The sequence below is a fragment of the Macaca fascicularis genome, chromosome 5 (assembly GCF_037993035.2).
Source record: "Macaca fascicularis isolate 582-1 chromosome 5, T2T-MFA8v1.1".
NCBI classification, from domain to species: domain Eukaryota; kingdom Metazoa; phylum Chordata; class Mammalia; order Primates; family Cercopithecidae; genus Macaca; species Macaca fascicularis.
The window spans coordinates 139,706,313-139,778,401 of NC_088379.1; positions in this window are offsets into that span (position 1 = coordinate 139,706,313).

Below are 72,089 nucleotides of genomic sequence, written 5' to 3' on the forward strand. Positions count from 1 at the left end.
CATTTAGTTTATGTCTAAGAGTTAGGTAAAGCTGCTGGCATCATCTTCAATATTTTAAATCTAGAGAAACTTGAACCAAAGCCGTTTAGGGAACTAGCTCAATATCTTGAACACCTGTGATCTACATATTTTTAAAAAGACTTATTCTTAGCATAGTAAATTTTAATTTATTATAAAGGAGATAAATGCAAATAGATGTAACTCATTTTAGATAGCTAAACAGCTGCTTTTGTTTGATGGAACAAAACGTATAAAAGGTAGTTATTTTAAGCTCATGCTAATATGATTGATTCATTACATAACTCTCTACTGCTGATTTTAACTCTTGATTTTCTACTTTTTATGGATCCACCAATTTAAATGATAACGTTCATTCATACTATCTTGCAAGAGCAAATTGTAATGAATTACTGGTTAACCAGCAGCCCTTGAATAGGCACTGAGCCTATCAGCTGATATGTTATGGATAAGAAGTTTGGTTACAGTGGGAGCTGCTGCTGCTGGAATTTTTTTCTCTCCGCATAGAAATGTCAAATTTTGTTTGTGCAGGCGAGAAAAATAAGTAACAGCATATTTAATTGAAGGTGTGATGATAAAGGTATGTCAAAGCTTCCTTCTTTTGTAACTAGATAAATTGTATTTTGTATGAACTCTGAAAAAATGTCCAAGTCAGGGCAACCTTGTAGACAAGAATATAGCTGTTATAACTACTGTTCTGAATGACAAAACTCTATGGGGCAGAGGGAGGGGCAATTCTTTTCTGCCAGGTATCAAGTTGTAAAAGAACAAGGAAATCTTTTCATTGTTCGGGGAGGCAGCTGCTGATAGTCAAGGAATCTTAGAGCAGCATATAGCAGCAACTACCCTTTCCAATAACCACCTCAAATTGTCTCCACTCTCTTCAAACTTCTCTTTTTGCTAACTTCCCATTTACCTACTGTCCATGATTTGCTTTCTACCACAAAGGGAAATAGATGCCACCAACAGGCAATTTTTAAAATTTTTTTTTTCTCACTTTGGTTGGGAGAAACTGAGTGACATACTTTCTGTGGTGAAGTTTATATTTCTGATAATCAGGAAATCCAATAATACGGGTTTCAATAGTTTTTCCTTTTTTTAATTAGAAAACTAATTGATGGTTATGATATTGGTCCTTACACACATATTCACAATCACATCCTCTGCTGTTTATTATGGAAACGCAAAGTCTCCTGGGCCAATTTCAAGCTCACACTTTCCTTTGAACTGATTTTCATAACCTTGTGGCTCAGAATACTCAATGTCTACGATTAATTACACAATAGTCGTATTTTTCTGGATAGGTATTCTGTTTTTTTTTTTTTTTTTTTTTTAGATGGAGTCTTGCTCTGTCACCTAGGAGGGAGTGCTGCAGTGGTGCCATCTCAGCTCACTCCCAACTCCGCCTCCCAGGTTCAAGCGATTCTCCTACTTCAGCCTCCTGAGTAGCTGGGATTACAGGTGTGTGCCACTGCTCCCAGCTAATTTTTATGTTTTTGGTAGAGAAGGGGTTTCACCATCTTGGCCAGATTGGCCTCGAACTCCTGACCTCATGATTCAACCGCATTGGCCTCTCAAAGTGCTGGGATTACAGGCATGAGCCACCCTACCTAGCCCTGGATAGGTATTCTTGTGGGTTGAATTGCTTTCCCCCAAAATCCTGTGTCGGAATCCTAACCCCTAGTACCTTAGGATCTGAACTTACTTGAAAATATTAGGTCATTGCAGATATAATTAGTTAAGTTTGAATGAGGTTATACTGGAGTAGGATGAGCCCCCAGTCCAATATGACTGGTGTCCTTATAAAAAGAAATACAAAGATAAAGAGACAGTCATAGAGAGGTGACAATGTGAAGGGACACAAACATCAGAAGATGGCCTTCTATGATAATGGCCTGGAACAGGTTCCTTCTTCTCAGCCGTTGGAAGGAACTGAGTTTTTTCTAAGGAATATTTTACTATAAAATTAAGAAAAAAAAAAAAGAAGAAAAAGGAACTGAACCTGCCGACACCTCAGTTTTAAAATTATACTCTCCAGAGCTGTGTGCCAATAAATTTCTCTTTCTTATGCCATATACTTTGTGACTTTGTTACTGCAGCTCTAGCAAACTAATATAGATGTAATGCCCATCCTAGCTCTGGCATAAATTTTGAATAGTTTGAGCTGTTCTGCAGTCTAGACTATTTAAAATATTCTGTCTTAGCTCTCCCACTACCCTGAAATAAGTTTTTATATTTTTCACTAATACTTTGATCCCCCATTTGGTTTCTTACATCTAGTCTTGCACTTTTACAAATTAACAAGGTATTCAAGTTGACCTTTTAAAAATCAACCGTTATTAAGTCATGTTCCTGATTACAGTCTTTCACTAAATGCTCACTACTTTAATGTTAGAATCCAGAAATGATGACTTCAGAAGACAACTTTGAAATGAACTGTTACGTACCTCTCCAGCATCATCTCTTAGCATATTGCCCTCATTCTCTTTGGTGATTCTCATTTCCCTTCATTTCTCAAAATGTGTGAAAACCTCTCTCAAGCATGCTTAAACATTTTTACTGACAAGGAAATTTTATGCAAAAATTTTCAAGACAATGGTAGTGTGTACTGAATGCTTGTCTACTTCACTGTATCATAAATTTCATGAGACCATGGCTGCTTCATTAATTAACTTTACCCACAGAGTGTAGAAAAATTTGACATGCAGCCAGTACTCAATTCAATTACTTACTTAATTAAATGTTTGAATAAATGAACGTGGACATAGACTGCTTAATATTGGGTCACTAAATCTGATGAGTAATGGCAAAAATTGTTGCAGTATTTACCATTCCTTTAAAGAAGTTACCCAATACTAGGTACCTACATCTTCAGGCTCCTGTTCTGGTACTTCTTCCCATCCATTATTCAGTTCTCTCTAAATCACCTCAGTGCATTTGATTAGCTTTCCTCTAGCTGTCTTCAAGCTGCCTCATAATGTAGTGGTGAGGAGCTCAAGCTTTGATGTCAAAATGTTTGAGTAAAAATAGAGGCTCTGGCATTTACTGTTTGAATTATGTATGAAAGAGTCATTGCTGGATACTATGATAATTGTATTAGTTTGGTGCAAAAGTAATTGTGCTTTTTCCAACCCGATATCAACTGGTTCATAAGTCCAGTGACCTTCATTTGGATTTCTTGGTACAGTCCCTGTTTACACTGTTGTCTTAGCATGACATTCAGTTCAGTAGTAACACAACACTTCACAATTTTTATGAATTTTTACATTAATAGTTGCATTAAAATAACCAAGCTGCATGTGGAAACTTCACTTCTTCCAGTTTCCAATATAGTCTTGTCTAGTAGGATATGAGAACCATGTTAACTAGTATTTTTATCTGAAGAATGTGATAGACTATTTATATCTCTTTCCAGATATAGACAACTAACCCCTGTCTTTCAAGAACAGTTTGCTGGGTGTTAACCAATATCAAACTGCTTATCCAGGAACCACTAGAAGTGAATCTCTTCTTGAGTATTGCATACGGCTGCCCCTGCTATTCACTTGGGGTCCCAGCCAGTTGTTACTATGTATCCTTTCTCAGTGTATATGATGTGCCGTGTGCCACACCACCAAACTGTGGTGTCAGAGGGAAAATTCACAGAATATATGTGGAATATAGAGGCTAAGCAGTCTGCCATCAATGGAGGAGTAACTTGAACACTCTTAATACAAGTATTGGGTCGTTCATTGTGTGGTGTAAATCTAATAATTTTTTTTTTTTCCTTTAACTACCTGATAAGTGACACTTTTTTTTTTCCTTTTTAGTTGTTCTTCAATAGATCATTTCAGAGGAATTAGCTCTAAAAACAAATAAAGAAAAAAGAAAGATCATCGTAAATTATGGGGCTTCTCTTCTTAAGGAAGTTTATAGTGAACGTATAATTTCCATAACATGTTTGCAGATATTTATCATCTATTGTAAGAGTTGTGATATCATCTACCACATGATTGATATTGAGAAGGAACAAATCTGCCAAAGATGCTTCATAGTACTTCAAAAGTTAGCGGGTATCTTTTTAAGAAGACTGTGCTTGAAAATGATGGCAAAACACACTTAGAAGAAGGATGTGCATTTTCACATCAATCTATGAAGTATAACTTGACATTTAAATTAAAATGATGTTATTCAAATTAATTTAGACTGTTTTAATTCCAAGTTTTCTTGTACAGGCGAGAAGAAGTAAGGGGTAGCTCTAATGTGTTAGCTTCATTTACAGAAGAAACATTTTTATAAACAGTTAAATGATGTCAGCTTTATGTTGATGCCATCAGATCTTGCAAAAAAAAAAATAAGTTAAATTCAATCATCAGTTGATATTATTTCATTCTACCTATGTAATAAAGAGCCTGTCTCAATTTTTGATGTCTGATTGCTGCTGGCTTTTAAGTTTCAGCCCTCCCATTTCCTCTCTTGCTCCACATGTAGGCAAAGGGATAAAAAGCCCATTCACTACATCCCTGGACAGTAGGAGGAAGTCCAAAGCATGCAGATCTCTGGCAGTGCACTGCCCCTCACACATCTGAGCTCCACCTCCTGACCACAGTAAAAATCAGAGTCACTCTAGCCCTTTGTTTGCTGAGACCATTTTTGTACCTGCTTGGAGCCTTTCCTATTCTCTCCAGAAAGTCTTATGTGTGCAATAAATCCTTTCATATCCTCTTGGCATGTGTGTTATCAGTCTTAGTACACAAACCAAATTTTAAGTTCAGCCTGCCCAAAGGAAATGTTTTGAATGCTGTTTTAAATTTAATTAAAAGAATAATATTGAGATAGAATTTTTATTTATACTAATAATACAAATAAAACATTTTTGAATAATTTTTTTATATAAAACAATGATCTACTAAATTAGAAAGCTAACAATTTCAGATTTTATAGAGAAACAGAATGAATATCATATACATATATATAAAATGTATATATATGTAATTTATATATATGCATATATACACATACATATATGCATATATGTGTGTGTGTGTGTATATATAGAGAGAGAGAGAGACAGAGAGAGAGAGAGAGAGATTTATTGCAAGGAATTGGCTTATATGATTATGGATCCTGGCAAGTTCAAATCTATAGAGTAGGCTAGCAGGCTCAAAACCCAGGAAAGCCAATGGTGCAGTTGCAGTCTGAAGACTGGCAAGATGAGCCTTAAAAAGTGTCAATGGTACAGATTAAATCCAAGGGCAGTTGGCTGAAGAATTTCCTCTTGCTGGGAGAGGCCAGTTTTTTGTTTTGTTTTGTTTTGTTTTTGTTTTCTATTCAAGCCTTCATCTAATTGGATGAGGCTGAATTGCATTATAGAGGTCAATCTGTTTTAACCAGAGTTCACCTATTTAAATATTAATATCATCCCAGTACACCCTCCAAATTATTTCACACGTAAATGTAGTCATCAAAGAGTGGAAATATAATTGGCATTGTTTGTGGAGCATATATAACTATATAACTTATAATTGTTCTTCCCAAAGCCTGTGTTATGCTACTAATTGGCATATATATAAATTGTGTAAATATATCTATATATGTTTGTATGTGCATACATATTATAATTATAGTAACAAAATGATAAAATTTGTGAAACAGTTAAAAAAAAACTTACACTTCAGTTTGGAGTACAAGGTTTTTCTCTTTGCTTATGCTTGTAAATATTATTTTTTAAGAGTTTTAAAAATCATTTTTCGAAAATGTTGATTGCGTAATTTCTGCTTTTCTTTAAAAAAAATATTTCCATAGATTTTTGTGGAACAGGTACTATTTGGTAAGAAGAGTAAGTTTTTAGTGGTTATATGTGAGATTTTGGTGTACCCATCACCCAAGCACCCAAACCCAATTTGTAGTTTTTTTTTATTCCTCACCCCCTTCCACTCTTTTCCCTGAGTCCCCAAAGTCTATTTCTCCCTGAGTCCCCAAAGTCTATCATTCTTATGCCTTTGTATACTCATAGCTTACCTCCTGCTTATGAGTGATAACATATGATGTTTGGTTTTCCATTCCTGAGTTACTTCACTTAAAATAATAGTTTCCAGTTCCATTCAGGTTGCTGTGAATGCCATTAATTTGTTCCTTTTTTTGCTGAGTAGTATTCCATTGTGTGTGTGTGTGTGTATGTGTGTGTGTGTGTGTGTGTATGTGTGTGTGTGTGTGTGTGTATATATATATATATCACAAATGCTTTATCCACTCATTGATTGATGGGTATTAGGATTGGTTCCATATTTTGCAATTGCAAATTGTGCTGCTATTAACATGCGTATGCAAGTATCTTTTTTTAGTGTAATGACTTCTTTTCCTCTGGGTAGATGCCTAGTAGTGAGATTGCTGTATAATATGGTAGTTCTACTTTTAATGTTTTAAGGAATCTCCACACTGTTTTCTATAGTGGCTGTGCTAGTTTACATTACCAACAGTAGTGTAGAAATGTTCCCTTTTCACCACATCCATGCCAACATCCGTTATTTTTGGATTTTTGGATTATGGCGATTGTTGCAGGAGTAAGTTGGTATCACATTGCAGTTTTGATTTTCATTTCCCTGATCATTAGTGATGCTGAGCCTTTTTAAAAATGTTTGTTGGCCATTTGTATATCTTCTTTTAATAATTGTCTATTCATGTCATTAGCCCACTTTTTGATGGGAATATTTGTTTTTTCTTGTTAATTTGAGTTGTTTGTAGACTCTGGATATTAGTCTTTTATTGGATGTATAGATTGCGAAGATTTTCTCTCACTCTGTTGGTTGTCTGTTTATTCTGCTGACTGTTCCTCTTGCTGTGCAGAAGCTCTTGAGTTTAAATCCTACCCACTTACCTTTGTTATTGTTGCATTTGCTTTTGAGTTCTTGGTCACAAAGTCTTTGCCTATGCCAATGTCTAGAAAGGTTTTTCTGATGTATCTTCTGGAATTTTTATAGTTTCAGGTCTTAGATTTAAGCCCTTGATTCATCTTGAATTGATTTTTGTATAAGGTGAGAGATGAGGATACAGTTTTATTCTTCTTCATGTGGCTTTCCAATTATCCCAGCACTATTTGTTGAACAGGATGTCCTTTCCCCACTTTATGTTTTTGTTTGCTCTGTTGAGCATCAGTTGGCTGCAAGTATTGGGTTTATTTCTGGGTTCTCTATTCTGTTTCATTAGTCTATGTGCCCGTTTTTATACCAGTACCATGCTGTTTTGGTGACTATTTCCTTATAGCATAGTTTGAAGTCAGGTAATGTGACACTTCCAGATTTGTTTTGATTGGTCTTGCTTTGGCTATGTGGACTCTTTTTTTGGTTCTATATGAATTTTAGGATTTTTTTTCTAGTTCTATGAAAAATGATAGTATTTTGATGGGAATTGCATTGAGTTTGGGATTTTCACAATATTAATTCTACACATCCATGAATATGAAATGTGTTTCCATTTGAGTCCTTGAAAAACTTTTTCAATCACTTGATGTGTCCCATCATATTTGAAATAAATAATGTATTAAATTTTATTTGCATTTGTTCAGAAAATAGTGGAACTCTTTCATTAAAATATTTTATAAATAGAATGGCCAAGTTTTAAAAAACTTAGGTTTTTGAAGACTTCAGTTAATTTCAAGTTTTTAACATAACATTGTCCAAAGAAAGATCTCTTCCATGTTTCCCACAACCTAAACTCAGCAATCATCATTTTGATCTATGACGTCCTCCATGCTTGGTCTATCTACCACATGACAGGCACTGAAAAATTAGATGATAACTACTGGAATATGGTTAGAAGTTTTAATATTAAATCATGTAATTACAATTTGAAATGTCAAATGTTGGGATGAATCATCAAATGGAATTTCTGTTTCAACTGCATACATAGATATATTCTATATTGAAGTGGAACACAAAATTGTAAAGGAGAAAATTAAGCACAATGAAAAATTGGCCAAATATTTACACATTTTGTCTTACAAAATATTTCTGGAAATTCATTATTCTCAATGACAGCATTACACCGGTATATATAAAAATATTTTACAGGTAAGTAATTTTAAAATGTCAATAATCTCATTAACTATAAAAAGCAACATTGATGAGGATCAAAAATTAGAAATAAGACAGTATCAAATATGTTTCTTTTCTGAGAAATAACAATCCATGAATATTAGCTAAAAATCTGATTAAAATATATAACTATGCAGCAAATAATACTTATCTGGCTCATCAATTTCTAAATACTAGATAATTAATTTAGATGTATATTTTAAAATTATATAATTTTGAAATATATGTATATACACACATATATAAATATATGTATATACTATATATACATATGTAAATATATGTATTTATACATATATGCACATATACACAGTTATATGTGTTCATATATACATAAATGTGTATATATGTATATATGCACATATATAAAATATAGATGATGGACACAATAGATTTTGCTTTGTAGATGGACTTATAAGAATAGTTCTAATCAAATTTATATCAAACATGAAATTTGTTCTAAAACAAATAAAAAACTCCACATATTTCCATCTTTGCCTTATTAACTCTCATGCATCATTCAAACCTCACTTCAAAGAGCTCACAGATCTCCTTTGGGATCTCTTCCATGATTCTGTAAGCTGATCTAAGCACTCTCCAGGCCTGTTCTCCTGCTCTTACTACAATACAGTGAAATGATCACTGCACTGTTTCTCTCTTCAATAGATTAGGAAGCATTCAAAGTCAAAGACCTAAATTTGTAACACTTTAAGTCTTGTTTTAGGCATCAAATAGGTGTTTTTTAATTGAACTAAGCACGTTTGGCTGGATGTAATTTTGTTTTCTTGGAAAGTGATTGATAAACGTGGATATGGAAAGATGAAAAAGTGAAAATCCTTTTGCATTCAAGCTATGCTCCTGAGGAAAGTAATCGGATTCTGGCATGTGTCATTGATTAATAATGAACAATTTCATTGGCATGAGATTATCTAAAGATAGTCCATGATCACTGAACTGTTCCTCTCTCCAACAGATTAAGAAGCATTCAAAGTCAAAGACCTAAATTTATAACACTTTACTGCTATTGATGTACAAGTATCTTCTTTGGTGCTGTATAGAGACCATCAAATGTTTATAGGATATCTATAATGGTTTCTTATGACCATCAACGGTATCTGTCCCTATCCTCTGAAGGGCCCACAGTTAATGCCTTTCTCTAGTGCTTATTTCTGTTGAAGCTACTGGCATACCCCCTGCTGTTGATGACACCAGCTAATCATGAGGAGCAGGAGCAATGGACATGCAACTAGAACTGCTGCATCTTTATTACAAGTTGTAGCTGAATCTTAAAAACCTAAATGCTTTTCTTTCACAAAATGTGAATGTTTCTACAATACTCTATTATACGATCCCAACTGTCATTTCAACAAGACTAACCATTTTTTTTCCAGGAATATTCAATGAAAGTGAACCTACAGTAGATCAATGATACAACCATGGAAAAAATGAGCCTGCTATAATGAAATATTTCAGCTAATTGAAATGACAATTCAAGTTTATTAGAACATGGCCTGTAGGCATCCACATTTAAACATGTAATATTCTTATATGTCAAAATAATTTGCAAATGAAAAGGGTTTATGATGAACTCCTAAGCATATGGGCTATCTGAAGTAATATTTCAGATATGTGCTATTGGATATAGTTTTGGGGAAAATGTATGACAGCCTTGTTCCTAGTGGAAAACAAAGTGGATGTCCTGAGAAAAGTGAACCAATGCTATATTTATGAATGAATAATAGCATATTATGTGTGCACATATTAATAAGTTATACATTGGAGTATATACAACTGAAGTTTTGTGACTTGAAGAATCAAACACCCTAAATCGACGCTGTAACAAGGATTACAATGTAAAGTTTTATGCCTAACAGTGAGCTCTGACTATAGATCATTGTTTTTTGTTTTTTGTTTTTTACAGAATTAAAATATAATATAAGATTGTTACAAAGAATGTAGGATTTATTCTAAAACACAGCATGTCCTCTTGCATCTGTGAAAAGTTTGGACTAATCATCCGGCTAGATGTAATGATACATTGAGACATGCACAGGTTGAATTTTGTTTTTCCAGAAAAAAAAAAAAAAAAAGGATAAAATTTACAGAAAGACATTTTGGTTTCGGAGGACCAATTGAATTGATTGATAACCTTCTATGGCCTAAATAATAATCTGATAGTAGCCTTCCAAGGAGTATACTATGATATATAATTGATTCTCAAATAATAGATGTTATTTCATTTGTAATACATTAAAATAAATAAAAAACTGTAATGTTCTAGAGGTATTTTCTCTGAATAGCAAATCATTAATTTACGTATCTGTATGTGTGTTCTGAATATTAAGTTCTTTAGCACCTGTACAGAACAAGGAAATAATACAAATGGGATAGAATTAAATATTTGTATTGACAAATATTTACACGATTATACAATATGACAAAGTCTTTAATAAACCTATAGATAAATCTGAGCCATTTAAAAATATTTGTCATGGATTGAGTGCTTTCTTTTATATAATATGTTATCTCTTTTCATTTTAGCTGCCATACTAAGTTTCAATTATTATCTTATTTATAGATGCAAACACTTGAGTATTGAATTGGCAACTTAAACATAAATTTGTGTGATATGAAATTCATACTGTTAACCACTGTATCATACCATCCTATAGGAGGTTTCCTTCCTTTATGGAAAATGTAATTAGAACATGCAGCTAAATAATAGTGAATTCTGGTGTGGAATTATTAGTATTTATGTTTAAGAATGGAATTTGAAGTAGTTTCAATTTATTTCTTCATTTTTAGATCAAATTAAGTCAAAATTTGTGACTTTGATAAATTGAATCTCATATCACTGCATGTTTTATATGGGATAAATATTCAAAAAGGTAATGAAACTTTTAATTGTCAAATAATGTTCATGTGTATAAGTGGCACCTTAAAATTCTTGAACATATTTTGATTATGGGAATTGTATTAGCTCATTTTCACAGTGCTATAAATAACTCTCTGAGACTGGATAATTTACCAGCAAAAGAGATTTCATTGACTCACAGTTCTGTATGGCTCAGGAGGCCTCAGGAAACTTACAATCATGGCACAAAGTGAAGGGGAAGCAAGCAACTTCTTACATGGTGATGGGAAAGAGAGAATGACAGGGAAACTGACACAGACTTTTAAACCATCAAATCTCTTGAGAATGAACTCACGATCATGAGAGCAGCATGGAGAAAACTGCCATCATTATCCAATCACCTCTCAACAAGTCTCTACCTCAACACATGAGGATTACAATTCGAGATGAGATTTGGCTGGGGGTCACACAGCAACACCATATCTAGGGTATCAATATTTTATACCACGTAAAATAACTTTTTATACTGACTTTCCTGAACTGGTGAATTATTTCCTTTAAATAGTACAACATAAATTGCCATTTTGCTAGTTTTGTGAGAGGCTCTAGCTGCCAACGTCAAAATATAAGGGACCTAAAGAGGTGCCTCAATTAAAAAGGCCATTTATAAATTAAAGAAAATCTGTAAATAAAGAAACACTATTGTGTTTTTCTACAAAGACTACTACATTGCCGGACTGGGGAAATTTGATGGCAGAAAGTGAAGGAAAACTAAAAAGCAGAGAGCAAATGTGCTTTCAGATATTATACTCAAATATGGGAAATAGCAATCAGCAAAGTAAATTATTTATGAATGAGTAGGTTTGAAAGATGCAATATACTGTGTAACATTGAAAACACTATTTTTCCTATGTTACTGTACAATGGGATACATTTTTCTTGTTTTACATTGTACAATGGGATACATTTTTTTAAAAAGTTATTTGAGAGGAAGTTTCGTTCTTGTTGCCCAGGTTGGAGTGCAATGGTGAGATCTTGGCTCACTGCAACCTCCACCTCTTGGGTACAAACGATTCTCCTGGTTCAACCTCTTGAGTAGCTGGGATTACAGGCTCATGCCACCATGCCCAGCTAATTTTTGTAGTTTTAGTGGATATGGGGTTTAATCATATTAGTCAGACTGGTCTCGAACTATCCTCAGGTGATCAGCTTGCCTCTGCCTCCCAAAACGCTGGGATTACAGGCATGAGCCACCACGCCCAGCCAGGAGACATGTTCTTATAAAAGTCACCAAAATTACTGAGCTAAAAATATCTCTAATATAAGTGAAACAAATCAAAGTGTCAAAAAGTTTACAAAGTTTCATTTATTTTAAATTTCAAAGTGTGGGAAATACAACTAGAGGAAGAAACAAGACACAAATAACAATGTTTACTTCTGGGTAGTTAAAATGGGCATGACAATGGTATTTTTCATTTTATAGTTTATTGCATTTGTGAACTATTGAAATAATTTTGATGTATTTGTAGTATAATCAATTTAGGGAAAACTGTTGATACTTAAAATTTAAAATAATATGGTAAAGGTCATTGGAAATTATTGGAAGTTAACATATCAAATAAAAATTATGGAAGAGTCTTGCATCTGGCAAGGATATCATTATCCTGAACTTGAGGTCATTGCAGGATAAATTTTTGAGTAATCCATTACCTCCAGCCATGCTGAGAATTGAAATTTTAATAAAATCAATTTGATGACTCTTAAAAATGATCTTAAATCTATAAAATCCATAAAGTATATTCACTTATTCAAAAATATATTAGGATTTTTAACACTACCTACTGGTAGGTAAAATTTCTAGGCACTGTAATTGCTATTATTACCTGGCATTATTCTTGGAATGTTTAGAGTGTGAACTAAAAGATTACATCAACGAAACCAAAATGTCAGAAAATAAACTACTGTCTAAAATAAGGATACTTAGTACAACGGAAAGATTTTTAAAAATTACAACTGTAATTTACTTATTCCCTATTTGTATTACTACCAATAGGGCTGTATCTAGTTTGGATCTATAATAATTCCTGTATCTTTACATTTATTGATATTGATAATGTATTAATCTTTATATAAGCTTGTATATGTATGAGAAATAATCGAAAGGATACCCAAATTTGAAAGCATCTCTTTTTGTATATTTGATAGCCTATTATAGAAATTATCATGGACTGAACTTATTTTCAAATCGAAACTTTTCAAAACAATAATTTAAGGTTATAAAAAACAGTAAGCATATAGAGATATATGGAGAGATAGATGGAGAATCATTTGTCTACCAAGGCAATCCCAGATATTCCAGGAGAGTTGCTTTCTGTAACTATTATTTAGTTTATGGGACAGGCTGTGCCTAGGAATTTTTCCATAATATTCTAATAAATAGAGCAATAGTAATAAGCTAGATTACTTTAAAGCTAACAAAAATTAAGGTTCAATGTTCTTTCCTTGCAATATGCTTATATGGTTACTTTTTTTTTTTTTTTTTCCCCAGGAAGAGTTACAAAAGTAAGATGATTTTAATACCAAATGTGTAAGATTTTCATCTGTCTCCATCGTAACTTTGCATCCCAACAGCGCTCCCTAGTGTTTGTGGCCTTGTACTGGTTACTAATATTTTGAGGTATAAATTAAGCAAAGTTTGATACATCTCTGGTATGGAGCACTTGGGAGATATTCACATGGTTCACATGTTCACTTACGGTATCAGCCCATTGCCCACACACTTTGCCTCTCTGCACAATAGAAACATAGAATCCTTATGCAAATTTTGGCTATACCAGCCATGATGGAACTGTCCTCTTACCCTCTGGAAAAAAAAAAAAAAAAGAAAAGAAAAACAAGCTGGAGGAAAGTCTGACTCCTTTTTTTATTTTCTTGTCACATTAAGAAACGATCAAGGTTTATACAAATAAATATTATGTGATTTATGGACGCTTTTGAAGTACCTATTAGTCTTTTGATCTTTAAAATTTATTTCATTCATTTATTTTGAGACGGAGTTTTGCTCTTGTTGCACAGGCTGCAGTGCAGTGGTGTGGTCTAGGCTCACTGCAACCTCTGCCTCCCGGGTTCAAGTGATTCTCCTGCCTCTGCTTCCCTATAGCTGGGATTAAGGTGCCTGCCACTATGCTCAGTTAACTTTTGAATTTTTAGTAAAGACGGGGTTTTACCATGTTGGCCAGGCTGGTTTCAAACTACTGACCCCAGGTGATCCATCTGCCTCGGCCTCCCGAAGTGCTGGGATTACAGGCGTGAGCCACCGCACCTGACCTGATTTTTAAAATTTAAAAATTATTGTAATTTATTTTCTCATTCCAATTAAAAAGGGCATAAGGTCAGTCAAGTCTAGTTGGAGGCTAATATACACACAGGAATTTATGTAACCCACCAGGAATATATTCTAATCTAAAATGTCTAAACCGTTTTAAGCATGGAGTAGAGAAACGATTTACACATACTTCCCTGGGGTTTACTTCTTTATAAATGATTTATTATCCAGATCAAAGCACTAGACCCCAAGAGTAACAAAATTATTAATTATGTTCACGGATTATAGCAGTAAATATTAAGATAAAAGTGAATATTCTGTTTAAAATATACATTCCATAATGTTTTCATTTAACAAAACTGAATTCCCTAATTTTATTATATAATTTGATTGTTTTTCAATTCGATTATTTAAGATGAAAGAATAAACTCATAATATATTTTCTTTATGTCTTTAGCCCAATCTCTTAAAATAGCAATTAAAATTTCATAATTGTTCTATTTCTTCTCTTTTAAAAATGTCCTTAATAATGCTAGAAATGAACATACAAATGTAAAGTCTCTTAAGAATTAGCTTTCCCTTTTGTTATAAATTTCTGTGTCAAATAGAGTAAAAGCCTTTCCATTTTTTCCCCCTGAAAGCTGATTTAAATTTCTAGAAAGAATGCTCTCTTCCTTGTGACTTCTCACATTGACTTGGGACTTTTCCCCAAGGCAGGATCTTTCTCTACAGGGAAATCTCACAGAATTTTTTCTAATCAGAAACTCTGTGAGTTGAGTTTCCTTCTGTGAGAGGAAAAGTGATATGGGATACTCCAGGGAAATACTAGTTCTAAGGTTTTCTTTTCTTTTTTTTTTTTTTTTTCTTTTAAAGAGAATCAATTCCTTCAAGGAAGTTTCAAAATGGAAGTGTTCCTATTAATAAATAAATAGCACAAAATGAAAAGGAGAATTAGTGATGATATAGGCAGTTTGATCATCAGAGACGTGAATGATTATTCTGACTTGTATATTATCAATTTGTTTCCGTCTATAAACTAGATAGTTACAGATTATACTTGCTTTGTTCTGTATACATTCAGCCTTGACCAATTTAAAATGGAAACTTCCCAATAAATTTGAATACCCTCATAAAGCTAAAGTATCCACAAAAATATATTTAATTCTTACCAGAAATATATATGCTAAGATGTACTGTAAGTGATGACTAAATTATTTTAGCCATTAAACTTTCTGCATGCCAGCGTTACATGTAAATTTTAGCTATGCTGAGAAAACAATCTTCAAAGAAGTATTCTGAAAAAATATGTATTAGTCAATACTTGTGTCATTTAAACAGCATTTTGTATATTTCTTATTGAAGTATTTTGTATATTTGAATATAGAATTATTTTTGGAAAATATATCAAGTTCCTATACATGGTTTAGAAAGGATTTTAAAGCCTGGGTGCAGTGGCCATGCCTGTAATCCCAGCACTTTGGGATGCCGAGGCAGGTAGTTCCCTATGGGTGTTTTTTTAGTAATGACAAAAATCTAAAACCCTTAATATTCAATTTCCTATCATGTAATTGAATGTAATTGAATCTGTATTTTCAGTGGGCCATACTATAGGTTAATTCTTATATATGTTCATGTTTAAATTTCATATATATTATGTACTTTTTGTATAGGAATTTTAGGTTCTCTGTATTCAATTAATCAAAAGAATAATTTATACCTTTTCTTCAGATTTGTTTAGTGTTAGTCAACTACCTCTTTCCTCTTGCTATAATTCCCCAGTTAATAACAATTACTGTGTATTTCTTCACAACTTTTTCCATGTTTATGCAGTTAAACAACACATCCAATTATATAGATTTCTTTGTGCATTACCAATAAAAGAAAATATCATAATATATTCATTTAAATGTATATGTATGTTCAGGATTTTGCTTCAACATCTCCAAATAACATTACACTGTGAATACCCATGTTGTAGTAGATAGTAACTACAAATGCAACCCATTTTATGCAATATTTGCACAACATTCTAAAACCTATTCAAATATTCTAGTAATGCTAAATATTAAAGTGGTTTCCAACATAGCCCAAATACAAAATTATGATAATAAACGTAGTTTTGCATATAGCCTAGATAACAGTGTTTTGAATTTCATTGGTTTGATTACTGAAAGAGGAAATGTTCAATTCGGGAATTGTTTTCATTTATACAGGTATTAACAGATTATGCTCTCAAAAGACTGTAGGAATTCAGAATTCCTACAGAAACAAAGAGTGCATTCACCCTTAATGTCTATGGGAATCCTGATGAAGTATTTTCATTCTTTTTAATTTTACTTAGTCTAATATGAAAAGAGTATATCATTTATCAATTAATTTGCATTTTCTTTCCTTCCAGTAATGATTTATTGATCTGTGTACCATTCATAAATTGCATTCAATTTTCTACCAATCTTTAATATTTTATTGGACATTTGTAAGAATTATTGGTATAAGACATATGATCTACTGTCTGTCATATATGCTACAAATATTTTCCCTGGCTTTTATTGTCTTAACAATGCTTAGTTAAAAAATAAATTAAAGCACACATTATGCAATATATCTTTTATCCAATTAGGACTTATGTCATGAAATATAACTATCTTTTATTGCATAGATTCTTTCTTTCTGATTTTGCCTTGAACTTTCATTCTATATTAAAAAACTTAAATTAAGTGTTATAGTTTTATCGTTCCACACTTGTGGTGATTTTTTTTTTTTTTTAGCAGCTCTTATTTTATCAATAAATTTAAATGCCATGTTTCCTTCATTAACTTACAGTACATATTTGATATATATGTGATTTTTCAAACTCCTTATAGACTTACATAAAAGTCTGATGTCTATATTTATGTGTGTATATATTTCTGTGCTAGTACTCTACAAACTACTCTACATAGAGCTTATTGCTAAAGTACAAGATACATATTTTTAATTTCTACTGCTGACCATATTATTTATAATTTTAGTAGCTATAAGCTACTGATTTTGTGGACTTTTTCTTGTTTCAAGTAGTCTTACCAAATTCTATTGTATATTATAGCACTGCTTATGTAAAATATGTTATATATAAATAAATATAAACATACGATATTTAAAAATAAATACATACATATTTCAAATACTAATATATATATACATCTAGTACCATGCCTTGTCTAGGTATTCAATTGTATAGTATACAGTATAAATAAGTTTTGCTATTTTATTTCAAAGTTTATAAGAATATTCATTTGTCTTCTTATTAAAAAATTGAAAGATAATAGTGACAGAGGCCTTTCCTGCTTTCTTTCCTGATTTTAAAAGCATGAATTAATAGCATTACACTTTACAAAACATAAATATAAATTAATACTGTTTTTCCTAAAAAATTGAATTTGTCTCATAATCATAGCCTTTATGTCCTTCCATTTTGATAATCCACAAGTGATGCTATAGGTTGCTTAAATCATTGTTTTAAATCTTTGGAGACTTGCTATGTTAAATTACTTTTATATATTCACAGAAGTTTTATTGCTTTTTCCTCATTTTGTTATTTCCAGAAGTCTTTGTAAAATAATACTAGAAATGTAATGCTATTTTTCCAAAAAAAAAAAAGTGATGTAACATTAACAGTAGAAAGCTGATTATTACTGCTCCCCAAACAAAAGCATTGTAACATTAAAATTTTGACTCTTCTATTTTGTATTTCTAAAGTATTATAGGAATGGTGACTATTGCTGAAATAGTAAAAATAAAACTGAAGTCGGTGAAACACATAAGCATATCTAGTTACTGGCAAAAATATTGATAAAGTGTTTCTCTAAAAATAATAGATGCAAAAATTAGCCAAGGAAAGCATATATTTAATAGAATCAATTTAAAAGAATCAATAATAATCTCAATGGTATTTTTACTTATCACTAATAATATTAGTTTTTATTACTAACAAAACTTGTATTTAGATGAATACCATAGTTGATAAATTTATAGTGATAAAAACTGATCCTAATAAGTCACAAAATTAAATAGAAAAACATGAAAGACAAATGACATTATCTGGGGACTTTTACCTAGAATGAATATAAGTGTGTTCTTTACAGTCAATTTTTTCATTTATTAATGAAAATTGATATAATTCTAATTAAGATGTTTTGCTTTTCTAGACATGAAATTAAGCCTTCATCAAGATGAAAATGGTGGTGATCATAATATATGGAATATGTAGATTTTCTGTGAAGTTAGGCTTATTTTTTTTTTTTTTTTTTTTTTTTTTTGCTAAGGTAGTTTTACACCCTTGTCAACCACTTATTTCCCTTCTAATATCTACCTATTCTTAGTTATAAACAGAATCACATTATCTTAAAACTTTCCAAGTGATAGGTCATATATTATTATGAAGCTCTCTCCTTTTGGGGAAAATATATTTAGAAAAGTAAGCACATTACCAGTTATGTTACATTTTGTAAACTGCTTTTAGAGTTGCTAGTTAAGATTGGGCAAAGTGGCTCATGCCTGTAATCCCAGCACTTTGGGAGGCCGAGACAGGCATATCACGAGGTCAGGAGTTCGAGACCAGCCTGGCCAACAGGTTGAAACCCCATCTCTACTAAAAATACAAAAATTAGCCAGTAATCCCAGCTACATAGAAGGCTGAAGCAGGAGAACTGCTTGCACCCAGGAGGCGGAGGTTGCAGTGAGCCAAGATCGTGACACGGCATTCCAGCCTGGATGACAGGGCAAAACTCTGTCTTGGGAAAAAAAAAAAAAAAGTTGCTAGTTACTTTTCAAAAGATATATCACTTTAACGACTTCATATATATATATATGTGTATGTATGTGTGTGTGTATATATATGTATATAATCTATCTATCTAGCCATCCAACTATCACCCTATCTAGAGAGACAGAGAATATGGTATTAAAAGGAAAATTTACAACAAATTAAATTTAGCAGCAATTTTTAAAATTTGACTTTTATTCTAAGTTCAAGGGTACATGTGCAAGTTTTTTACATAGGTAAACTTGTGTCGTGGAGGCTTGTTGTACATATTATTTCATCACCCATGTATTAAGCTGAGTACCTATTAGTTATTTATACTGATCCTCTCCTTCCTCCCACCCTGAACCCTCCAATAGGCCCCAGTGTGTGTTGTCCCTCTCTATGTGTCCATGTGTTCCCATCATTTAGCTCCCACTTAGAAGTGAGAAGCTGTGATTTTCTGTTCCTTTAGTTCAGAAGTGAGAAGATGTGATTTTCTGTTCCTTTAGTTTAGAAGTGAGAAGATGTGATTTTCTGTTCTGTTAGCTTGCTAAAGATAATGGCCTCCAGCTCCATCCATGTCCCTGCAAAAGACATGATTCCATTAATTTTTATGGCTGCATAGTATTCAATGGTGCATATGTACCACATTTTCCTTGTTCAGTCTACCACTGATAGGCACTTAGGTTGATTCCATGTCTTCCCTATTGTGATTAGCACTGCGATGAACCTATGTGTGTTCATGTCTTTATAACAGAACTATTCATATTCCTTTGGGTATATACCAACACCAAATAATAGGATTGCTGGGTCAAATGGTATTTCGATTTTAAGGTCTTTGAGGAATTGTCACACTGTCTTCCACAATGTTTGAAGCTAATTTACACTCCCACTTACAGTGTATAAATATTCCTTTCTCTTCACAACTTCACCAGCATCTGTTGTTTCTTGACTTTAATAATCGTCATTCTGACTGGCATGAGATGGTATTTCACTGTGGTTTGATGTGAATTTCTCTAATAATCAGTGATGTGGAGCTTTTTTTCATATGTTTCTCGGCTGCGTGAATGTCTTCTTTTGAGAAGTGTCCGTTCATGTCCTTTGACTGCTTTTAAATGGGGTTGCTTTTTTTTTCCTCATAAATTTGTTTAAGTTCCTTATAAATGCTGGATATTAGACCTTTGTCAAATGCATAGTTTGGAAAATTTTTTTCTCATTATATATTGTCTGTTCACTCTGCTGATAGCTTCCTTTGCAGTGTAGAAGCTCTTTAGTTTAATTAGATCCCATTTGTCAATCTGCTTTTGTTGCAATTGCTTTCGGCATCTTTGTCATAAATCTTTGCTCATTCCTATATCGAGAATGGTATTGTCTAGGCTCTCTTCTTATAGTTTTGGGTTTTACATGTAAGTCTTTAATCCATCTTGAGTTGATTTTTGTATATGGTGTAAGGAAGGGGTCCAGCTTCAATCTTCTGCCTGTGGTGAACCAGTTATCTCAGCACCAGTAATTTAATAGAAAATCACTTTTCCATTGCTTGTTTGGTGAAATTATTCTGGGTTCTCTACTCTATTCCATTGGTCTACATATCTGTTTTTGTACCAGTAACTTGCTGTTTTGGTTATTGTAGCCCCATAGCATAGTTTGAAGTCAGGTAGCATGCTGCCTCCAACTTCATTATTTTTGCTTAGGATTGCCATGGCTATTCATGCTCTTTTTGGTTACAAATGAATTTATTTTTTTCTCATTCTGTGAAGAATGTCAATGGTAGTTTAATAGGAACAGCATCAAATCTATAAACTGCTTTTGGCAGTATGGCCATTTTAACAATATTGATTCTTCTTATCCGTGAGCATGGAATGTTTTTCCATTTGTTTGTGACATCTATGACTTCTTTGAGCAGTGTTTTGTCATTCTCCTGTAGAGATCCTTCACCTCCCTCATTAGCTGTATTCCTGGTTATTATATTGGTTTTTGTGGCAATTGTGAATGAGATAGTGTTCCTGATTTGGTTGGTAAGCTATTTATTACTAAGTCAGTTTTAGAGCATGTTATTGCTCTTGGCTTGACTGTTGTTTGTGTATAGGAATGTTATTGATTTTTGAACACTGGCTTTCGTATCCCAAAATTTTGTTCAAGTTGTTTATCTGCTGAAGGAGCTTTTGGGCTGAGACTATGGGGTTTTGTATATATAGAATTATGTCATCTGCAAAAAGGAATAATTTGACTTTCTCTTATCCTATTTGGATGTCCTTTATTTCTTTATTTTGCCCAAGTGCCCTGGCCAGAACTTCCAATACTATGTTGAATAGGAGTAATGAGAGAGGGCATCCTTATCTTGTGCTGGTTTTCAAGGGAAATGCTTCCAGCTTTTACCTATTCAGTATAATTTTGGTTGGATGTTTGTCATAGTTTGCTTGTATCGTTTTGATATTTGTTCCTTAAATACCTAGTTTATTGAAACTTTTTTTTTTTTTGGACGAAGTCTTGCTCTGTTGCCCAGGCTGGAGTACAGTGGTACGATCTGGGCTCACTGCAAGCTCCACCTCCCAGGTTCACACCATTCTCCTGACTCAGTCTCCCCAGCAGCTGGGACTACAGGTGCACATCGTCTCTCCTGGCTAATTTTTTGTATTTTTAGTAGAGACCAGATTTCACCATATTAGCCAGGAGGGTCTCGATCTCCTGACCTTGTGATCCACCCGCCTCAGCCTCCCGAAGTGCTGGGATTATAGGAGTGAACCACTGCACCCAGCTGTTTATTGAATGTTTCTAACATGGAGTGCTGAATTTTGTCAAAAACCTTTTTTGTATCTATTGAGATGATCATGTAGTTTGGGGCTTTGGTTTTGTTTAACATGATGAATCACATTTATTGATTTGGGTATATTAAACCACAATGGCATCCCAGGGATAAAGCCTACTTGATCATGGTGGATAATCTTTTAGATGTGCTGCTGGATTCGGTTTGCCAGTATTTTGTTGAGGATTTTTGCATGGTTTGCAAGAGCAAACAAATCCCAGAGCTAGTAGGAGACAGGAAATAACCAAAAGCAGAGCTGAACTGAATGAGACTGAGCACAAAAAGCCATTCAAAAGATCCAAGAGCTGTCTTTTGTTGTAAAATATATATATCTACACATATATATATGTGTAAAATATATAGACCACTATTTAGAATAATAAAGAAGAAAAGAGAGAAGATTCAAATAAACACAATCAAAAACGACAACGGGGATATTACCACTGACCCCACAGAAATACAACCAACCATCAGAGAATATTATGAACACCTATGCACCTGAACTAGAAAATCTAAAATAAATGGATAAATTCTTGGACACATACAATAAATACACCCTCCCAAGACAGAACCAGGAGGAAATTCAGTCTCTGAACAGACCAATAACACACTCTAAACCTGAGTTAGTAATAAATAGCCTACCAACCGAAAAAAAAAAAAAAAAAAAAAAAAAAAAAGCTCAAGACCAGATGGATTCACAGCTAAATTCTACCAGATGTACCACCAAGAAGAACTGGTACCATTCCTGCTAAAACTATTCCAAAAAATTCAGGAGGAGGGACTTCTCCCTAACTCATTTTATAAAGCTAGTTACTTTTAGTAAGGGAAGAATAAATATTCTCTGAGAAACATCTTCAGGAGTATACCAACACAGTTAGGTTCGTTCTTTTTTTGTTGTTGTTTTGTTTTGTTTGTTTTATTTTGTTTTGAGACTAGGTTTAGCTCTGTCATCCAGGCTGGAGTGCAGTGGTGCAATCGTGACTCACTGCAGCCTTGAACTCCTAGGCTCAGCCTTCCTAGTAGCTGAGCCTTCTTCAGCTTTCCTAGTAGCTGAGAGTACAGAAGCATGCCACTATGCCCTTTTAATGTTTTCAGAGATTTGACATTGCTAACATCGGTCATGTTACCTAGAATTTGTCCATGTACCTATGACATATTCCACAGCTTGATTTTCAAACTTCATATCTTAAAACTATTCTGTGCATGCAAGCTTTCCCAGTATTATTCCCTTTATAACACCTTTGCTCCAGAAATAACAGATTTCACTGCTTCTTAAATAGGGCCTGCTTCTCCCTACCTCTATACCATTTCTTTCACCTAAGTGCTCTTTGCTTTCACCTCCTCCTTAAAAAATGTTTCCCTTTTCTTCAGGTTTAGCTCAAGCTCCATCTTCTCCAAGAAAATGAACTAAACAAACTAACATAAAACGTTTTCCTATAATGTGTTATTTGTGTTTATGGCTTATTAGCTCTTAATATATTTTAGCACCTTGATAGCCTCAGCTGTATCTCAGATGTCTTTATATTCATTAATTTATCTAAAATAATGTCTTATAGAATAAGCCAAATGGGGAGGAAATGATTGCATGCATAAATGATGCTAACTGAACTGATGGCAATCACATGCAGAGGAAAGTGCCATCAGCAGAGAAAGGAAAGTTTTCTTCCTATTATAGAGCCTGGCTGCAGAGTTCATTATTGCCCATTCTGGAGGGTAGATGTATATTTGCTGTATTTAATTTTAGCACTTGCTTTTCTCCTGTTTTCACTGGATACTCAGAGAAGTGGATCATAGGTTTATTTATAGTAATGGCTATGCCATCCCTAGGCAGAATGTTTTATGATTTTCAAAGTGCTTTTTACATATATTACAATTTTGGATCCTCATAACAATCTTGTGAATTAGGGACAGCAGCAGTTTCTGGTCCATTTTTATCAGGCATTATAAGAAACAACTTTAGTCACAAGTTCAATATAACCATTCATTCAAATAGACTACATATTGAAAAGACTCCTTTATCTTTTCATTTTAAAAGATGCTTTCTGTGGCTTCAATTACAAACCAAAATATGCTTTTTAAAAAACTTGCATAAATATGCACTAACTTAGAATTCTCTATTCATTTTTTTAGCACAAGAGTAGCAAAAGGTCTAGACAAATTAGAGATCCAAGAAGTATAAATCAGGGAATAAATAATGTCAGCATTGATAAATGAAGGGGAGAGCAAATAAATGTCGTTGTGCAGCTTGACTGAACAACTTCAAACAATATTTGTAAGGTCAGGGAATTATTGTTTAGAATGTACTTGAGAATACAAAAACATAATAAAACTGATTCTTCATCTTCTGGATTCTTGGCTAATGAATTTTAAATCTGCAGATGTAGATCTCAGATATTCCTGTGCATGTTAGCTCTATCTCCTAAAGAAACACAAGATGAGCAGGTATATTGATACTTTAAAATGGTGCTTCTTTTACCTTTCCAGAATACCGTTTAGAACATAGTAATGGCATAAGGTCCCAAATATGTGTTAACATGGATGGGCAATTCTTTATTGAAACAGAGCACAGACCCCGTTCCAATGGAAATATGTGAAGGCATATTTCTTTCTTCTAAAGCAACAGCAAACGTGCTGATGCGTTTTATTGGGGCCTAAAGGGTAATGTGTTAGGAAAGGATAAATGTAGATAAATTCATGATGCACAATTGCAACTTTCAACCGATTGTGTGATTTTACTTAGAATGTTAATGGTTAAAAAGGAAACCTTGGTTTATTTTTTCTATTTTCTTTATCCCAAGGCATTTTACAGTGGTATCATATCACCTTCTCTGCTGAGATCTCCAGAAACTTACTAGATATGATAACTGTTGTATGCCTTTAATTTAAGTTCATATTATTTCCCCTGGGAAATTTTAGAAATGCTGGGGGAGAATGTTTGGAAATGGATTAAAAAAAATCTGGTAGAAGGAAACCCATAGAAGGAAAAAACAAATGACTTCTTATATCTTTACCTTTTTTGATTCTTAAAATTCAATAATAACCTTGTTTATATTCACTCTCAGAACACAATAATAGGAAACTTTTTGACCTTACATTAGCTAGGGTTGAAATTTTAAAAATCTCTCCTTGAAACTTTGTTTTCACTTTTCTATTTTATTGAAACATTCAGGAGCACAGTTTCTTACTCAAGAGTAGGAGGTTCAAAATTTCTCTTTTGTTTTTTATTTGTTTCTTCAGAAATAAGTGAATTAATGAACATTAATCATAAATTCTCTGTAAGAGATTTGTGTATAAACAACTGTCATTTTTAAATGACTATATATCAATTTAAAAATATTTTAAATAAAATTAGAATTTTACTCTTCAAAATATGAGAAATATTCTATCACCTTCCAATTAATTATTTTCTTTTTTTATTCTTATGGTAAGCCAACATATGTCATGAATGATCTTTAAGATTTTTACACCACTTGTTAAAGGCATTATCTAGTATAATGCCTAATGAGGTTTTCTATATAATGCAGGTAGTGTTTCTTCGATGTTTTATTATTACTATTATTATTATTATTACTATTATTGAGACAGAGTCTCGCTCTATTGCCAGGCTGGAGTGCAGTGGCGTGATCTCGGCTCACTACAACCTCCCCCTCCCAGTTCATGTGATTCTCCTGCCTCAGCCTCCTGAATAGCTGGGACTACAGGCACGCACCACCACACCCAGCTAATTTTTGTATTTTTAGTAGAGACGGGGCTTCATCATGTTGGCCAGGATGGTCTCCATCTCTTGACCTCGTGATCTGCCTACCTTGGCCTCTCAAAGTACTGGGACTATAGGAGTGAGCCACCGCGCCAGGCCTAATGCTTATTATTTATCATGCTTTCCACTCACCAATTTATACAAATTTGCATGTATAAATTTTCATAACCACTGTATGATGTAGGTTCTCTTCTTATTCTCAAGTTAGAATTAAGAAAACCAACAGATAGAGGTTTAAAACCTTGCTTCAGAACCAGAATTTAACTCCAAACAGTTAGGAAAGGATAAATGTAGATAAATTCATGATGCACAATTGCAACTTTCAATAGATTGTGTGATTTTAATTAGAATGTTAATGGTTAAAAAGACCCTAATCTCAACCACTGCTGTGCTGCTGATGCTGGGTAATGCTACATGTTATAAATTACATTTTTACACTATTCATGTACATGTCTTAAATGCAAATATTGTACTTTGTGTCAAAGGTTTAAATATTAAGATATGTAGCTAGACATAACAGAAGTTTTTATTGTTTTAGAAATTTTTTCTCTATTTTTTTTCCCTTCAATTTCAATAAGGCAAGAGATTTAGCTTGTACTATTTACCTCCGTATCTTTCAATTCTTTATGTTTCTTCCATCTGCTTGCCTTTTCCTTTTTTTGTTTCATATCTCAGAAAAACTGTAAATTGAAAGGTTGGGCTAGGAGTCTGGATGTTAGGGAGTGTGATCAGATTTGGGAGTAATCATACCATCGTCCTTATGTGCACGCACTCTTAATTTATGCTCTAGATGAGGTTATTCCAATATTCTTGATCCTGTATTCAAGCGAAGGTGTTATATAATTTCAGAGGTAGAAAAGTAATTAACTAGTTCTTATAGAGAATGGAATTCTGAGCAGTTCTTCAGAAAGAACAGATTCTTTTTTTTTTTTCTAAGCAGTAGAATGCTGAGACAGAGCTTTACAAACTTCTGGGGTATCCTTAGTGGAATCCCCTTGAATATCCTCATAAGAAACCTAGATCACATACCCATTCCACCTTCCACCTAAGATTTTGCTCATAGTACTTCTATCCCTGGGACATGGCACCAAAGAGGAGCTCTGGAACCTCTGCATACACTAGATATGGGATTAAGCTAGTTTATTCTCATTTAGACTTGTTCTCTAGATGTTGAATTTCATTTAGGAGCCATTACCTCTGTGTGCTTTCTGTCAAAAGAGACCAGAGTGCTTTCTTTCAACCATCTTGCCAGGCTACTTTTCCCTGTCAATACGGCATACTTTTGGTGTCTAATAATGCGTGACAAAAAGAAAGTGATGGCTTTACTATTCTTTTTAGAATCTAACACAGTGCTTAACATACAACAGATGCTCACTAACTTTGGTAAGTAAAATAAATATCACGCAGAATGAAAAACAATTTTTGGAAAAGATTAAGATTTTGTTTTTGTTGTTATTCTTGCTGTTGTTGTTGGGATCAAGGTCTCACTTTGTCACTCAGGTTGGAGTGCAGTGGCATGATGGCATGACCATGGCTCACAGCAGCCTCAGTCTTCTGGGCTCAGGCAAACCTCCCACCTCAGTCTCATCTGTAACTGAGACTACAGGTTCATGCCAGCAAAAATTAAGACACATGGCAAAATGAAATATTTACTTTACCTTTTGTCTCTTGGAGGACACAGTTATCATATTTCCTCAAGAAAACTGTTGTTCTACAGATTATTTTAAAAATATACTTGAATCCTTTAAAAGGTAATGTGGAGAAACTTTAGTGTGCACAACTGCCTGCATTTAGAAAAAATGTCATTGATGTATTGGAGTATATGCAGATTAGCCTACATGATTTTCATCTGAAAAGAATAAACATTGTGTAATGTAATAACTCTACATCTTTGATAAATATTGAAATAAAACTGTTATTAAACTCTCTAGGGCATTTGTAGTTTTACCAGAAGGGTGTGACATCTTGATTATACTTGTCAGGGTCCTCAGACTTCAACAATCTATATCTAACAAAAGTTGAAAAGCCATTTTCTTGGAATGGATTTTTTAAGAAAAGTTTGGAAATTACTGTACCTCATGCCATAAAGCATACATAAATACTGAAATGTCTAAATAAATATTAAAATGTTAAATATTAAAATTAAAAGAAAGCTCAGGCCGGGCGCAGTGGCTCAAGCCTGTAATCCCAGCACTTTGGGAGGCCGAGACGGGCGGATCACGAGGTCAGGAGATCGAGACCATCCTGGCTAACACGGTGAAACCCCGTCTCTACTACAAAATACAAAAAAACTAGCCGGGCGAGGTGGCGGGCGCCTGTAGTCCCAGCTACTCGGGAGGCTGAGGCAGGAGAATGGCGTGAACCCGGGAGGCGGAGCTTGCAGTGAGCTGAGATCCGGCCACTGTACTCCAGCCTGGGCGACAGAGCGAGACTCCGTCTCAAAAAAAAAAAAAAAAAAAAAAAAAAAAAGCTCAGACTGTTCTGTCATGAGTGAATAGTACCTCTGCATTAAGGAATGTTGATAAACTTTATTAGGAGATATTTCAGGGGCCTCTCTTTACTGAATCAGATCTGGATTCTCTTCTATGAATGTCAAATCTATCTTGTCCAGCACTGCTTGTATTAGATTGCCACCTTTTTACTTGAGGGACTTGTATCTGTTTAACTTGCTTCCTCCTGTCTGCACAATGTTGGCTGATAACATTATGGCTGAGTTTCATGAATTTTGGTTCATGCTACAATATTCCATCTCCATGATATCACAGCCTTAACATTTGATTTTGTCTTGATTTCAAAAACTCTCTGGAATATTTACTCTCATGGGCTTCAGTAGTAATATTATAAGCCTGTTTGGTTAAAAAAAATTTTTAAAAAAAGGATACTTTCTGCCTTAAATACAAACTAGAAATGGATTTACCATTATTAACCTTTTTTTCAATCTAATGATTTAATAAGAATAAGCTTCCTTGCAAAGAGTAGCTCAGAACTATGGTAATGGTGGCACTATAATGTTGCTTTGTATACAATATTACATAAATGACACTGGCTTCCCCTCATTTGACATTTTTACATGACATCAAGATTACGTGAAATATAAAAATGTCTTTAAATTGTGTATTTTCATAAGTAATGTTGTCACAAGATCCTTGCAGTGTTGCTAATCCAGATGGAAATATCTGTGGCCAGTGGCACCTTTGCCTGTGTTTTGCTCGGGTCTGCTGAGCTCGTTTCACCCACTCGACCTGGCAGGTAGAACTTAGCTCACACTACCAGCTTGGTAGTGTGGGATCTGGCCACTGTGCACAGCCAGGCATGCCATTTATGGCAGGGTGGGCACCTCCAGGTACCAGCACGGGTGCCAGCTCCCTGTGAGACTGTAGCTGGACCAGGTGTACCACAAGCAGCTTCCGTGACAGGCACAAGGGAACACGATAGCAGCCAGAAGCTTTGAGATGCCAGGAACTGCAGAGCCCCCAGAGTGTAAGAGCCCTGGCTTGGGGTGCTTCTAGGTCTGGGTTTAGGAGAGCCGCAGTTTTTCTCTCCTCTCTTCTCTCCTTCTTGTTGCCTGCAACATGGTAAGCAAGGGGTATGTCTCAGCTCAGTTTGTGTTATGGTTCTTTCAGCCCTGCCATTCAGTGGTCCTTATTTCTTGTCCTCTATCCAGGAAGAATGAGGTATGCAGACAAGTGGAGGGTCAGCACGGTGAAGAGGTACTTTATTAAGTGACAGAATAGCTCAGAAGAGACCCACAGTGGGTAGCTCCTCTCCAAAGGCAGGTTGTCCCCATGAGTGTTCAGCTCTCAGCAGAGAGGAGATCCACAGTAGGTATCTCCTCTTTGCAGGCAGGTTGTCCCATCATCTATCTGAGTCTGGGGTTTTTATGGACTTCAGAGGGGAGGAAGTGTGTGCTGATTGGTCCATGGCTGGCCATGGGGGTGCCCAGAAAAGGCACCATTAAGTTGGCACTCCAGTCAGAAGAAGTGGCAGCCTAGCCCCCAGAACTCGAGCCCTCTCTGGCCTGAAGGTGGAACTTCACTGGGGACACATTCCTTTCTGCTCACAAGCCTGTTTGCCTTCTGCCACCATCAATCTGCTATCCACCTGCATTCACAGTGCCCAGGGTACCTAGGCTGTTAATGCTATGGAGAGCCTGCAGTCCTGCACCAAGCTGCCCTTGGCCCCTCTTCAGCCTCCCACCCATGCTCATTGGCTCCCAAAGTCTGGAGGGGGCTAAGGCAGCAGGAGGCTGTTGTGTCAGTGCTGCCCTGAACGTGTGCACACCCAGCTGGGTTGTGACAGTTCCTGGGCTCTACCACAACTTTGCTCTGAAATTGGAGCAGGCACTGGGAGCCGGGAGAGGCCAGGCAGTGGGAGCAGGCACTTCCAAACCTGCTGGTATAAGGGGTTTTCCAGGGCCCCAAGAGTGCAGAGATGCCCAATCTGCCACTGCAACTGGGCAGCCGCAGCTGCGCCCAGGAGGGCGGGGCTCCCACCTTTCCAACTTGGAAGCAAATGTGACTTCTGCCTGTTTCTGGCTCCTGTAGGCTGCTTGTAGGCTGCTTGGAGCGTGCAGCCCTAGCCATGCCTCCCAAACTGCAGCTGGCATCATTGCAGTGGCTGCTCCAAATGGGCTGCCACTGCCATAAATATTAACAACACAGATATGTGGAAATATAGAAAAAAATACCTCTCCTTCCTTTCTCTTTTTTATGTTCAAAATATCAGCAAGAACATATAACAAATTTTTATTGTGATGCCAGCATATGTTTTACAAATAGTTACATTATGTTTGGAATAATGGAAAATACTAGGGATGATTTTTTTTTTTTTTTTTTTTGGCCACCAAAATCACCATTTGTTAACTAGCTTAAACAGGAATCAAAGTATATTATTACGAGTTGGTCTTTATATCAATCACTGAATTGATAAAGTTGTCTGACAAAATTATTTGACCATGTCAAATGGTAGTTTTACTGTTACTTTATTATATGAGAGTGGTAAGTAGCATTTTAAGATTGCAAAAGAAAATAACCATTATGTGTGTTGTGTTTTTAAATTTTCATCGTAGACCACTCTACTATATGGATTGTAAAGAAAAGTAATGATGCCAAGAAACAACTTCTGCATAATCATCATGCTGCTGAGAAACAGGTTCTTACCCGGAGTTTATCTTTAAAATATATAATATTTATTATTTGAAGCTATTTGAAATATTTGCTTTATTCATACCACTCTCTAAAATATTTCATTACAAATATCCTTAAAATGTTTTCAATATATATTAACAAACATTTATTACTTTGCTATATGTTAAATGTAACTGAAAGGAAAATGGAGTAAAACCTATTCTTGAGTCTTATTTTATGTGAAATCAGCAACATTTCTCCCATTTTAGCTCTTTTCATAAGTTGATCAATGTGTCGAAAGTGCTTTTCCTCCGTACGCATTTAAGAATGATTGGAAGTACTGAATATCCTAGTGTGAATACCTTTCACTCTTAGGTATGATGAAAAAATTGATTTTTACTTGTCCTAAACATTCCAAAAGTTGTTAATACTTTATAAAACAAAAGTTGAAAAGATAACTAAGAAATTCTGTTAGAATTTCGAAAACCAAATGCATTAAAAACTGTCATTGTGTAATATTGAGGTTAGCAAATTACAATCCATAAACATTTTATTCTTAAGTAACAAGTCAAGTTTAACTCAAAATTGCACACAGATTTTGGGCAATACTTTTAATAAATATGTTTTCTTTTTTACATTTCTTCAGTAGTGTTTTCTGTATATACTTTTAATAAATGTTTCCTTTTTTACATTTCTTCAGTAGTGTTTTCTGTATAAGCTTTTATAATAAACTGTAATCAAAAAGCTGTTAGAGGATATTACCTCCATTAGCTCAGTAGCTTTATATATCGGGCATTTCTGAGCTTCTGATATACCCAATAGGAAATCATATCTTGGTAGATTTATAGTTTCCAAAATGGTTGGTATAGGATTTATTCAAATATGAGATGTAATACTATATCAACCTGTAGTGAATGCTTATAATTTTATGTTGCCTCGGCATCCATTTTTAAATATGTTTCACTTCCTCATACCAGACGCAGGACTGAGCCACCCTTGGCACAGGTTCCAGTGCTATACCCTCCAGAATGCCTTTAACTGGTGGCTGGAGACAAACTTAACAGTATCTCTCCCACCTAGCACACTGGACTCCCCACTTTCTCACAGCAGTTGTATTTAAAAAGACCAATCAGACATTTGCCTATGAACTCAAAGTGGCCACTTCTCACAGTGTGGCCTCCTGGAATCTCACTCCTGACAGTGAGATACCCCTGAGGAGACTCATACGAGGGCATCCTGGCTGGTGCTCTTTGGTCCGAGGTCTAAGCCTCTCAGCTGCTAGGATGAAGTTTTACTCAAAACAACCTCACAAGGGTAACAATGTTTATGAAAAGGATATGTGAACAGAAAAGTCTGACTGTAAATGTCACCAAGACTTTATCATCAGGTTTTCTGTTCCCTTTTGTGGTCCAGTTTTCACTGATTATAACATCCCATATGAAATGTAAGACAGAGATTCACAGAGATGATGTTTCTTATCTGAAGTCCAGAGAGATTGGATTACTTACCTAAAGTTATCAACTCAGTAGCAAGGTCAGTTTTTATTAGTAGCATACACATTTGAATATTATTATGGTTTTTGAGTCACAGAGCTAGGATTTTAACAGTAGCTCATGCAAAAGCAAAATTTAGTTAGGGAGAGTACTTGAGAAGCGGTATATCTCTCAAGGGGGCCTCAATGTGGATAACGGTCTGTATAAGAACAGGGAAAGAATTGTCCTGTTTCATCAAAGAGTGATGACAGTAGGAAAAGAGGGCAGGTATTAAGGAAAGTTTGGGGAGGCTGAAGACAGACACTTGTGTAAAGATTTCAGCCATCTTACTGCACCTTCCCAGTGTAGGATGTGTGTGTGTATGTGTGTGTGCACGCACGTGTGTGTGTGTGTGCGCATGCACATATATGTGTGTGTGTGTGTATGAATGTGTGTGTTAACCTGTGAAGAGGCTGAGCTGAGCACCTAGAATGACATGGGCAAAACCTAAGGAAGCAAAGACAATGTTCTAGTAACTACATGAATTCCTATAGGTATAAGAGGCCTCCCTGCTCAGTAAAATAGAAAAAAATTCAGACTGAAGTCAGTGGGAATAGAGAAGGGCTCTCAATTTTCCATTTATAAGCCAGTTTTGCTATAACTTAAAGCAATAATTCAGTTGGTTCTCATATATTTTCTTATCTATTAAACATAACCACCGGAAAATAGCCTCCTCAAATTTGCTTGAAAGAAGTTGATCACCTGTTTTCTTCTTCAGTCATTCCCAACAATGAGTTACTATCTTGTAAGAGGAATTTTTAATATTTAGGGAGCTGGTTTTGATTGATTGGTTAGCACCAATGGCATTCAAAAGAATGGGGCCATGGAAGCTAGAGGTATTCCAATGTGTAGGACAGTGTAACAAAAATAAATGATTAACACATGGTCTATGTTAATTTCTATGTCATTTAATATTTCTGTAGTTAAAAACATGTTATAATTATCTGAAATAATCATGTATATCCATTTTACAGACACAGTATTGTTGCATACTTTCAAAGTACTCCAAATTCACCAGAAATACACTTACATAAATTGAGGAAATAATTTAATTTTTTTTGATTTAGTTGTAATAAAGAATAGTTCACCATTATGAAAAATTAGATCTCCAATAGTGTATTAGGATTCTCCAAAGAACAGACTAATTATATGTGTGTGTGTGTGTGTGTATGTGTGTGTGTAGAGAGAGAGAGAGAGCGAGAGCGAGAGAGAGAGAGAGAGAGAGAGAGAGAGAGAGAGAGAGAGAGAGAGATCTATCACGTGGAATTTACTCTAGTGACCATGGAAGCTGGCAAGGGTAGTCCAGCAGACTGGAAATCCAGAAGAGCTGATTTTCATGTTTGAATCTGAAGGTTGTCTGCTGCAGACACAGGAAGAACCAATGTTACATATGAAGTCTGAAGCCAATCTGCTGAAGAGTTCTCTCTTGCTCAGAGTTGGCTGGCTTTCTGTTGTATTCAGAGCTTCAACTGATTGGATGAGGCCCACCCACATTAAGGAGGGCAATTTGCTTTACTAAAAAAAAAAGTCCATCAATTTAGATATTAATCTCATCCAAAAACATCCTCACAGAAACACAGAGATAATGTTTGATGAAATATCTGAACACTCTGTGACCGATTCATGTGACACATAAAATTAACCATCACAAATGGCAGCACTGCTCTTGTTACTATAAAAAGTTCCTATTTATCAAAACATGCCAAATAGAAAGGGAAAATATTGGCAGGTTGATTTATGTATTTTTAAGATACAAACATTTTCCCATATGTGTGTGCGAGCAATTTGCTGTTTTATTATAGTTGTGTTCAAGATTTTACACGTTGAATTACACATTATTTTACTATACATTAATTTTTCTTTTTCACTAAGTCACTGTATTGGCTTTTAAAAAATACACATACATGTATATGTATATATGTGTGTGTGTGTATGTGTGTATATATATATAATAGATTATTTGTTAGTTAACTTTTGGCACAGTACAAAATATTTATTATACAAAGAGGGCATTGAGTCCATGAGAATGAGGAATCATTGAGATATTGTTATAAAGGACTGAAAAAACTTTAATATTCATCCAGATAGTCTTTTTCAATTTGTTAGGCTAAGCACCCCAAGGTAATAACTCCTTATGAAACCTCACAAACATTTATTTAAAACGAGCCCTCAGACCAAGTCAAACATTTCTTAACATTCATATTTTCAATCATTTTGAACTGACTAGTCAGCTATTCTGTTATTAGGTGTTTTTTTTCTATGGCCAAATTATTCTAGCAAAATGTAATTCTGTCATAGGTCTACAAACTTTGCAGTCTTTGGTTATGTTTTTCAGCTTTTGGGGAAAATATCTCCTTCCTGTTTATAACATTGCTCATAAGAATATTATAAGTATCACTTGAGATAACAGGCATGTGACAGAGATTGTCTCTTCTTGGACAAACTTTTACAATATGATTATTTGATTCTTTACATGTAGATAGAATCATGTGGTTAGTACTTGCCACAGAAAATGCAAAAGTGTGGTACATCAGTTTTGGGCTCCAGCATTTAGGAGAGGATAGGCTTTCTCCATTTTCTTCTCTTCCCACAAATGAAAACCTTAGAGGTAACATATTAAAACATGGTTACATATCACAAGGTGGAAGGAACATGTGTCCCTGAATGAATATATGAGGTAGAAGCTCATTCCTTGCTGTCTCTCCTGTCAACCCCATTACACTATAACATGGGTGAACCATAACATTTGTTATGTTAAGCCAGTGATATTTTAAGATAGTTGTTATGGCAATTAGCATACCCTGACTAATTACATATCTTGTAAGCATTTCATATTGCCTGGCGTCAAGTGACTGTGTAATAAGTTGTGGCTGTTACCAACACTTTATATAGCAGATGATACCATACGTCTTCTGTTTCAAATACGCCTGCAGATGAAAGCATATTTTTTATTAGAAATGCTACCTTATTTGATATTTATAAAATAATTTCATTTCAAGTACATGCAATTTTATGCAATAGAATCTTGGTATCCTAATTGCTCATTTTAACATTGACAATTTTCCTGATATAAATGTTCCTGGCATTTTCTGTTTTTTTGTTTACTCTGAGTTTAAAAGAAACGTGTGTGTCTCTTTTAATGATGTTTAGCTTAATCTATTTCAGTATCTATTATGCTATATTCCGCAGTTTAGACTGGCAGAATTTGTTTGTATGGAGTCTTAGTGGGAGAATAGATTATTCACTTCTTATATCTTATGAATGTATTCCTAGTGAGTTATAAGTTTCAAAAAGTGGCTCATTTATTGACATTTTTAAGATAGTGGAGCAAACATTGTGATATAGTAATAACATCTTACATAGAATTTTTGCATGAAATTGGCTCTGTAGCTATATTTCTTCTTAAATAAATATTATACCATAATTTTTAAAAGAGTATAATTTCAATCCATACAGAAACTAAAGATTTTTTAATGGAGTTTTTATAATTTTTTCTTTTTCTTTTTTTTTTTTGAGATGAAGTCTTTTTCTGTCACCCAGGCTGGAGTGCAGTGGTGTGATCTCGGCTCACTGCAACCTCTGCCTCCCCAGTTCAAGCAATTCTCCCAAGTTGCTAGGACCACAGGCTCATGACGCCACGCCCGATTAATTTTTTGTATTTTTAGTAGAGATGGGATTTCGCCATGTGAGCCAGGATGGTCTCCATCTCCTGACCTCATGATCCAACTGCCTTGGTCTCCCAAAGTGCTGAGATTACAGGTGTGAGCCACTGTGCCGGGCTTGGAGCTTTTATAATTTTAACTCCTTAAGGTAAAGATTGTATCAAAAATATAAAATATATGTATTTTTTGTTAGAACAGGTAAGCTTTTTAAGAATATTCCGTATTTTTTATCTATTACCTATATAAAAAATAAAAGCTTCTGCAGTTGTTCTCATACAGTTGTGCCAAGAATGTGAAATGTCTCTAAAATTTGTACTTTGTGATGACAACAGAATAAGCCATTTGTTTACGGGTTTTCTAAAGTTGAAAAAATCCATCTTGTTTAAAATTTATTGATAGTTACGTCACTCTGTTTATGCTGAGAATTTGTATTTGAATGTCTGAAGTTCAAAAGAAGAATGCCTATGAAATCGATGTTAATGTAAGAACCCAGAAGTAATAGTATCTTAACTTAGAATAGCATAAGTCTATAATAAATACTTAATAATAAATTACAAGATACTAGTTCCAGAAGATTCTAGGATTATTTTTATAATATACATAACAAAAAATGTATTTGAATGGAAAATACATAATTTGCATGTTAAATATATGTTAACTATAAACATAACATCTTAAAATGTGGAAATAGTTACTTGAAATTAAGATATTTAAACTATTTTTGGATAACTTCATTTTCAATAATGAAAAGTAAGGCTATGTTCCTTTGTAGCATGATATCTTTGTTTCATCATTGTCAAATAACATTTATAAGGTACAAAATACTATCTTCAATGTAAAGATAATTAGTAAACAGATTTTATATACGTTTATTTATAATCCAATAATGTTTATATTTACTTGTTATAGTTTATTCATGTGTTTATTTTTATTTCACTCAATCCTTGTGGAATCTATCAGCTGCATAGCTCTATGACTTAGATTAGATGCTTAGTGTTTGAAAACATCAGCTTGCTTAATAAGGGAATGTTAACCCTTTCTTCAAGACTAAAAGAAGTATAAATTAGATCTCTTGAAGTTATGCACACCTCACAGACATGCTGTTTAACTTATTGTAGATGTTCTTAGCTAGGCCCCTGGATATCAAAAAAGAGAGCTAAGTGAAAAGATTGTGTCAGGAAATAATTTGGCTATTTGAAGAATAACATTATTACTGCAGTCAGTAGTACTAGTATACCTTGAGTACTTAAAAAAAGCTTTGTCTTGATTAATACTTTAAATTTATGAATAATACATGGAAGTCATGAAGTAAAAATGTCTTACATGATAATTTGCAAAGCACGTTGTTCAGGTATAGGAATATTTCTATGCACTCAAAAATAAAATGACTAGATATAAAATATCAGGTTTAAAAGCAAGAAAATCCCAATTAAATCTGAATTTCAGATTTTGTTTTAGTATTAAGTATACCCAAATATTGCATGAGGCATACTTATACTAAATAAAATAATGTTCATTTTTTATCTGAAATTCAAATTTTTAGGACTCCTATAACTTTATTTGCTAAACTGGAAAATGGCCATATATAATACTTTACAATAATTACTGTTGATATTTTTTACTTTGAAAAAAACTCATTTAACTTATTAAGTAAATGGAAAGATAAATAATAAAATGATAAATTGAACTAATTAATATTTTTAAACAAGAAAATATGTATATAGATAAAAAAGCATTTATTACACTATATAGGAGAGAAAAAAAATATTTCCCTCTATCCTTCCTGGGTTCTTCTGCTGGGGCCATGTAAATTACAGTGTGGAAAGACAGTAACAGGAGAGGAGCAAATAAGTTTATTAACATGTGCGTTACACATTCATATGGAAGCACTCGGGACTAACTCAAAGGACTGATGACAATACAGCATCTTAAAGAAAGAAAAAATTCTTTGAGAAAAGGACTTTGGAGTTTCTAAGGTTGCAAATTGCAGAAAGGTAAATATATGGGAGAAACTTATGGAAGATTAGGGCTAGTTAGGGAAGTTTGCTATGTAAATTCTTCTGATCTTCTTTTTGGGCTGGTAAGAGTCTAGGCTTTTCTCTGTGATTAAAGCTGTTTTTCTTGTAGAGAAGGGATAAAGGACACCTTTACAAATTTGTGTTGTTCACTTAGTCAAATAGAGGGAGTTTTTCTTGTATCTGCTTTTTTTCAGTTACTTTCAGCTCAATATAACCCTTATGCCAACGTGACATATTCTGTAAACTTCATGAGTTTATGAAATTATAATCACATAAACTACAAGTGTTCCATCTTTGAAAATAACTTAATGGGATTAGCTATTAATAAATAATTACTGAATGTGTTTAATTTGACTACTATTCTTGTTATCTAGCTACTCAGAGGAGCACTATAAAGACTTTAATACAAAGTAAAATATTAACATAATAATGATGGGCCGGGCGCGGTGGCTCAAGCCTGTAATCCCAGCACTTTGGGAGGCCGAGACGGGCGGATCACAAGGTCAGGAGATCGAGACCATCCTGGCCAACACGGTGAAACCCCGTCTCTACTAAAAATACAAAAAAATTAGCCGGGCGTGGTAGCGGGCGCCTGTAGTCCCAGCTACTCAGGAGGCTGAGGCAGGAGAATGGCGTAAACCCGGGAGGCGGAGCTTGTAGTGAGCCGAGATCGCGCCACTGCACTCCAGCCTGGGCGACAGAGCAAGACTCCGTCTCAAAAAAAAAAAATAAATAAATAAATAAAATAAAATAAAATAAAATAAAATAATAATGATGGAGTGAATAATATAATAATCTGTAACTTATGTAAATGCTGTTGTTATATTATTTTAATAGTAGTCACTTTAGTCAATCATAGCTAATTGCAGATAATTTTACTTAATAAAATGTATTGTTTAGAGAAATGTATATTTTCATAAATTATTGTATTTTTAATAATTTATAACAATTTAATATAAAAGCAAAAATATTATTTTTTAAAAAATGAGTGTGATTTACATTAGGCTTATACATATATCATTGCTGTAGCTTGAAGAAGAGCTAAAATTTGTACTTACATACGTTTTGAGAAATCATTATAACTAATATAGAAATTCTTCATTAATCTCCTAAAAGTAATGCTTACTTTAACAAAAGAGAATTTAAGAGTGCTAATAATAAGTTAATGTAAAGATTTTTAAAATGATGTAACAATGCAATTAAAAGAATTGCAAGCTAAAGAAAATTACTAAAGCAAATCTCAGTCAGTTAGAGGTTCATTTTGCAAAGCTTGAGGATGTGCACATGGGAGAAAAAAACACAAATTACAGTAATATCTGTGATCCATTCCTTTTCTAAAGAAGTTTTTGAGAACTTCAGTATTAAAAGGGGAAAAAGTAGCCAGCAAGAGAAGTAGGAAATTTAAAAAAAAAGAGAAGGTGGGTGATGATATAAACCGTGACATTCTTGTGAGCCTTTGATTCGCACTCACTGAATCCACATGTTACATGAGAAAGGAGGTGGCAATTATGCATTCATCTCATGAGCTCACCAAATCTGCATTTGACATACATTTGACATAAGATGAACATAGAGTAGAGGAAAAAGTTAAACATGGCTTTGTCATTTTAGGGTGGGTGGAAAAGATGATTTCTAATCTCTCTTTCTACCATTGCTGTGAAGATAAGCTGTTAATTTACATTGCCAAGGTGAGGGAGGCCACCTGGGGAGATGTGTGCCTTCTATCTTGCAGCTATCTGTTTAGAAACAAAATGAAAGGCAGCTTTTAGCTTTTTTGCATTATTCAGTTTCAAAGCTTAACTTTTCCCATTGGCGTAGTGAGTTTGGTGTCCCGAGATTTTATTTTCCTTTCACAGATTTAACATTAACACATTTTGTTTATATATCTGAAAAAAAAAATGAGGTAACATTTACAGATTTTGATTTTGCCTAGGGATTATAAGGAGCCTCCTGTGAATATTTACCTGGTATTTTCTTACTAGTTTTCCTTCTATTACTAAGTATTTACTTTTATTTTATTATTATTATTATTATTATTATTATTATTATTATTATTTTACTTTTGCAATGTAATTCATCAATAGCTTGGAATTTCAAATATTTTGGTAGGAAAGTGTAGAATTTCTCATTTTAATTCTACTGAATCTAAATTCAGGTGTAAAAACAAAAAACTACATCAAAAATTATATCTTCTATAGAGAATTAACATTTTTTAAATAAAAAATGAAAATTGTGTGTGCCTCAACATGAAAACAAATAAAAATCACTGGAATAAAATGTCATAGGCTGAAACTAGAAATTAAAAGTGAAGTTTACAAAGAAAAATAAGAGGCTCAATTTAATTATTATTATTTTTTCCTCCAAGAAATGGTACTTTGAGACTTCTAACTTCCCAAACATTATTCCGCATAAAACTTCATTTAAAGATTACAGATAATGGCTTTCATACCCAAGTTCACTGTGGTTTTATAATGTACTATTTAACTTATTTTTAAAATAGTTAATTTCAATAGCAGGATTTTCTTAGAGACATTATTTTGTTTATGCCTAGTACATTTTTAGCAATTTTAACATTAGGGACTTTAGTTAAATTTATTATGCACTTAGCTAATTAAACCCTTTTAGACTATATGTGTAAATTTATACCTCCAGGTTATCACCTTAAGTATTACAATTACCTATTTTAACATCTTCCTAAATATTTAAATACTCATTTAAAAAGTTATACATATATGCTCTGTAATCTTTAGAAATATTTCAATATTATATAAACATTTAGTAAGAAATAACTGAAAGTTTAAATCAAGTGATTCATTTTGAATTGAAATGTAACTACTTATTTTTAATTGGAACTACTAATTTTATTTTATTTTTTTTCCAATAGGCTAAATTATCTTCCTCTTTTTTTAAAAAGTTAAATTTTAGGTTCAGGAGTACATATGCAGGTTTGTAAAATAGATAATTGTGCATCACTGCGGTTTGGAATATAGATTATTCCAATTGTATCTCATTCTGGTTTTGATTTGCATTTCTTCAATGATTAGTGGTACTGAGCATTTTTTTATTTGCTTGTTGGCCACGTGTATATGGTCTCCTTTTGAAAAGTGACTGTTATGTACTTTACCCACTTTTGAATGGGGTTGCTTGATTTTGCTTGTTAATTTAAAGCTCCTTACAGTTTGTTGTTGTTGTTGTTTTTTGAGGCAGAGTCTCACTCTGTCGCCCAGTCTGGAGTGCAATGGCACGATCTGGGCTCGCTGCAAGCTCCGCCCCCCGGGTTCACGCCATTCTCCCGCCTCAGCCTCCTAAGCAGCTGGGACTACAGGTACCCGCCACCATGCCCGGCCAATTTTTTTGTATTTTTAGTAGAGATGGGGTTTCACCATGCTAGCCAAGATGGTCTCGATTTCCTGACCTCGTGATCTGCCCGCCTCGGCCTCCCAAAGTGCTGGGATTACAGGCGCGAGCCACTGCTGCGCCTGGCCAAAGTTCTTGATATGAAACCTTTACAGGGTACACACTTTGTAAATATTTTCTCCCAGTCTGTGGGTCGTCTGTTTACTCTGTTGATAGTTCCTTTGCTTCACAGAGCGCTTTAGTTTAATTTAATTAGGTCTTATTTATCAACATTTGTTTTTGTTGCAATTGCTTTTGGTATCTTCATCATTAATTTTTTGCCAGCATCTATGACCAGAATGGTATTTCCTAGGTTATCCTACAGGGTTTTTATAGTTTCAGATTTTACATTTAAATCTTTAGTTCATCTTGAGTTGATTTTTGTACACCTCATAAGGAAGCAGTCTGGTTTCAATTTTCTGCATTATTGCTAGCCGGTTATCTCAGAACCAGTTATTAAATGGGGAGTCCTTTCCCCCTTGCTTTTTTTGGTTAACTTTTCGAACACCAGATGGTTGTAGGTGTGCAACATTATTTCTGGGCTCTTTATTCGGTCTTGTTTTGTGTTCTTGTTTTTGTATCAGTACCATGGTGTTTTGGTTGCAGTAACTGTGTGGTATAGTCTGATGTAGAGTAATATAATGCCTTCAGCCTAGTTCTTTTTGCTTAGAATTGCCTTCGATATTCAGGCTTTTCATTTGTTTGTTTTGGTTCCGTATGAATTTTAAAGTAGCTTTTTCTAATTCTGTGAAGAATGTCTTTGGTAGTTTGGTAAGAATAGCATAGAATCGGCACACTGCTTTGGGCCATACGGCTACGTTAACAATATTGATTTTTCCTATCCATGAGCATGGAATGTTTTATGTTTTGTAATTATCATTGTAGAGATCTTTCCCCTTCGTGGTTTGCTGTGTTCCTAGGTATTTTATTCTTTTTGTGGCTACTGCGAATAGCATTGTGTTCTTGATTTGGCTCTCACCCTGGGTGTTGTTGGTGTATAGAAATGCCACTAAGTTTCACACATTAATATTTTATCTTAAAACTTTGCTGGAGTGGTTTATCAGATCAAGTACCTTTTGGGCTGATACTATGGAGTTTTCTAGGTATAAATCATATCATCTGAAAATATAAATAGTTTGAATTTCTCTCCTCTTATTTGAATACATTTTGTTTCTTTCTCTTGCCTAATTGCTCTGTCTAGGACTTCCAGGACTATGTTGAATAGGAGTGGTGACAGTGAGCATCCTTGTCATCTTCTGGTTCTCAAGGGGAATGCTTCCAGCTTTCGACTATTCAGTATTACTTTGGCTGTGAGTTTGTCATAAATGGCTCTTAATATTTTGAAGTATGTTCCTTCAATGACAGTTTTTGAGAGTTTTGAACTTGAAGAAATGTTGAATTTTATCTAAAATTGTTTATACATCTGTTGAAATGAACACGTGCTTTTTGTTTTTAGTTGTATTTATGTGATGAATTATGTTATTGATTTGTGTAGGTTAAACCAAACTTGATGCCAAGACATAAAGCCTACTTGATTGTGATAGATTAGCTTTTTGATGTGTTGCTGGATTTGGTTTGCTAATATTTTGTTGAGAATGTTTGCATCTGTGTTCATCAAAGATATTGACCTGAAATTTTCTTTATTATGTAGGTCTCTGCCAGGTTTTGGTACCACGATGATGCTGGCTTCAAAGAATGAGTTAGGAAGGACAGGGAGGAGTCTCTTCTCAATATTTTGGAAAAAAATCAGAAGGAATGGTACCAGCTTTTCTTTATACATATATATATATGTTTATCTGATAAATGTTTCAGTTAATCCATCTGGTCCTGAGCTTTTTCTGTTTGGTAGGCTTTTTATTCTTGATTCAATTTTGGAAGTCATTATTGGTTTGTTCAGGGATTCAGTTTCTTCCTGGTTCAATCTTGGCAGGCTGTATGTTTCCAGGAATTTATCAATTTATTCTAGATTTTCTAGCTTGTGTTCACAAAGGTGTTTGTAGCTGTCTCAGAGGGTTTTTGTAATTCTGTGCTGTCTGTGATAACCTCCTTCTTGTCATTTCTGATTGTGTTTATTTGGGTCTTCTCTTCTTTTATATATTTGTCTGGCTAACAGCCTATCTATCTAACTTAATCTTTGAAAAAACACACTCATGGATTTGATCTTCTATATATTTTTTGTGTGTCCCAATGTCCATCAGTTCAGCTCTGATTTTGGTTATTTCTTTTCTTCCACTAGCTTTGGGGTTGGTTTGTTATTGCTTCTCTAGTTCCTCTAATTGTGATGTTAGGTTGTTAATTTGAGATCTCTCTTCCTTTTCTATTTGGGCATGTAGTGTTTTACATGTCTCCCTCAACACTGCTTCAACTATGTGCTAGGGATTCTGGTCTGTCATATCTTTCTAGTCATTACTTTCTCTTGATTTCTGCCTTAATTTCTTTGTTTACCCAGAAGTCATTCAGGAGCAGGGAGCTTAATTTCCATGTAATTGTATGGTTTTGAGAAATTGTCTTAGTATTGATTTCTATTTTGATTCCACTGTGATCTGAGAGTGTTGTTGGTATGATTTTGGTTTCTTTGAATTTACTGAGGATTGTTTTACAGCTGATTGTGTGATCGATTGGAGAGTACATGCCATGGGGCAATAAGAAGAATGTATATTCTGTTGTTTCAGGTAGAGAGTTCTGTAGATGTCTATTAGGTCTATATGGTCAAGTGTTGAGGTCCGATCCTAAATATTCTTGTTAGTTTTCTCCCTGAATATCTTTGTTAGTTTTCTACCTAGATGATCTATCTAATACTGTCAACGGAGTGTTAAAGTTTCCCACTATTAGTGCAGTCATCTACGTCTATTTGTACATCTCTGTGAACTTGCTTTAGAAATCTGGGTGCTCCTGTGATGGGTGTATATATATTTAGGATAATTATGTCTTCTTGAATTGAATACTTTACCATCATGTAATGCATTTCTTTGTCTTTTAGATAATTGTTGGCTTAAAGTCTGTTTTGTCTGAAATTAGAATGGCAACCCTGCTTTTTTCTGTTACCATTAGCTTGGTAGATTTTTCTCCATCCCTTTACTTTGAGCCTATGTGTGTCCTTACATGTCAGTAGTTCTCTTGAGCATAGCATAAAGTTGTGTTTTGTTTCTTTATCCAACCTTCCACTCTGTGCCTTTTAATTGGGGCATTTAGCTTGTTTACATTGAACGTAATATGTATGGATTTGATTCTGTCTTCACCTTGTTAGGTGGTTATTATGCAAACTGTGGTTGCTTTATACTGTCAATGGTCTATGTAAATAAGTGTGTTTTTTGTGGTGGCTGGTAACAGTTTTTCCCCTTCCATATTTTACATTTCCTGAAAACCTCTCATGAGGCAGGTCTTGTGCTAAAGAATTCCTTTAGCGTTTTCTTGTCTAAAAAAGATCTGATTTCTGGTTTATTTATGAAGTTTACCTTGGCAGGACATGAAATTCTTCGTTGAAATTTAATTTATTTATGAATGCTGAATATAGACCCCACATTTCTTCTGACTTATAAGGTTTCTGGTGAAAGGTCCACTGGTAACCTGGTGGAGTTTCCTTTGTAGATGACCTGCCCCTTTTCTCTAGCTGTCTTTAACATCTTCTCTTTCCTTTTGACCTCGTGGAACCTGATGACTATGAATCTTCAGTATGATAATCTTGTATAGTATCTTGAAGGAGCTCTCTGCATTTCCTGAATTTAAATGTTGGCCTCTATAGTGAGGTTGGGGAAATTTTTGTGGACAACATCCTGAAATATGTTTTCCAAGTTGCTTGCTTTCTCTCTGTCTCTTTCAGGGATGTCAATGAGTGAAAGAGTTGGTCTTTTTACATAATCTTATATTTCTCAGAGGTTTTGATCATTCTTTTGTAGTCTTTTTTTTCGTTATTTTTGTTTAAGTTATTTCAGAGAACCAGTCTTAGAGTTCTAAGATTCTTTCCTCAGCTTGATCTATTCTGCTGTTAATTCTTATGATTGTATTCTGAAATTCTTGAAGTGATTTTTTTTTCACTCTGTAAGATAGGTTCAATTCTTTCTCAAAATGGCCATTTCACCTTTCCTATCCTGTATCATTTCATTGTATTCCTTAGAGTCTTTGGATTGGGTTTTGACATTCTCTGGAATCTCAATGATCTTTGTTCCTGTTGGTATTCTGGATTCGATTTCTGTCATTTCAGGCTGGTTAAGAACCATCACTGGGAAATTAGGGTGATCATTTGGACGTAAGGAGATACTCTGGCTTTTTGAGTTGCCAGAGTTTTTGTGCTAGTTCTTTTTCACCTGTGTGGGTATATGTTCTTTCAATTGTTTAAGTTGCTGTCTTTTAGATTTTTTTTTTTTCTCTTACCTTCTTTGATACCTTTAGGAGATGGATTGTTTTATAAGGTGGGTTCAGTCAACTGACTTCATTTCTGAAACATTTTAGGAGACCAAGTCTCGGCTTAACACCACTGGGCTTCATACTTCCATTGTGGGGAGTTGGTGTCAGGCCACCAGCTTTGTTCTTTGGACCCTTGAGGTTAGGAACCTGATGCACTGGAGGGGCCAAGGTCTTTCCAGAGTGCTGGACACAGCAATCTGATGGGTGGTGCCAGCCAAAGCACTTCTTTGGGGTGGTGGCAGCAGGATCTGTTCTTGTTTATTTGTGCTAGAAGCAGTGGTGGTATAGCAAGGTGCATGTTCCTTGGCTAAGGTGGAGTAACAGTGGGAATGGTGGTGTGGCATTCCTGCATGTGCTTGCACTGGTGATGGTGGTGGCAGCAGGGGCAGGGCACTGGTGAATATAGGACTGCTGGCTACCAAGTGCATGTTTGCACTGGCAAGGGCAGCTTAGGGTGGGGTGTGGAGTGCACTCACACTGCCTGCAGTGGTGTGACTGTGTGTGTGCACACACATGCCTGCTAGCATGTGTGTGAGGTTCACCTGCCTACACATGCTGGTAAAGCAGTGGAATAGTGGTCATGGGCAAGTGTGTGCCAGCAAAGCTGTGTCGGGGAGTCTGTGGTGTCACGTGTAAGTGGGCTGGTGTGTATTAGCACGGGCTGCTCTGCGGGAGCTCCTTGGTGGTCAGGTGCAGTCTGCTGGCAAAGTTGCTGTAGTAAGGGGCCCAGGAAGACCCTACGTGGGTATTTGAGGTTGCACTGCAAGTGGGCAAGGTCAGGCTGGGGCCCCAGGAGAAGGTAGCAGACATGAAGGTGCTCAGATTGGATTGGCCCCTTCTCAAGACTGCCTTACTCTGTCTACGTCCAATAGTCTCCCTAAAGCAACAGTCTCCTAGAAGAGCATGGTTAGCCTTGGGGGTGACCCTTTGAGAAACGGCCTCCCTGACCTTTCTCCACTGCAGATGTTCTTGCATCAAATCCTCTGGGCTTTGCACCGGCTGAAGTACTGCTCCTACTACCTCTCTAAGCAGCTCTCTTTGCCAGCTCAAGTTTCCATGGAGATCATGTGGTCTCCTGCTGCTAGAATCTCAGAGATCTGTGGCAAGAGCAGGCTGTTCCTCAGCAATTCAACCCACCCCTTCCCCAGGAGAAACTGAAGGCCAGGAAAGAGTACCAGTGTGTGATAGCCTACTGCAGGATCCCCAGCTTCCTCCCCCTTTAACCTGGCTCTGTGTCCTCCTTCTGTCCACCCTCAGTGCCTTCCCTCCAAAGATCTGCTCAAAGTGTGCCGGTCCTCCCAATTTCTTGGTCTCTTGATGGCAGATGTTCCTCCTGGTGGCATCTAGTCAGACACCTTGAACCTCTAAATTTTCTTAAACTTTACAAATACTTTAAGTATCAATTATTGCACAGGAGGCTGAGGCATGATAATTGCTTGAACCTGGGAGGTGGAAGTTGCAGTGAACTGACATCATGCTACTGTACTCCAGCCGGAGTGACATAGTGAGACTCCATCTAAAATACATACATGCATATCAATTACTGCAAAAATTTCAATATTATGAGTATGATCTATGTAAACTTTTCTAAATTTAGTTTTTATATAACTGTATTAGACATGGATTATTCACTAAGAGAGCAGTGGGCTTCAAAATCATCACGGTTCCCATTTATATTGGTCAAGTTTTCAAGACCAACCTACGTTTTATTCAGAACTGTGATTGGTTTCTTGTCTGTTACCATGATGGGCACTGAAAGCCTATCTTACAGTTTTTATGTCAATGACTCTTTAAAATAAATAAATAAATAAATAGATAGATAGATAGATAAAACACACAAAAAAATGGTTGCATAGCCCTTGTCTCTATATTATACTCAAATATATTTATAATTTCTTAATCAAGTTATTAAAATAACTTGAATATATGGCTACATTTTTTACTTAATGTGTATAAATATATTCTGTCATATTAGATGTTAAGATGAAAACTAATTATTGTTGTTGTTTAAGATTTTATGACTACAGGATCACAATTTCCAAAGTCGTTTAAATTACTATACTTACTCCTTTTGTTTTTGTTTTTCTTGAGTTCAATCCTAGGACACTGGTATTCATTTTATTAGTTGATTATATACTTCATAATAACAAAGAAACGACACACTAATAGGAAACCAAAAACACTTGAATTCTAGTTCTGTTGCTCAGTGGGAATTTAGGCAGGCTAAATGTCTTGATAAAACTGTTTCATCACCTGGAATATTAAGTTGTATTTAAGTCTGATTTGACATGAGGTCTTATGTAGAAAAGGAATTTGTATACAACAAAAATGTCTTAACATACATGTAAAGTTTGTTTATTCTTTTTAGTTAACATTTCTTCAATCTGAGACATATGAATCATTTATTATGTCTGATCATTAATTCCCAGATTACTAATGACATTTTAGGTTACTTTCACAAGATTGTATAATCTGAATTAACTTTAAATCATGTTTCACAATGGGAAATCTGATGTATACCGAGAGTAAACTTTATTCCAGTTAAATGAATACATGTATTTTTTTTTAAATTTATTTATTATTATTATACTTTAAGTTGTAGGGTACATGTGCATAACGTGCAGGTTTGTTACATATGTATACTTGTGCCATGTTGGTGTGCTGCACCCATCAACTCGTCATTTACATCAGGTATAACTCCCAATGCAATCCCTCCCCCCTCCCCCCTCCCCATGATAGGCCCCAGTGTGTGATGTTCCCCTTCCTGAGTCCAAGTGATCTCATTGTTCAGTTCCCACCTATGAGTGAGAACATGCGATGTTTGGTTTTCTGTTCTTGTGATAGTTTGCTAAGAATGATGGTTTCCAGCTGCATCCACGTCCCTACAAAGGACACAAACTCATCCTTTTTGATGGCTGCATAGTATTCCATGGTGTAGATGTGCCACATTTTCTTAATCCAATCTGTCACTGATGGACATTTGGGTTGATTCCAAGTCTTTGCTGTTGTGAATAGTGCTGCAATAAACATACGTGTGCATGTCTTTATAGCAGCATAATTTATAATCCTTTGGGTATATACCCAGTAATGGGATGGCTGGGTCATAGGTACATCTAGTTCTAGATCCTTGAGGAATCGCCATACTGTTTTCCATAATGGTTGAACTAGTTTACAATCCCACCAACAGTGTAAAAGTGTTCCTATTTCTCCACATCCTCTCCAGGACCTGTTGTTTCCTGACTTTTTAATGATCGCCATTCTAACTGGTGTGAGATGGTATCTCATTGTGGTTTTGATTTGCATTTCTCTGATGGCCAGTGATGATGAGCATTTTTTCATGTGTCCGTTGGCTGTATGAATGTCTTCTTTTGAGAAATGTCTGTTCATATCCTTTGCCCACTTTTTGATGGGGTTGTTTGTTTTTTTCTTGTAAATTTGTTTGAGTTCTTTGTAGGTTCTGGATATTAGCCCTTTGTCAGATGAGTAGATTGCAAAAATTTTCTCCCATTCTGTAGGTTGCCTGTTCACTCTGATGGTAGTTTCTTTTGCTGTGCAGAAGCTCTTTAGTTTAATGAGATCCCATTTGTCAATTTTGGCTTTTGCTGCTGTTGCTTTTGGTGTTTTAGACATGAAGTCTTTGCCCATGCCTATGTCCTGGATGGTATTACCTAGGTTTTCTTCTAGGATTTTTATGGTATTAGGTCTAACATTTAAGTCTCTAATCCATCTTGAATTAATTTTCGTAAAAGGAGTAAGGAAAGGATCCAGTTTCAGCTTTCTACTTATGGCTAGCCAATTTTCCCAGCACCATTTATTAAATAGGGAATCCTTTCCCCATTTCTTGTTTCTCTCAGGTTTGTCAAAGATCAGATGGCTGTAGATGTGTGGTATTATTTCTGAGGACTCTGTTCTGTTCCATTGGTCTATATCTCTGTTTTGGTACCAGTACCATGCTGTTTTGGTTACTGTAGCCTTGTAGTATAGTTTGAAGTCAGGTAGCGTGATGCCTCCAGCTTTGTTCTTTTGACTTAGGATTGTCTTGGAGATGCGGGCTCTTTTTTGTTTCCATATGAACTTTAAAGCAGTTTTTTCCAATTCTGTGAAGAAACTCATTGGTAGCTTGATGGGGATGGCATTGAATCTATAAATTACCTTGGGCAGTATGGCCATTTTCACGATATTGATTCTTCCTATCCATGAGCATGGTATGTTCTTCCATTTGTTTGTGTCCTCTTTTATTTCACTGAGCAGTGGTTTGTAGTTCTCCTTGAAGAGGTCCTTTACATCCCTTGTCAGTTGGATTCCTAGGTATTTTATTATCTTTGAAGCAATTGTGAATGGAAGTTCATTCCTGATTTGGCTCTCTGTTTGTCTGTTACTGGTGTATAAGAATGCTTGTGATTTTTGCACATTAATTTTGTATCCTGAGACTTTGCTGAAGTTTCTTATCAGCTTAAGGAGATTTTGGGCTGAGACGATGGGGTTTTCTAAATATACAATCATGTCATCTGCAAAGAGGGACAATTTGATTTCTTCTTTTCCTAACTGAATACCCTTGATTTCTTTCTCTTGACTAATTGCCCTAGCCAGAACTTCCAACACTATGTTGAATAGGAGTGGTGAGAGAGGGCATCCCTGTCTTGTGCCAGTTTTCAAAGGGAAATTTTCCAGTTTTTGCCCATTCAGTATGATATTGGCTGTGGGTTTGTCATAAATAGCTCTTATTATTTTGAGGTACGTTCCATCAATACCGAATTTATTGAGCGTTTTTAGCATGAAAGGCTGTTGAATTTTGTCAAAAGCCTTTTCTGCATCTATTGAGATAATCATGTGGTTCTTGTCTTTGGTTCTGTTTATATGCTGGATTACATTTATTGATTTGAGAATGTTGAACCAGCCTTGCATCCCAGGGATGAAGCCCACTTGATCATGGTGGATAAGCTTTTTGATGTGTTGCTGAATCCGGTTTGCCAGTATTTTATTGAGGATATTTGCATAAATGTTCATCAGGGATATTGGTATAAATTCTCTGTTTTTTGTTTTGTCTCTGCCAGTCTTTGGTATCAGGGTGAGACTGACCTCATAAAATGAGTTAACGAGGATTCCCTCTTTTTCTATTGATTGGAATAGTTTCATAAGGAATGGTACCAGATCCTCCTTATACCTCTGGTAGAATGCAGCTGTGAATCTGTCTGGTCCTGGACTTTTTTTGGTTGGTAGGCTATTAATTATTGCCTCAATTTCAGAGCCTGCTATTGGTCTATTCAGGGATTCAACTTCTTCCTGGTTTAGTCTTGGAAGAGTGTAAGTGTCCAGGAAATTATCCATTTCTTCTAGATTTTCCAGTTTATTTGGGTAGAGGTGTTTATAGTATTCTCTGATGGTAGTTTGTATTTCTGTGGGGCCGGTAGTGATATCCCCTTTATCATTTTTTATTGCGTCTATTTGATTCTTCTCTCTTTTCTTCTTTATTAGTCTTGCTAGCGGTCTATCAATTTTGTTGATCTTTTCAAAAAACCAACTCCTGGATTCATTGATTTTTTGGAGGGTTTTTTGTGTCTCTATCTCCTTCAGTTCTGCTCTGATCTTAGTTATTTCTTGCCTTCTGCTAGCTTTCGAATGTGTTTGCTCTTGCTTCTCTAGTTCTTTTAATTGTGATGTTAGAGTGTCAATTTTAGATCTTTCCTGCTTTCTCTTGTGGGCATTTAGTGCTATACATTTCCCTCTACACACTGCTTTAAATGTGTCCCAGAGATTCTGGTATGTTGTATCTTTGTTCTCATTGGTTTCAAAGAACATCTTTATTTCTGCCTTCATTTCATTATCTACCCAGTAGTCATTCAGGAGCAGGTTGTTCAGTTTCCATGTAGTTGAGCGGTTTTGATTGAGTTTCTTAGTCCTGAGTTCTAGTTTGATTGCACTGTGGTCTGAGAGACAGTTTGTTATAATTTCTGTTCTTGTACATTTGCTGAGGAGTGCTTTACTTCCAATTATGTGGTCAATTTTGGAGTAAGTACGATGTGGTGCTGAGAAGAATGTATATTCTGTTGATTTGGGGTGGAGAGTTCTATAGATGTCTATTAGGTCTGCTTGGTGCAGAGATGAGTTCAATTCCTGGATATCCTTGTTAACTTTCTGTCTCGTTGATCTGTCTAATGTTGACAGTGGAGTGTTGAAGTTTCCCATTATTATTGTATGGGAGTCTAAGTCTCTTTGTAAGTCTCTAAGGACTTGCTTTATGAATCTGGGTGCTCCTGTATTGGGTGCATATATATTTAGGATAGTTAGCTCTTCCTGTTGAATTGATCCCTTTACCATTATGTAATGGCCTTCTTTGTCTCTTTTGATCTTTGATGGTTTAAAGTCTGTTTTATCAGAGACTAGTATTGCAAACCCCACTTTTTTTTGTTCTCCATTTGCTTGGTAAATCTTCCTCCATCCCTTTATTTTGAGCCTATGTATGTCTCTGCATGTGAGATGGGTCTCCTGAATACAGCAGACTGATGGGTCTTGACTCTTTATCCAGTTTGCCAGTCTGTGTCTTTTAATTGGAGCATTTAGTCCATTTACATTTAAGGTTAAGATTGTTATGTGTGAACTTGATCCTGCCATTATGATATTAACTGGTTATTTTGCTTGTTAGTTGATGCAGTTTCTTCCTAGCCTCGATGGTCTTTACATTTTGGCATGTTTTTGCAATGGCTGGTACCGGTTGTTCCTTTCCATGTTTAGTGCTTCCTTCAGGGTCTCTTGTAAGGCAGGCCTAGTGGTGACAAAATCTCTAAGCATTTGCTTATCTGTAAAGGATTTTATTTCTCCTTCACTTATGAAACTTAGTTTGGCTGGATATGAAATTCTGGGTTTAAAATTCTTTTCTTTAAGAATGTTGAATATTGGCCCCCACTCTCTTCTGGCTTGTAGAGTTTCTGCCGAGAGATCTGCTGTTAGTCTGATGGGCTTCCCTTTGTGGGTAACTCGACCTTTCTCTCTGGCTGCCCTTAAGATTTTTTCCTTCATTTCAACTTTGGTGAATCTGGCAATTATGTGTCTTGGAGTTGCTCTTCTCGAGGAGTATCTTTGTGGCATTCTCTGTATTTCCTGGATTTGAATGTTGGCCTGCCCTACTAGGTTGGGGAAGTTCTCCTGGATGATATCCTGAAGAGTGTTTTCCAACTTGGTTCCATTTTCCCCCTCACTTTCAGGCACCCCAATCAGACATAGATTTGGTCTTTTTACATAATCCCATACTTCTTGCAGGCTTTGTTCATTTCTTTTTCTTCTTTGTTCTTTTGGTTTCTCTTCTCGCTTCATTTCATTCATTTGATCCTCAATCGCTGATACTCTTTCTTCCAGTTGATCGAGTCAGTTACTGAAGCTTGTGCATTTGTCACGTATTTCTCGTGTCATGGTTTTCATCTCTTTCATTTCGTTTAGGACCTTCTCTGCATTAATTACTCTAGCCATTAATTCTTCCACTTTTTTTTTTCAAGATTTTTAGTTTCTTTGCGTTGGGTATGTAATTCCTCCTTTAGCTCTGAGAAATTTGATGGACTGAAGCCTTCTTCTCTCATCTCGTCAAAGTCATTCTCCGTCCAGCTTTGATCCGTTGCTCGTGATGAGCTGCACTCCTTTGCCAGGGGAGATGCTCTCTTATTTTTTGAATTTCCAGCCTTTCTGCCCTGCTTTTTCCCCATCTTTGTGGTTTTATCTGCCTCTGGTCTTTGATGATGGTGATGTACTGATGGGGTTTTGGTGTAGGTGTCCTTCCTGTTTGATAGTTTTCCTTCTAACAGTCAGGACCCTCAGCTGTAGGTCTGTTGGAGATTGCTTGAGGTCCACTCCAGACCCTGTTTGCCTGGGTATCAGCAGCAGAGGCTGCAGAAGATAGAATATTGCTGAACAGCGAGTGTGCCTATCTGATTCTTGCTTTGGAAGCTTCCTCTCAGGGGTGTACTCCACCCTGTGAGGTGTGGGGTGTCAGACTGCCCCTAGTGGGGGATGTCTCCCAGTTAGGCTACTCAGGGGTCAGGGACCCACTTGAGCAGGGAGTCTGTCCCTTCTCAGATCTCAACCTCCGTGTTGGGAGATCCACTGCTCTCTTCAAAGCTGTCAGACAGAGTCGTTTGCGTCTGCAGAGGTTTCTGCTGCGTTTGTTATTGTTTACTGTGCCCTGTCCCCAGAGGTGGAGTCTACAGAGACAGGCAGGTTTCCTTGAGCTGCTGTGAGCTCCACCTAGTTCGAGCTTCCCAGCAGCTTTGTTTACCTACTTAAGTCTCAGCAATGGCAGGCGCCCCTCCCCCAGCCTCGCTGCTGCCTTGCCGGTAGATCACAGACTGCTCTGCTAGCAATGAGGGAGGCTCCGTGGGTGTGGGACCCTCCCGGCCAGGAGTGGGATATGATCTCCTGGTGTGCCTGTTTGCTTCAAGCGCAGTATTGGGGTGGGAGTTACCCGATTTTCCAGGTGTTGTGTGTCTCAGTTCCCCTGGCTAGGAAAAGGGATTCCCTTCCCCCTTGCGCTTCCCAGGTGAGGCAATGCCTCGTCCTACTTCAGCTCTCACTGGTCGGGCTGCAGCAGCGGACCAGCCCCGATCGTCCGGCACTCCCCAGTAAGATGAACCCAGTACCTCAGTTGAAAATGCAGAAATCACCGGTCTTCTGTGTCGCTCACGCTGGGAGTTGGAGACTGGAGCTGTTCCTATTCAGCCATCTTGCTCGAATACATGTATTTTTAAAGGTTGTTTTCTAGTGTTTCCAAAATATGATCTTAGATTCTTTAACTGGATGCTACATTAATCATTCCTATTAAATCAGTTGTCTATTGGTGTGCTTTGTGACTTGTCATCACACTAAAGAAAGTATGTCATATTTTATGATGATGAATATTTCAGTAATAAAGATTGGTTTTCTTTGTCACTCTCATTGAAAAGACGAATAACTCTAGCTGCTTAGACCCTGGCAAGAATTAGAAAATTCTAGCAAAATTATCTATTTAAAAAACTTGCAGATAGAAATACAAATGTCCATATCTTGGAATGAGGAACATATATAGGACTATTTCCCTCTATCAATTCTGGCATGTGTACTGTCTTAATGGCTCCTTAATCCTATAAATATTTTTCTTCTTCTACTTATTTATTCATTAATGCATCTTTTTTTTTTGTCCTGAGAACATATTTTCTTCCAAATATTAATGATTTTTATTTTTCCTACTATCTTCTTAATAATAAAATAAAAAGTAGTACACTGCTGATTATGTATATGAGGGTAAACTAGGCCATCTCAAAAGTGAGGTGGAATGAAGGTGAGATTTGATTAAGCACTGCATTCATGGCTGAGCCAGGCATTTTCCACATTTTTATGTGTTCTGACCTGGAGAAATATTTGCTTTTTATTTTTCCAAACTTTTTTTAACCATTGCTTTTAATCATGGAATAAACCAGATTGTGGATTGTCTAATACCATTCACAGATTCCCCATCAAAAGAAACATAATTCAGTAAAGAGGAGGATAATTCTGATAGTATCATGCAAACTCTCTATCAGGAGGACACTGGGTCACTGTTCTTAAGCAAAAAGAAAATATACATCTTAATTTTTATTGACCTGACAAATGAAGGGCTACCCTATGGTAGGCAGTACATAGCATCAGTTGAAATCCAGAAGTGTGCTCAGCATATAGTTGTAATCCACTCAATATAGTTTGAATGAATGAAGGCACAGTAGAAGAAAAAGGAAAAAAAGCATGACAAAGAATGAAAAGTTTGACAAGAGTGAACGCAATACTAACTGATGCATTGGGGGTATTTGGGTTGTTGAAGAGTGTATAGTTTGATGTAGGAAACTAGCTTATAAGTAAATAATTAAATACAAATTTATCAGATTTGAAAGTATTTTTGGTTGCCAGTTTACATGAATTCTTGCTTTGGGCTGCTTTATTTATTGAGATTTTAATTTGGTACACAGTTAATAGAAGGAATATTGAAAAATCTTATGCAATATATTACTGTCTTCTTATCTTATTTTGACTGTGTCTCAAAATGTTTTTAGTTTTAGTTAGAAGAGTACTTTGGTCCACAAATTGTGAAATAGGAGTCTGAAAGTAATTTAGAAAGGAAAATAATAAGGAAGATATTTTCTGTATGAAGAACAAATAGTATTTATGGCCAGCCTTTACATTTACTTAGAAGACAATTTACCACTACTTTTCCTTAGCATTCAGAAGATAGAATCAAATATGAATTTTATATACAGAATTTCTATTAAAATAAATGAATTTCTAGAAAGATAAATGTGATATCATGACTGGATATTCACATACACTATATTTGATTTAAACTAAAAGCAATTAATAAATTGTGTTTAAAGTAAACTAAAATTCAAGAAAAATAACAGGTAAATATGTATATACATGTTGATATTCACTTTATATTATTTACCTTATTATATACTTAGGTATGGTAATATCATTTTTGCCGGTAAGGTCGGCAGCCAAGTCATATAAAACTGTTTTGAATTAACACCTCTAGCCTCCATTAGACTATAACTCTATAAGGGTACTAATTGATCAAGGTGCCAGAAATAGTTTACCTTGAAGTTAATGAAGTCTATGATTCTAAAATGTTTATTTTATGGGCCCCTTCATAGGTCCAGGAACTGCCCTAGCAAGACTTTCAAATGGACATGTATTTTTAGGTTAGTAAGATACTATTAAAACTACAATCTCTTTCCACTACAGTTTCCTTTTTATCATGCTTCCTGTCATGTTGGGTGGCATTGGAATGCCTGCAAATACATTTTTAGATTGAGCTAAGGAGAAGTTGAGTTGTGGATATGTTTAGCTAGAATTTATAGTCACTTAAATATATAGTCATTGCTAACTGTCCTGATTTAGAAGTACCTTTCAGAGATCTTCCTACAAACCCACTGCGCTGACTCATGTAAAGTCATGACAGAGTAGGGCAGAGAAATAAGTCATTAGAAAGAATTGTGGTCACTTGGTACTGGAAGTAGATGGGAATGGCCAATTAAAGTGTACAGTCCTGGAAACTAATGTGTTAAAAACATTCATCTAAACATAAGGATTAAGTTCTCAAAGACATCTGGTCAACACTGAAGTTCTCTGGAAATAAATTTGATAGTGCAACATTGTATATGTATATGCATGTATATGTGCACTATACAGCGATGCTTTTATATAGGAATCAATATAAATGGAATTAATTAGAATTCCTTTATATTTAGGACAGAATTAAAAACCCTGAGTATGTCTGTATGTGAAGTATACAAGATTTATTCCTCTTAATATAGTGATTATTTCTTGGTGTACCTGGCACAATTTATCTTGACAAAGTCTGGTGGTTCCAAGTGAAATACCATAAACAATTGCCACTGTCATAACAACAGGGGTCTAATTATGATATATCTGTAACATATGTACAAACACAGCAATATGAAACATATAAATGTCATTACATGTTTGTGTAGCTTTATTAAATATTTTGACAATTTAAATATATATTTGAACTGCTTTTGTGTGGGCCTTAACTTTTAATTTATTTTGTATATATTTTAAAATTATTGATTATAAACAAATTTGTATAGATGGAACGTAATTTTCTAACTTGCAGTCAAAAATGAAAATTATGAGAATTTTTAGTCATCAAAACTTCATTTACACCACAATGAAAATTACTGCTCTATATGATTTTGATCAAAGAGTATCCAACAAAGAAAAATCTAGAAAAGAAGTACTATAAATAGTACTCACACAGGTTAATTTATAGAAATATAATGCTATTTTTTCTGATTTTTGCTCTGTCACTTACTAGGTGTGACCTTAGGTAAATTAACTAACTGTTTTGTACTGTAGGGCATTTACAGCAAGAAGGTGGCAATAATATATGTTAAGAGATCACGTAATAAAAATAGTTTTACTGGAGTAAAAACACTGGACTTAAACTGACCATTTTATGAACTTGAGTCCTATTCAATCTCTCTGGTTCTTAGTTTCTTCATATATAGAATGCATATCAAAAGCCTACATGATTACAACTTTTTTTCAAGTTTACAAGCATTTGATGGGAGCACATCCAGACTGAATATAGTGGTAAAAAGTAAGTGTTTTTCTCTTTACTTCATAGCAACAAGAAAGATGAGAAACAAATTTAGGAACCAGCTAAATTGCAGCCCCCAAAGAGGGTTATGGCTGCCAAAAGCAGCAGAGATAGATCATGAGGCATACAGAAAAGAGGAGAGCAAAGGCAGAAAAATTTTCTACAAAAATAATTCATAGTGGAAGACCCATTATAACTTTAATTAAGGATGAGTGGCACACTATAATCTGAAAATCATAGATTCCTCATTTGCAGCAAAAAAATAAATAATAATAATAATAATGTGGTTGTGTCAATCTATGGCAAAGGCTTGTCTGGACCCATTGTCAAAGAGGCAAAGGAGACAGCCTATTGCGACGCTGCATATTCTTCATTTGGCCCTTCCCCTCTTTCTCACCAACTTTGTTTCTTAGGAGGCTGATACTTTGGTTCTGCATCAACAGGACACCTGAGCCTTCTATGATAAGTTTTGGCCAATGGCAGGGAACAGTAAGGCATCTGATAGAAAGAATGGGAAGAGGTTATAGTATTTATTATCCCACCCTGCTCCCTAACAGATCAGGTGGCAATTTCAGTATGCTAAAGCTGCAACTTCTGCCACGAAGTCCACATCTCCAAGGCTTCCTCTTTCTGCAGGCATAGAAGTGCTCTTGCTAGTCCTGGGTTGCCTCAGTTATTCTTGTCAATTCTCCTAAACCCTGCCCATACCCTTGTAAATATTTCCTGCATGTCTATTTGAGTATTCCATCTTTGTTTTCCTCTTTAATATCCAATGATTCTACATTTTATACAGAAGTAATTTTGGACATAGATCCTAAAAATGCCACTTAGTAATTGGAATACTTACATGTTTGAAAAGTACTGGGTCTTTAAAAAATAAGAATGAGACACTTGAGTGGACCCAGATAAGTCTGAGAATCCCCAATTATCCCTGAATACTCCTTGTGGAGAAGAGCAGTGCTTGTCTCACATCTAAGTTTTTCCTTGCATAAATGCATTCTAATGACCTTGACTAGAGCAGTTGTCTCAAAAAGGGATGACAGTTCTCTGAAGTACCTACTCATTGTCTCCCAGCCACTATTAAAATTAACATTTCTCAAATCCCAGATAGAGAACTACCAACCTGGTCCAGAATAAGGTGTCTATATATTGAAAGAGTTGCAGAACCTTATCAATTTTTGTTGTCAGGAGATGGAGTTCCATGTGGAATAGTAGATGTTAGGGATATTAGACTAACAAAGAGGAAGTAAAGGCTTGCCTTAATGATGTGGGATTTAATGCATTGGCTAAAAAATTGTGAGTGACATTAATAGTCTCTATGCTGGATAATTGATATTTGACTCAATAATGAGGGACCAATTTGTGGTCGTGCATTCTTTACTCAACCATACTCCACAGAAGGGCCTGGAATCCATACCCCTCATGTTAAGAAATGCTGAAGAAACTACGAAATACATTGAGTAAGGGGAAAAGGAAAGAACACCAGTACTTCTGAGAATCTCTGCGTTTTCACTCTTTCTAATAAGAAATGATTATGGAAGATGTTTCAGTGGAATTGGGATCCCTGCTTTCAGTGGAAATAATGAGCATTTTCAGCAGTAGAAACAAGTTGTCAGCACTTAACCTTCTGAGAAGCCCAGTAGAATAAATGGTGGATGAAATCACCATAGCCAGTCCACAGGGACAGATCAGTAATCAGAGTGATTAGACCAGCAGAGAATTGTGGAGGAAGCTAATTGATTACAGGGTCCTTAGGACTGGAACAGATGGGGAGCCTATGAAGGTACCATTTGGAATATATAATTAGAAAAATTATTGGTCTGGTGGGAAGATTCCTAAGTAAACACGAATGCATGCATGCTCTCTTTGTCTCTCTCTCTCCCACACATGTGCGCGTGCGTGCGCGCGCACACACACACCCCCCCCAATAAAGTAGGAATGGATACTTTCTCAGTGTTTTTTGTGTTTTCTGTTTCACACAAAAAGGCAGTGTAAATACTATCAATACATTATACATACACAGTAGGCCCTCCATGTCCACAGGTTTACTGCAGATAGATATGAAGGGTGACTGTAAGGGACTTGAGTCTGCTGATTTTGATAACCACAGGATTCCTGAAATGAATCCCTTATGGGTACAAAGGGGTGACTCTATACATTGTACCAATATATTAAAGAAGCATCAATGTGGTGTTTAATAGACTACCACAAATATGCATATTTTAAACAACAAATATATTTTGCTCACAGTTTTTCAGGCTTAGGAATTTGGGAAGGGATTTGTTGGGGCTAGTTTCACTTGAGGTCCCTCATGCAACTGCAGTCAGTGGCCAGCAGGGCTTCAGTCATCTGAAAGCTCCACTGGGCTAGACACTCTAGAAAGACAGTGGCATAATTGATGCTGGATATCAGGTGGAGTTCATTTGGGCTGTTGATGGGGGTCCTAATAGTGCTTCTCCAGCTTGGTATTCTCAGCATAGTGGGACATTTGACTATGACACCTGGCTTTCCCAAAAGTAAGCCAGCTGAAAGATAAATGACCTTTTCTGAACTAACTTCAGAAAGTATTACAACTGAGCTACCAAACCCAGCCCAGGCTTAAGGGATATTTTTAATGGTTATGTACTGTAGGTAATGAAATGAAAGTCTCTCCTACCTATATTAAGTGAAAAGAGTGAAGTACAAATAATAGATGTAGAAGAATATCCCTTACATTTAAAGAGGGAACATATATATGCATATATCTCTAAATACAAAAATTATCTCCTGAACTGTACAGGAGAAGTTAATAACAATTGATGTCTGTGGGAAGTGGACTGGATGACAGAGACAAGTCTAGAAACATGACGGTACTCTGATACCTTTCATACGGTTTGAATACTCTACCTTTTCCAAAAAAAAAATGAAAAGGTAAAATAAAAAAATTTTGTAAAGTGCAAATAGGTACACAAACCAAAGTATATTAGCCTGCGTTAGATGCAAAATCATGTTTGATATGCTGTGTTTCGAAAGAGCATTTTTTAAGCAAGGCATATTAAAAGTCACAGTATAGTATACGTGGAGTGAAATGCACATCTATTAAGTGTGACAGCGTGATGAATATTAGCATATGTACACAACCATAAAACCGCTACTTAGATGAAGATATAGATCATTTGTCTCACCTCTGAAGTTTATGCCCCTTCCCAGGCCATTGCTTTTCCCTTTTTCTGTGCTGCTGAGGCACTCATGTTTTTAATTTATTTGACTCTATAGACTTTATCTATATAGATAAACTATGATTTAGAAATTTGTACAAATGGACTCATACAGTATGACTTCGTATACTCAGCATAATATTCTTGAGATTAATCCACATTATTGCATATATCATTAGTTTGTTTCTTTCTATTGCTGAGTAGAATTACATTTGTATAAACATTCTCTGTTTTTAAGCCATTCTCCTGTTTGTGGTTAGAAAAATTTCGAAGTTGTTAACATTATGAGTAAAGTTGTTAAAAATATTCTTATTCAGTTGTAAGTGTACCTATGTTTTCAATTCTTTTGGGAAAGTACAAAAAAAGTGGAATTGGTGTATTAGATGTATGCATGTTTATAACTCTATATGCAAATTCCAAATCATTTTCAAAAGAATTATATCATGCTTCTAATTACAAATAGTGTACAAAAATTCTGATGAAGAGTAATTTTGAAGTCATTATAATTTGAGAAAACTATTTGACCTTTTAATACCATATTCTCATTATTTGTGTAACAGAATTAATAATATATAAAGAATGTATGCACTTGAAGAATGAAGAATTTCATTAAACACGTTTCTTTTCTCTGTTCTTTCTTTACTTCCACTGAAGTAAAAATAGTTCCCAACTTAGATGTGTCTTACTTATGTATTTCTCTAGGTGAAAATGAGTAAGTGACTTAAACACAGATAAATATTTGAGTCATTAAGAGTCATGTGATGAGCTTGTTGAGTATATCGAGGTCACTGGAATCACAGATCAGTTATAAGGCACAAAGGCAGACTGAAATAATCTCAGTCAAATTGTATACTGTCCACAATTTCCAATACAAAGTTTCAGAATATAATGATTTCAGATTTCATTGAAATAATTGAATGACATTTGGACCTGCATCTGAGTTTGTAATTAGAAAATGTTCAAAGCTGTTGAAAATAAGGATTGCATATACTTAGGAATAGAAGAAAAAGCCTTGGTTCTTACTTAACATAGAGGAGCTCTATTATAATATTACTTCTAAAACTGTACCGAAAATTTTTTTAAAGATCACACTTATTTGCATGTATTCATCAAAAATTAGGTTGCATTCAGTACACAAAATGAATGCAAAAAGACATGACATTGATTTTTAACTCCCTCTGCATTTAGGAGTAGCATTTTAAATAATGGGTATAAAATTAATCAATCTGCTGTATGAGCTATTGGAGAAAAAACACTGCTAAAATTTTGGCTTTTAAAAACCAACCTTAAATAATTGATTTTGATAAGATTTCGGCTGCTATTAAAAGTTAAAATGAAAATAAAAGATTTTTTTTTTTTGCCTCCCAGCTGAACATGTACTTACAAAACATAACCAAATCTAAGTCAGGAGAAAATTTTCTTAATTAGTACATTGAATTTGGATTTAATGCTTATGTCTTTCAAATTTTATAATATTAATTCAGAAATCAAAAGTTTTTACTTATTGTATGTTGTAATTTAGAAGCAGATTTTTTCGTGTCTTTATAATATTCCTATTTACTATTGAAAAAAGTTACAAACTAAGTTTTTGAAATGAGGTATATTGAAAGACAAGGTTGTAGGGACAGGTTTCACTATATACCACATGCCTCCAGGAATCTCCCTTGTTTAGCAACATCCTTAACAACTGCTGACATTTTCCCTAGTTATTTAGAAAGCAAGACTTGTGGTGGGGTTTACGAGGAAAGTATAACTGTAGAAATATTGTTGAAGCAGTAGACACAAAAACTATGCTAACATATGCTCTGGTGTATGATAATCGATTAATACGTATCTATTGGAGGAAGGAAGGAAGGAAAGAAGGAAGGAAGGAAGGAAAGAAGGAAGGAAGGAAGGAAAAAAGGAAGGAAGGAAGGAAATAAGGAAGGAAGGAAATAAGGAAGGAAATAGGGAGGAAGGAAATAAGGAAGGAAGGAAAGAAGGAAGAAAGGAAGGAAGGGAATAAGGATGGAAGGAAAAAAGGAAATAATGAAGGAAGGAAAAAAGGAAATAATGAAGGAAGGAAATAAGGAAGGAAGGAAAAAAGGAAATAATGAAGGAAGGAAATGAAGGAAGGAAGGAAGGAGGGAAATAAGGAAGGAAGGAAAGAAGGAAGGAAGAAATTCAGAGAAGAAAGGAGGAAAAGAGGAAGGGAAGAAAAAAGCCTTGTTATTGCATTAAAAATAATTTTTCATTTCAACATGAAAAAATAAGTTTAAGTAAAGATTCAGGAACTTTTTCCCTCCTTATAACTTAGTGTTACCTTAAGAATCTTCTGCATTCAAAATAAATTTCTTGTGAATCAAGTTCTTTTAAAACTCAGAACCAAAAATATTGGCACTATTTTTTTATAAGCTTATAAAAGCCTTTCAAGGGTGACACAAAGGTAGAGACCAAAAAGAAGAGGATCGACAAACTGTGTCCATAAATTGCTAATCTTATGCTTAAAAAATCATAAAAACTTCAGAAATAATTAAAATTATACAAAATAAATGAAGTAAATTTCAGGAAAAGTAAATTAAAATTAACATTAAACATATAAATTATACTAAAGAACTACAAATTAAAATGATAATGAAATATCATTTGTCTTACAGTTTTCAAGTGTAGTATTTTAGGGATTATCTATCTTATGCTATGGATAGAAATATAAATTAATACAGTCTTCCTGGAATGCAACTTGGCAATATTTATCTCCATTTTAAATGGACTTATTTTTTGATTCAAGAATGACATACATGTGCCAAAAGTATATTTTCACTATGGGATTACAGGTAATGTCAAAAAATTGAAAATAACCAAAATATCTACTTATAAGGCTTAATTAAACAAATATGCCAAAAACACATAAAGGCATATTATGCTCATTGTATTGTATTTTTTTTTTACTTTTGAAATTTATTTATATATGAACTAAAAATTGTATAATAAAAAGATAACTTCAGCATTAACCTAGCTGAACTATTTTGGTCCTTTTCATAAAGGTAGTTGTGTACAGAAGATGATATACAAACAATATGTTTCAATTAATTATACTTTAACAAGTGTTTCTTGAAATTTAATGACATGGATTGCATCATCTCTCAAGAATATGTACTTTTGCACAACTTCTAGATATAGACAGATTTCTCATCTGTCCATAAATTCTGTACAGTTCTGCTCAGCTGATTTATTTTCCTTTATAATAATATTGTAAACATGCATATATTTAGATGATAATCAATTTCTAATGCAAACATATCACTTGTATAATTAAAAAGAATAAAATATTCACACATTGCATATGAATTTTCCCTTTATAATTTGAAGTATTCCATCCTATGAGACTATAATCACCACATCATCCAGTTGCATTACTAAGTAATATTAAAAGCAGTTTGTTTACAACATATAGACATTTGAAATGCAATGTGTATTTAATTAATTAAAATAAATACTATGTGAAAATATTTGAATATGCAACTCTAATCTTTAATGCCTAACCCATAATTATAAAAATATGGCCTTATAATGTACTGAATGGCTCTCTTTTGAGACAATTTTTTAAAAGTATGAACAAATATAACGCAATTTCATAAATGAAGGTTCTAAAACTTTAATGTTTTAAAATTTAGATGCAAGTTTGTGTAAAATTGTATGTAGAAACTGGACATAGTTTAGATTAAAAAACATAATCAAGTTGAGAGACTGAGATATATCAGTATATCAATATAGAGCAATTTAGATTCAGATTCGTATTCCCTTGTAATTTTTTTTTTTTTAAGTCTCAGTCACTGAGTTTGGGAAACAAACGTGTTGAAACTTGAATAATTTGAATAGTTCAGGCAAAAGCTTTCTTCTAATTCAGTTACCCGTATAAAAGAATTGCTTTTGTACTACTGGCTTGAAAAAATAAAATTGTTAAAAATATTCTTACTTAAACATTGACAACACTCTTACATTATGTACTGCTAATATCTACATAATGGGATAAAGCTAGTTAGGTTGAAAATGGAAGACTACATAGAAGTAGCTTATTTTATGATGTAATTTAACTTTATAAAATATTTAGATTTTTAATTCTCAAATACAGTAAGGAGTATGGCATAAACATGATAGCAGCTAAATTCACTGACTATTGTTCACCAAAACTGCTGTGTTGATCTGTTTCATCGCCTCCTTGTTTATTTCCCGTTGAGACCACTTTGAATAATAAAAAAGTGTGTACGTTAGCCTACCTCATTTCTAACTAAGAAATAAGAGAATCACAGAAAAACAAATTCTTTATTTTCTCTTTCTAAATTATCCTCCCTATGGTACTTGGATAAGACATATATATAGCTCTCTATACTTCTTAAAATGACCTTTAGAAATTTCATATGAATAATCATAGTTCCCTCGCAATATCTGATTTAGTTCCAGTAGAATATTATTATTCAAACCAGCACTGCTGAGGAGTAACTAGAAATTAAGAATACATTAAGTTTCTGAAACAGTACATAATTCAGAAATCTATCCTATTAGATATAAACTTGGATAATAAATATATACATTAATTTAAGAAGACAGAAGTTCTTCAATTGGCATATTTTATCTATTATATTGTAGTGGCAAGCATTGTTTTAATTAGATAAAAGATTGCAAAGAATATATTATCATATTTCATACTGAGATTATTATTCTTTCTCAGAGAATTGGATATATTCAATTTCTACCTACAGCACAATCACAGCATTCTTGTCCAATAGCCTTTTAAATGGCTTACATGTGTAGTGATGTTTATCTTCTCCTGTGGCACATACAGTACTCTTTCCAAGTAAAATGTGCAAATGTAGATCAGTCAAAAAAATTTATTTAGCCAAAAAATAGTAACAGCAGCTTCATTTAGTAAGCAGGAATGAAATGATCATAATATTTTGTTTCCAGCTAAATTTGACAGTATTTTATCTTTTGGATAAAACTAATTCAGTAATTCAATATATTACTTTAATGTATACATTAAATCTTATTTTTAATTTACTCGGTGAAAATAGCTTCTTGAATGCTTCCACTGAGAAGAGGGATGTCAATATTGAACAGAATTCTTTCACTGACCCCTTAACTGTTAAGAGTGGTTCCAGGAATGATACATCAGTCTGTTGCAGACAGACCTCTCTTGTGTAAACACAACCACAGGCTTTTCTGGATGTCAAGACCCAGCTTTAATAACTAGTGCTTATTTAATCGAGACAAATGAAGCTGTCTACATGATTGGCAGCTTAAAGTCTGACAACTCTGTCAGCTGTTATCTTTCAAATGGGAGTGAAATCGAACAGCTTAACGCTGTGCAGAAAGTGGCTACAGCAGAGCATTGAGGCCATAAATATACATCTTTAAATGGGTACAATATATCTACTTTACCCAATCTCATATGAGAAACAGATTTTACATGATTTAACCAGTTTTATTCTTTAAGAAAAATGTGATTAGCTAATGTGGTTTAATATATGGAAAACTCCAGGCATGTATGTTACCAATAAATTGAATGTAGCTTGTAACTTGCCTTTTTCCTCTTTTAGCTAATAGGTTTGGTACAATTAAAGAAGTAAATAAGGGAGAATAAAAGACCCCCTGTAGTCCTATTTTTACATTTCATTTCTATTTTATCCTTACATTGTGAACAATTGATGCCTTTTTTATGTCGTGTGTTTTTGACATGATAATCCCGTGTTTTAAATTATGTTAGTGTGGTGATTTGCTTTTAACAACACAGCAACACAGCGGCTTTTGGACGTCCTTTAAAAACTGATTTAATTTAGGAGATGTCTTTTCATCTCACCCAAAATTAATGTTTAGATGTGTGCATACTTTTAGTTACAACAACCATTTATTAATCCCCAAGCAGTATACTGTGCTTTTTATAAATACATATTTGTAAAATGATGCATATTTTTAATTTTTATAATGGCTCTTTGAGGTGTGTGTTATTTTCTCCTGTGCAAGTTAACTAATATACCAAAGGTCACAGAGCAAATAAGAGAATTCTACTTGACTTCAACATTCTTTTTCTTAATCATACATTTTTTCTTCCTTGTGTAATAACTTCAATGAGAAGAAATATTATATACTTTTCAGTCAATTTTTAGAAATAGCCAGATTATTTCACTTTTATGGCATACATTCACATGATATTATCATGGAAAAAAATTATCAATAGCCTTCAAAAAAGTGATTTTAATATGTATTAAATGAATTTCCATGCATTGGAAATCAAATTGCTCATGTAGGGCTGATATTAACTACTTGATGATATAATAGGGCTACTCAAAATATCTGCTGAAAAATTTTACAATATTATTATTCATGTTCATATATACATATGTGTGTTATGCTTGTTTAACCTGTTAGTCTTTAATAATCAAAGTAATTAAAATAAGTGAAAATGTCAGAAGTTAGAAGACATAGTAAGTAAACCAGTAGATTCATGTGGTTATGGTAAAATTATGGGAAGATCATTATGGATTGATCTAGGTGATACCGGATGTAAAGTTAGTTTAACCAGATTGCATAGATGATGATCAAAGTTACAAACCAAATGGTTGGCATAGTCATGGGGCTGCCAGCTATGGCTTATGACAGGGAGGGCTGGAACTGCACATGTCCAGAAGTGATTCCAGGTATTGAGGTATGCAACAGGCTGGCACTGCACATGCAGGGCAGTAGTTGAGATCAGAGGACTAGGTTCCTGGTATATGAAGTAGTAGTCAGGCACAAAGCCAGTGAACTTTAATTGTCTCAGAAAAAAAGTCCATTTTGAAATTCTCTGTTTTACAGAGGAAACGAGATGTCTAGAATCTCTATTTCTTTTTCATTAAAATTTGTTGATTAGGTTTTAGCTAACTTAGTTATACTTTCACTAAAGAAATTTCTTTCTTTTATCTGTCTTGAAAAAGTTAACTCCATGCTTCAAAAGTTAGCTCCAAGTGTCTTACTCGTATTGCTCTTTGAAATGCACATTCTTTGAAGATTCAAACTGTTTCATTTTCTATTAGAAAGCACAGCCCTTCCTGCCTGGGCTGGCAGGAAGACGACAGCCCAGGAGGAACTAAAGTTGCATTTCCCTGTTAAACTCTAGTCCCAAGTAACAGAATCCTCTGTGATTTAGGCCTGGTTGCACATCCAAAGTTGAGAAAAGTATTTTTGAACACTTCACTTCATGGAGTATGCTGGATGAATAAGGAATCCAATGTCTTCTGCAAGCATGCTTGTGTCACAGACTACACAGGCTCCATTTCCATAAAGTCCCCATGTGAGGGAAATTGCTCCGCTGATTGGGGAAGGAAACATATTTTTTCTAGCATTCCTTTCTCCCAGCACCTTCTGTTGATTGATCTTTTGTAGTTCTATCTAGAATATTAAACTCCTATTAACTTATATTTGTTTTCCAGGGAAATGAATGCCTCACTTAATGATCTTTAATTAAATTTATACAGATTAGGTATTAAATTTTTATATCATCAATAAGTCCAAACCCAAATAATTATTTCCAAACTGTCACCCTTTAAGTGTCTTCTATTACTTGGTCTCCTCTTCTGACACCAACCCCTAGTTGTATCAGATCCTGTGGTCTCTGTGGGTCCTGTCTTCTTACTGGACCCTGTATTTTGCTCTGGGCTTAGATTATTTCCGAGGCATACAGCCGAAGTGGGTAAACAGTTTCATTTGACTAAATTGGCAAATAACACTATCAAAAGGCCGATTTCAAATAACTAGAACATGAATTAGCTAATATTTACATGTACGATTTATTGGCTTTTGATATTATGAATTTGGTGGGAATTCTTTTTTTTTTTTTTTTTTGAGACATAGTTTTGCTCTTGTTGCCCAGCCTGGAGTGCAGTGGTGTGATCTCAGCTCACCTCAAATTCCGCCTCCCGGGTTCAAGTGATTCACCTTCCTCAGCCTCCTGAGTAGCTGGGATTACCCGCCACTATGTCTGACTAATTTTGTATTTATAGTGGAGATGGGTTTCTCCATGTTGGTCAGGCTGGTCTCCTATTCCTGACCTCAGGTGATCCACCTGCATCGGCCTCCCAAAGTGTTGGGATTACCGGCATGAGCCATCACGACCGGCCAGTCTGAAGAAAAAAAAGATTTTAATCTGAATTTAACAAAATATAATGTTTCTCCCAATTTATAAGGAGGATGTACACTTTCTCATATGAAATAATACAAATATTTAACTAATATAATAATTTTATCATAAATTTAACAAGCAATAAGTCTTTCTAAAGAGTATTGAAAAAGTAGATTTTAGGGTGAATGAAAAATAAAATTGTTGAAATGATAAATAACAGTAAATAACATTGTCATCATTGTAAGAGTAGATGATTATTTTTAAATATTTTAATACAAATCTAAAATGCATTTCAGGTAATGAACTTCAGCTATATTATTAGTAATTTAACTAGATTTGGGGGCTGGATAGTCTGTGAAGGCCACCCTAATAGTCTTTTTGGTGCAGTATCAGTAATGCTGACTATCAAACTAACTATGTACTAGGCCCTCAATAAATAAATTTTAGATAAATAAATCATCTAGAGGATATATGGTTAATTGCTCTTTTAATGCATTGTCCTCAAATATTAAATATTTCACATGAAATTCTAAAAGTGATTGGACATCAAACCCTTAAAGATTATCATATTTGAGGGATGATGCTATCCATTAGTACTATGACTCCATATAACTAAAGAACATTAGTAAAAGTATACCACCACATATTTTAAATAAACTTTTAATAAATGTTTTAATTTTTTTAACTTCGAGATTTACAGAAAAATTGCAAAGAGTAAAATCAGTATATTTTTCCATTATTGAAATCTTATATTAGTATGATACATTTATCACAACTAATAAACCAATATTGATACATTTGTATTCACTGAAGTCCACCCTTCATTTAGATTTCCTTAGTTTCTCCTAATGTCTTTTTCTCTTCCAGCATCTCATCCAAGATACAACATGGCATTCAATCATCAGGCCTCTCTAGGTTTTCTTATTCTTTTTTTTAATAACTTGAAAGTTGTGAGGAATACTGTTTATGCATTTTATAGAATGTCCCACAATTGGGATTTGTCTATTTTTTTTTTTTTTATGATTACACTGATGTTATGAATTTTGAGGAGGGCAAGTTATAGAGGAAAAGAACCATTTTAATTAACTCATATCAAGCATAGACACTATCCACATAAATTATCACTGTTTATGTTGACCTTGATCACCTCGCTAGAATATTGTTTGTAAGATTTCACTACTGTAAAGTTATTCTTTATTTTCTTCTCCCTTTCCATAATGTACTCTTTTGAAGAAAGTTACTACAGTTGGTTTTCAGTATTCATGGGTTCTGTATTTACAGATTCAACCAACTGTAGATCAAACATATATTTTTAGAAAACAATGCACAATAAAAACAATACAAGAATTAAAAAGAATGCAATTAAAAATACAATATAAATATTTACATAGCATGTATGTATTTACATTGCATTTGTATTGTAAGTCATCTAGAGGTGATTTAAAGTATATGAGAGAATGTGGATGTGTGTAGGCTATATGCAAATACAATGACATTTTATACAAGAAACTTGACTACCCACTGATTTTAGTGTTGTCTTCAAGTCAATCTCCCAGGATACTGAGGGATAACTATATGTGCAACCCACACTAAAGGAGTTGGAAGTTATGCCTCCTTTGTGAGTTATGCCTCCTCTTTGTTAGAGCAGAGTATGTACATATTTAAGACTCTGTTTCAAGAGTGACTTGTCTCTTCCACCCATTTATTTATTTAATCATTTATCTGTATCATTCTGGACTCGTGGATATTTATTTGACACATTGCGTTATAATCCAATTCTACTTTATTGTTGTAGTTGATCCAATTGTTACTGCTTTGGTTATTGGGAGTTCTTTCTTTTTAACTTCCACATACTTTTTGGCATATCTCCATCATTTTGTGTAGGTGGGTTTTTGTTTTAGCAGTTGTTTGTTCATTTGGTACTTCCTTACTTCCTGGAACAACTAGGTACTCTGAAACCATCTTTTGCATTTCCTGCCCCAATATTAAACCTAACATTTCTCCAAGGAGCCCTAATTATTTTAATTAAAGAATAGAATTTGAAACCAAGGTCCAGCTGCAACTTTGCATTACTTGCTTATTAGCTCTAAGAGATTTCTTGTCAATTCTTTGGTGGTTTTTATATAGAAAACTATATTATTTGTGAACAAGACAGGTTTTCTTTCTTTTCATTGTGTGCACTTCTTATCTCCTTTTGTGTGTTTGTGGTAAAGCCTTGCTAGGCCTTCCAATAAAATACTGAATAGAAGTAGTGAGAAAAATGACATCCTCCCAGTTTGCGTGGAAAAGTGTCTGGTTTCTCACTGTTCTCAAGTTATTCTACACTCATACTGCAAAAATTTGTCAAAACTACCATGTAAAGTTTTATTTTTATTATTTTTTTAACCAGTTTATGAATCTAGTAGCATTTGCTCTAAGAAAATCTTGGTTCTCACTCTTTTGATTTGCCTGTCTCTCCAGATTTGGGGGTGGCAGATTGTACAGGAGCCTCAGTTCCATAACTCTGTAAATGTGCTCCAAATGTGTTGTAGCTTCAGGGGAGCAAGTGAGATGTTGTTGTGCAATAGGGGGAAATGTTTTCATTTTTATTATCAATGCTTTTGTATTATCAAACATACAATAATGAATATCTGAACTTTAACTTGGGGAAGGCCTAAATTCAATTGTTGAGTTGTAGTACATTCTACTAAGTTTATGTTTCTTTGGCATCCATTTTAAATGTAAATTTGACTTTATCATATCAGAAACAGGGATTATTCACCCTTGGAACACTTCCAGATCTCCACCTTCTACCAATTTCACAGTAATTTGATTCAAATATCTGCCTTATGCAACCATTTCCTGGCAATCGCTTCCCTATGGCACTGTTAGATACAACCTAGTTGACTTGTCCCCT